Below are 71,927 nucleotides of genomic sequence, written 5' to 3' on the forward strand. Positions count from 1 at the left end.
ATGGGCCAATATTTCAGTAGGCCCTTGATAACTGTGTATGAAAGCTTGCAATCTTTTTCGACAAACTGGGTAATGTAGTAAGACAACTGTTGATGGTACATTGCAATGCACTTGGCTTGTGAAGTGGAATCAAGGCCCAGGTAAGGAACAATTCATGCTCTTCCTTAAGTGGCAATACGAATCCGTTGATGACGCTCCCTAAGATCTGCAGTAGCTTAAGGACAATGCTTGGACGGGCATGAATTGCTCCTTACCCGGGTCACGAATACTAAGTGTGTTGTTACAAGTACAAATATATATATATATAATCAATCATTTGTACATCTCTAACCTCTACGCTCTAGCCATGATTACATTGTAACTATGAAGTTCTTAACTTTCTCTTCATTTACAATTAGAACACAACACACTACCTTGATATATCCCCTTATTGACAGAGATCCTAAAAAACATCAAGCACATAAGCCTAAAACAAAACAATGGTGATTACCTTGGAAAAAGATCACTTTGACCCCTGTCTTTCTACATTAATGAATGAACCAAATTCTACTCTAGATGGCCACATCTTGCCCATTCATATTTTTTATAAGGTGTGATTATAATCACATACCGAACCAAGGTGGATCCAGGTTAAAATGTTTTCGGAAAGATCTAATTTATGCAGGACACAATTGAGCTACTCCCTTTGGACTAAACGGAAGCACTAAACATGGCCATAACAGAGAGAGAGAGAGAGCAGCTGAAGGAAATATGCCCTAGAGGCAATAATAAAGTATTATTTATTTCCTTGTATCATGATAAATGTTTATTATTCATGCTAGAATTGTATTAACCGGAAACATAATACATGTGTGAATATATAGACAAACAGAGTGTCACTAGTATGCCTCTACTTGACTAGCTCGTTAATCAAAGATGGTTATGTTTCCTAGCCATAAACATAAGTTGTCATTTGATTAACGAGATCACCTCATTAGGAGAATGACATGATTGACTTGACCCATTCCGTTAGCTTAGCACTCGATCGTTTAGTATGTTGCTATTGCTTTCTTCATGACTTATACATGTTCCTATGACTATGAGATTATGCAACTCCCGTTTACCGGAGGAACACTTTGTGTGCTACCAAACGTCACAACGTAAATGGGTGATTATAAAAGTGCTCTACAGGTGTCTCCAAAGGTACTTGTTGGGTTGGCGTATTTCTAGATTAGGATTTGTCACTCCAATTGTCGGAGAGGTATCTCTGGGCCCACTCGGTAATGCACATCACTATAAGCCATGCAAGCATTGTGACTAATGAGTTAGTTGCGGGATGATGTGTTATGGAACGAGTAAAGAGACTTGCCGGTAACGAGATTGAACTAGGTATCGAGATACCGACGATCAAATCTCGGGCAAGTAACATACCGGTGACAAAGGGAACAAGGTATGTTGTTATGCGGTCTGACCGATAAAGATCTTCGTAGAATATGTGGGAGCCAATATGGGCATCCAGGTCCCGCTATTGGTTATTGACCGGAGACGTGTCTCGGTCATGTCTACATAGATCTCAAACCCGTAGGGTCCGCACGCTTAACGTTACGATGACAGTTTTATTGAGTTTTGATGTACGGAAGGAGTTCGGAGTCCCGGATGAGATCGGGGATATGACGAGGAGTCTCGAAATGGTCGAGACGTAAAAATCGATATATTGGACGACTATATTCGGACTTCGGAAAGGTTCCGAGTGATTCGGGTATTTTTCGGAGTACCGGAGAGTTACGGGAATTCGTATTGGGCCTTAATGGGCCATACGGGAAAGGAGAGAAAGGCCTCAAAAGGTGGCCGCACCCCTCCCCATGGTCTGGTCCGAATTGGACTAGGGAAGGGGGGCGCACCCTTCCTTCTTTCTCCTTCCCCCTTCCCTGCTCCTACTCTCACAAGGAAAGGAGGAGTCCTACTCCCCCCTATGGCGCGCCTCTCCCCTTGGCCGGCTGCCTCCCCCTTGCTCCTTTATATACGGGGGCAGGGGGCACCCCAGAGACACAACAATTGATCCTTGAGATCTCTTAGCCGTGTGCGGTGCCCCCCTCCACCATATTACACCTCGATAATACCGTTGCGGAGCTTAGGTGAAGACCTGCGTCGGTGGAACATCATCATCGTCACCACGCCGTCGTGCTGACGAAACTCTCCCTCAACACTCGGCTGGATCGGAGTTCGAGGGACGTCATCGAGCTGAACGTGTGTAGAACTCGGAGGTGCCGTACGTTCGGTACTTGATCGGTCGGATCGTGAAGACGTACGACTACATCATCCGCGTTGTGGTAACGCTTCCGTTGTCGGTCTACGAGGGTACGTGGACAACACTCTCCCCTCTCGTTGCTATGCATCACCATGATCTTGCGTGTGCGTAGGAATTTTTTTGAAATTACTACGTTCTCCAACAGTGGCATCCGAGCCTGGTTTTATGCGTTGATGCTATGCACGAGTAGAACACAAGTGAGTTGTGGGCGAGATAAGTCATACTGCTTACCAGCATGTCATACTTTGGTTCAGCGGTATTGTGAGATGAAGCGGCCCGGACCGACATTACGCGTACGCTTACGCGAGACTGGTTTCACCGTTGCGAGCACTCATTGCTTAAAGGTGACCGGCGGGTGTCTGTCTCTCTCACTTTAGTTGAACCGAGTGTGGCTACGCCCGGTCCTTGCGAAGGTTAAAACAGCATCAACTTGACAAACTATCGTTGTGGTTTTGATGCGTAGGTAAGAACGGTTCTTGCTTAGCCCGTAGCAGCCACGTAAAACATGCAACAACAAAGTAGAGGACGTCTAACTTGTTTTTGCAGGGCATGTTGTGATGTGATATGGTCAAGACATGATGTGATATAATTTGTTGTATGAGATGATCATGTTTTGTAACCGAGTTATCGGCAACTGGCAGGAGCCATATGGTTGACGCTTTATTGTATGAAATGCAATCGCCATGTAATAGTTTTACTTTATCACTAAGCGGTAGCGATAGTAGTAAAAGAAAAAGTTGGCGAGACAACAACGATACTACGATGGAGATCAAGGTGTCGCGCTGGTGACGATGGTGATCATGACGGTGCTTCGGAGATGGAGATCACAAGCACGGTGCTTCGGAGATGGAGATCACAAGCACAAGATGATGATGGCCATATCATATCACTTATATTGATTGCATGTGATGTTAATCCTTTATGCATCTTATCTTGCTTTGTTTGACGGTAGCATTATAAGATGATCCTTCACTAAATTATCAAAGTATAAGTGTTCTCCCTGAGTATGCACCGTTGCGAAAGTTCTTCGTGCTGAGACACCACGTGATGATCGGGTGTGATAGGCTCTACGTTCAAATACAACGGGTGCAAAATAGTTGCACACGTGGAATACTCAGGTTAAACTTGACGAGCCTAGCATATAACAGATATGGCCTCGGAACACGGAGACCGAAAGGTCGAGCGTGAATCATATAGTAGATATGATCAACATAGTGATGTTCACCATTGAAACTACTCCATCTCACGTGATGATCGGACATGGTTTAGTTGATATGGATCACGTGATCACTTAGAGGATTAGAGGGATGTCTATCTAAGTGGGAGTTCTTAAGTAATATGATTAATTGAACTTGAATTTATCATGAACTTAGTACCTGATAGTATTTTGCTTGTCTATGTTAATTGTAGATAGATGGCCCGTGCTGTTGTTCCGTTGAATTTTAATGCGTTTCTTGAGAAAGCAAAGTTGAAAGATGATGGTAGCAATTACACGGACTGGGTCCGTAACTTGAGGATTATCCTCATTGCTGCACAGAAGAATTACGTCCTGGAAGCACCGCTGGGTGCCAGGCCTGCTGCAGGAGCAACACCAGATGTTATGAACATCTGGCAGAGCAAAGCTGATGACTACTCGATAGTTCAGTGTGCCATGCTTTACGGCTTAGAACCGGGTCTTCAACGACGTTTTGAACGTCATGGAGCATATGAGATGTTCCAGGAGTTGAAGTTAATATTTCAAGCAAATGCCCGAATTGAGAGATATGAAGTCTCCAATAAGTTCTTCAGCTGCAAGATGGAAGAGAATAGTTCTGTCAGTGAGCATATACTCAAAATGTCTGGGTATAACAATCACTTAATTCAACTGGGAGTTAATCTTCCGGATGATAGCGTTATTGACAGAATTCTTCAATCACTGCCACCAAGCTACAAGAGCTTCGTGATGAACTATAATATGCAAGGGATGAGTAAGACAATTCCCGAGCTCTTCGCAATGCTAAAGGCTGCGGAGGTAGAAATCAAAAAGGAGCATCAAGTGTTGATGGTCAATAAGACCACCAGTTTCAAGAAAAAGGGTAAAGGGAAGAAGAAAGGGAACTTCAAGAAGAACAGCAAACAAGTTGCTGCTCAGGAGAAGAAACCCAAGTCTGGACCTAAGCCTGAAACTGAGTGCTTCTACTGCAAGCAAACTGGTCACTGGAAGCGGAACTTCCCAAAGTATTTGGCGGATAAGAAGGATGGCAAGGTGAACAAAGGTATATGTGATATACATGTTATTGATGTGTACCTTACTAATGCTCGCAGTAGCACCTGGGTATTTGATACTGGTTCTGTTGCTAATATTTGCAACTCGAAACAGGGGCTACGGATTAAGCAAAGATTGGCTAAGGACGAGGTGACGATGCGCGTGGGAAATGGTTCCAAAGTCGATGTGATCGCGGTCGGCACGCTACCTCTACATCTACCTTCGGGATTAGTTTTAGACCTAAATAATTGTTATTTGGTGCCAGCGTTGAGCATGAACATTATATCTGGATCTTGTTTGATGCGAGACGGTTATTCATTTAAATCAGAGAATAATGGTTGTTCTATTTATATGAGTAATATCTTTTATGGTCATGCACCCTTGAAGAGTGGTCTATTTTTGTTGAATCTCGATAGTAGTGACACACATATTCATAATATTGAAACCAAAAGATGCAGAGTTGATAATGATAGTGCAACTTATTTGTGGCACTGCCGTTTAGGTCATATCGGTGTAAAGCGCATGAAGAAACTCCATACTGATGGACTTTTGGAACCACTTGATTATGAATCACTTGGTACTTGCGAACCGTGCCTCATGGGCAAGATGACTAAAACACCGTTCTCCGGAACTATGGAGAGAGCAACAGATTTGTTGGAAATCATACATACAGATGTATGTGGTCCGATGAATGTTGAGGCTCGTGGCGGATATCGTTATTTTCTCACCTTCACAGATGATTTAAGCAGATATGGGTATATCTACTTAATGAAACATAAGTATGAAACATTTGAAAAGTTCAAAGAATTTCAGAGTGAAGTTGAAAATCATCGTAACAAGAAAATAAAGTTTCTACGATCAGATCGTGGAGGAGAATATTTGAGTTACGAGTTTGGTCTACATTTGAAACAATGCGGAATAGTTTCGCAACTCACGCCACCCGGAACACCACAGCGTAATGGTGTGTCCGAACGTCGTAATCGCACTTTACTAGATATGGTGCGATCTATGATGTCTCTTACTGATTTACCGCTATCGTTTTGGGGTTATGCTTTACAGACGGCTGCATTCACGTTAAATAGGACACCATCAAAATCCGTTGAGACGACGCCTTATGAACTGTGGTTTGGCAAGAAACCAAAGTTGTCGTTTCTTAAAGTTTGGGGCTGCGATGCTTATGTGAAGAAACTTCAACCTGATAAGCTCGAACCCAAATCGGAGAAATGTGTCTTCATAGGATACCCAAAGGAGACTGTTGGGTATACCTTCTATCACAGATCCGAAGGCAAAACTTTTGTTGCTAAATTCGGAAATTTTCTAGAGAAGGAGTTTTTCTCGAAAGAAGTGAGTGGGAGGAAAGTAGAACTTGATGAGGTAACTATACCTGCTCCCTTATTGGAAAGTAGTTCATCACATAAACCAGTTTATGAGACACCTACACCAATTAGTGAGGAAGTTAATGATGATGATCATGAAACTTCAGATCAAGTTATTACTGAACATCGTAGATCAACCAGAGTAAGATCCGCACCAGAGTGGTACGGTAATCCTGTTCTGGAAGTTATGTTACTAGACCATGACGAACCTACGAACTATGAAGAAGCGATGGTGAGCCCAGATTCCGCAAAATGGCTTGAGGCCATGAAATCTGAGATGGGATCCATGTATGAGAACAAAGTATGGACTTTGGTTGACTTGCCCAATGATCGGCAAGCCATTGAAAATAAATGGATCTTCAAGAAGAAGACTGACGCTGATGGTAATGTTACTGTCTATAAAGCTCGACTTGTTGCGAAAGGTTTTTGACAAGTTCAAGGGATTGACTACGATGAGACCTTCTCACCCGTAGCGATGCTTAAGTCTGTCCGAATCATGTTAGCAATTGCCGCATTTTATGATTATGAAATTTGGCAAATGGATGTCAAAACTGCATTCCTGAATGGATTTCTGGAAGAAGAGTTGTATATGATGCAACCAGAAGGTTTTGTCGATCCAAAGGGAGCTAACAAAGTGTGCAAGCTCCAGCGATCCATTTATGGACCGGTGCAAGCCTCTCGGAGTTGGAATAAACGCTTTGATAGTGTGATCAAAGCACTTGATTTTATACAGACTTTTGGAGAAGCCTGTATTTACAAGAAAGTGAGTGGGAGCTCTGTAGCATTTCTGATATTATATGTGGATGACATATTACTGATTGGAAATGATATAGAATTTCTGGATAGCATAAAGGGATACTTGAATAAGAGTTTTTCAATGAAAGACCTCGGTGAAGCTGCGTATATATTGGGCATCAAGATCTATAGAGATATATCAAGACGCTTAATTGGACTTTCACAAAGCACATACCTTGACAAAGTTTTGAAGAAGTTCAAAATGGATCAAGCAAAGAAAGGATTCTTGCCTATGTTGCAAGGTGTGAAGTTGAGTAAGACTCAATGCCCGACCACTGCAGAAGATAGAGAGAAGATGAAAGATGTCCCCTATGCTTCATCCATAGGCTCTATCATGTATGCAATGCTGTGTACCAGACCTGATGTATGCCTTGCTATAAGTCTAGCAGGAAGGTACCAAAGTAATCCAGGAGTGGATCATTGGACAGCGGTCAAGAACATCCTGAAATACCTGAAAAGGACTAAGGATATATTTCTCGTATATGGAGGTGACAAAGAGCTCATCGTAAATGGTTACGTTGATGCAAGCTTTGACACTGATCCGGACGATTCTAAATCGCAAACCGGATACGTATTTACATTGAACGGTGGAGCTGTCAGTTGGTGCAGTTCTAAACAAAGCGTCGTGGCGGGATCTACATGTGAAGCGGAGTACATAGCTACTTCGGAAGCAGCAAATGAAGGAGTCTGGATGAAGGAGTTCATATCCGATCTAGGTGTCATACCTAGTGCATCGGGTCCTATGAAAATCTTTTGTGACAATACTGGTGCAATTGCCTTGGCAAAGGAATCCATATTTCACAAGAGAACCAAGCACATCAAAAGACGCTTCAATTCCATCCGGGATTTAGTCCAGGTGGGAGACATAGAAATTTGCAAGATACATACGGATCTGAATGTTGCAGACCCGTTGACTAAGCCTCTTCCACGAGCAAAACATGATCAGCACCAAGGCTCCATGGGTGTAAGAATCATTACTGTGTAATCTAGATTATTGACTCTAGTGCAAGTGGGAGACTGAAGGAAATATGCCCTAGAGGCAATAATAAAGTATTATTTATTTCCTTGTATCATGATAAATGTTTATTATTCATGCTAGAATTGTATTATCCGGAAACATAATACATGTGTGAATATATAGACAAACAGAGTGTCACTAGTATGCCTCTACTTGACTAGCTCGTTAATCAAAGATGGTTATGTTTCCTAGCCATAGACATAAGTTGTCATTTGATTAACGAGATCACCTCATTAGGAGAATGACGTGATTGACTTGACCCATTCCCTTAGCTTAGCACTCGATCGTTTAGTATGTTGCTATTGCTTTCTTCATGACTTATACATGTTCCTATGACTATGAGATTATGCAACTCCCGTTTACCGGAGGAACAGTTTGTGTGCTACCAAACGTCACAACGTAAATGGGTGATTATAAAGGTGCTCTACAGGTGTCTCCAAAGGTACTTGTTGGGTTGGCGTATTTCGAGATTAGGATTTGTCACTCCAATTGTCGGAGAGGTATCTCTGGGCCCACTCGGTAATGCACATCACTATAAGCCTTGCAAGCATTGTGACTAATGAGTTAGTTGCGGGATGATGTGTTACGGAACGAGTAAAGAGACTTGCCGGTAATGAGATTGAACTAGGTATCGAGATACGACGATCAAATCTCGGGCAAGTAACATACCGGTGACAAAGGGAACAACGTATGTTGTTATGCGGTCTGACCGATAAAGATCTTCGTAGAATATGTGGGAGCCAATATGGGCATCCAGGTCCCGCTATTGGTTATTGACCGGAGACGTGTCTCGGTCATGTCTACATAGTTCTCGAACCCGTAGGGTCCGCACGCTTAACGTTACGATGACAGTTTTATTGAGTTTTGATGTACCGAAGGAGTTCGGAGTCCCGGATGAGATCGGGGATATGACGAGGAGTCTCGAAATGGTCGAGACGTAAAAATCGATATATTGGACGACTATATTCGGACTTCGGAAAGGTTCCGAGTGATTCGGGTATTTTTCGGAGTACCGGAGAGTTACGGGAATTCGTATTGGGCCTTAATGGGCCATACGGGAAAGGAGAGAAAGGCCTCAAAAGGTGGCCGCACCCCTCCCCATGGTCTGGTCCGAATTGGACTAGGGAAGGGGGGCGCACCCTTCCTTCTTTCTCCTTCCCCCTTCCCTTCTCCTACTCCCACAAGGAAAGGAGGAGTCCCCTATGGCGCGCCTCTCCCCTTGGCCGGCTGCCTCCCCCTTGCTCCTTTATATACGGGGGCAGGGGGGCACCCCAGAGACACAACAATTGATCCTTGAGATCTCTTAGCCGTGTGCGGTGCCCCCCTCCACCATATTACACCTCGATAATACCGTTGCGGAGCTTAGGTGAAGACCTGCGTCGGTGGAACATCATCATCGTCACCACGCCGTCGTGCTGACGAAACTCTCCCTCAACACTCGGCTGGATCGGAGTTCGAGGGACGTCATCGAGCTGAACGTGTGTAGAACTCGGAGGTGCCGTACGTTCGGTACTTGATCGGTCGGATCGTGAAGACGTACGACTACATCATCCGCGTTGTGGTAACGCTTCCGCTGTCGGTCTACGAGGGTACGTGGACAACACTCTCCCCTCTCGTTGCTATGCATCACCATGATCTTGCGTGTGCGTAGGAATTTTTTTGAAATTACTACGTTCTCCAACAGTGGCATCCGAGCCTGGTTTTATGCGTTGATGCTATGCACGAGTAGAACACAAGTGAGTTGTGGGCGAGATAAGTCACACTGCTTACCAGCATGTCATACTTTGGTTCAGCGGTATTGTGAGATGAAGCGGCCCGGACCGACATTACGCGTACGCTTACGCGAGACTGGTTTCACCGTTGCGAGCACTCATTGCTTAAAGGTGACCGGCGGGTGTCTGTCTCTCTCACTTTAGTTGAACCGAGTGTGGCTACGCCCGGTCCTTGCGAAGGTTAAAACAGCATCAACTTGACAAACTATCGTTGTGGTTTTGATGCGTAGGTAAGAACGGTTCTTGCTTAGCCCGTAGCAGCCACGTAAAACATGCAACAACAAAGTAGAGGACGTCTAACTTGTTTTTGCAGGGCATGTTGTGATGTGATATGGTCAAGACATGATGTGATATAATTTGTTGTATGAGATGATCATGTTTTGTAACCGAGTTATCGGCAACTGGCAGGAGCCATATGGTTGACGCTTTATTGTATGAAATGCAATCGCCATGTAATAGTTTTACTTTATCACTAAGCGGTAGCGATAGTAGTAAAAGAAAAAGTTGGCGAGACAACAACGATACTACGATGGAGATCAAGGTGTCGCGCTGGTGACGATGGTGATCATGACGGTGCTTCGGAGATGGAGATCACAAGCACGGTGCTTCGGAGATGGAGATCACAAGCACAAGATGATGATGGCCATATCATATCACTTATATTGATTGCATGTGATGTTGATCCTTTATGCATCTTATCTTGCTTTGTTTGACGGTAGCATTATAAGATGATCCTTCACTAAATTATCAAAGTATAAGTGTTCTCCCTGAGTATGCACCGTTGCGAAAGTTCTTCGTGCTGAGACACCACGTGATGATCGGGTGTGATAGGCTCTACGTTCAAATACAACGGGTGCAAAATAGTTGCACACGCGGAATACTCAGGTTAAACTTGACGAGCCTAGCATATAACAGATATGGCCTCGGAACACGGAGACCGAAAGGTCGAGCGTGAATCATATAGTAGATATGATCAACATAGTGATGTTCACCATTGAAACTACTCCATCTCACGTGATGATCGGACATGGTTTAGTTGATATGGATCACGTGATCACTTAGAGGATTAGAGGGATGTCTATCTAAGTGGGAGTTCTTAAGTAATATGATTAATTGAACTTGAATTTATCATGAACTTAGTACCTGATAGTATATTTTGCTTGTCTATGTTAATTGTAGATAGATGGCCCGTGCTGTTGTTCCGTTGAATTTTAATGCGTTTCTTGAGAAAGCAAAGTTGAAAGATGATGGTAGCAATTACACGGACTGGGTCCGTAACTTGAGGATTATCCTCATTGCTGCACAGAAGAATTACGTCCTGGAAGCACCGCTGGGTGCCAGGCCTGCTGCAGGAGCAACACCAGATGTTATGAACGTCTGGCAGAGCAAAGCTGATGACTACTCGATAGTTCAGTGTGCCATGCTTTACGGCTTAGAACCGGGTCTTCAACGACGTTTTGAACGTCATGGAGCATATGAGATGTTCCAGGAGTTGAAGTTAATATTTCAAGCAAATGCCCGAATTGAGAGATATGAAGTCTCCAATAAGTTCTTCAGCTGCAAGATGGAAGAGAATAGTTCTGTCAGTGAGCATATACTCAAAATGTCTGGGTATAACAATCACTTAATTCAACTGGGAGTTAATCTTCCGGATGATAGCGTTATTGACAGAATTCTTCAATCACTGCCACCAAGCTACAAGAGCTTCGTGATGAACTATAATATGCAAGGGATGAGTAAGACAATTCCCGAGCTCTTCGCAATGCTAAAGGCTGCGGAGGTAGAAATCAAAAAGGAGCATCAAGTGTTGATGGTCAATAAGACCACCAGTTTCAAGAAAAAGGGTAAAGGAAAGAAGAAAGGGAACTTCAAGAAGAACAGCAAACAAGTTGCTGCTCAGGAGAAGAAACCCAAGTCTGGACCTAAGCCTGAAACTGAGTGCTTCTACTGCAAGCAAACTGGTCACTGGAAGCGGAACTGCCCAAAGTATTTGGCGGATAAGAAGGATGACAAGGTGAACAAAGGTATATGTGATATACATGTTATTGATGTGTACCTTACTAATGCTCGCAGTAGCACCTGGGTATTTGATACTGGTTCTGTTGCTAATATTTGCAACTCGAAACAGGGGCTACGGATTAAGCAAAGATTGGCTAAGGACGAGGTGACGATGCGCGTGGGAAATGGTTCCAAAGTCGATGTGATCGCGGTCGGCACGCTACCTCTACATCTACCTTCGGGATTAGTTTTAGACCTAAATAATTGTTATTTGGTGCCAGCGTTGAGCATGAACATTATATCTGGATCTTGTTTGATGCGAGACGGTTATTCATTTAAATCAGAGAATAATGGTTGTTCTATTTATATGAGTAATATCTTTTATGGTCATGCACCCTTGAAGAGTGGTCTATTTTTGTTGAATCTCGATAGTAGTGACACACATATTCATAATATTGAAACCAAAAGATGCAGAGTTGATAATGATAGTGCAACTTATTTGTGGCACTGCCGTTTAGGTCATATCGGTGTAAAGCGCATGAAGAAACTCCATACTGATGGACTTTTGGAACCACTTGATTATGAATCACTTGGTACTTGCGAACCGTGCCTCATGGGCAAGATGACTAAAACACCGTTCTCCGGAACTATGGAGAGAGCAACAGATTTGTTGGAAATCATACATACAGATGTATGTGGTCCGATGAATGTTGAGGCTGTTTTATTGAGTTCTCGAACCCGTAGGGTCCGCACGCTTAACGTTACGATGACAGTTTTATTGAGTTTTGATGTACCGAAGGAGTTCGGAGTCCCGGATGAGATCGGGGATATGACGAGGAGTCTCGAAATGGTCGAGACGTAAAAATCGATATATTGGACGACTATATTCGGACTTCGGAAAGGTTCCGAGTGATTCGGGTATTTTTCGGAGTACCGGAGAGTTACGGGAATTCGTATTGGGCCTTAATGGGCCATACGGGAAATGAGAGAAAGGCCTCAAAAGGTGGCCGCACCCCTCCCCATGGTCTGGTCCGAATTGGACTAGGGAAGGGGGCGCACCCTTCCTTCTTTCTCCTTCCCCCTTCCCTTCTCCTACTCCCACAAGGAAAGGAGGAGTCCTACTCCCGGTGGGAGTAGGACTCCCCCTATGGCGCACCTCTCCCCTTGGCCGGCTGCCTCCCCCTTGCTCCTTTATATACGGGGGCAGGGGGGCACCCCAGAGACACAACAATTGATTCTTGAGATCTCTTAGCCGTGTGCGGTGCCCCCCTCCACCATATTACACCTCGATAATACCGTTGCGGAGCTTAGGCGAAGCCCTGCGTCGGTGGAACATCATCATCGTCACCACGCCGTCGTGCTGACGAAACTCTCCCTCAACACTCGGCTGGATTGGAGTTCGAGGGATGTCATCGAGCTGAACGTGTGTAGAACTCGGAGGTGCCGTACGTTCGGTACTTGATCGGTCGGATCGTGAAGACGTACGACTACATCAACCGCGTTGTGATAACGCTTCCGCTGTCGGTCTACGAGGGTACGTGGACAACACTCTCCCCTCTCGTTGCTATGCATCACCATGATCTTGCGTGTGCGTAGGAATTTTTTTGAAATTACTACGTTCCCCAACAGCAGCATCCATAGTTAAAAATATGGGCAGAGGGGGGTAGTAAGTCACAAATGGATCTTTTAGAATGATTTATAGGAAAGGCATTTGGGCATGACTTAGTAAAATGTAAGTGGAACTTGAAGAATAATATACTAAGAAAAGAACTCTTGACAGACTAATTATCAAAATGGTTGAGCGATTTACATTAGTACCTTGGGTCTAGCTGCTTGCTCAGGTGTATCTCCTTACTTGGTAATCCCTCCTTAATTCTGCCCACCAATCATCTGAAAGAAGAGACAAGTAACACATTTGAGTAAAACATATATACTATTAAAAATATTCTAGCAATTCTGTCCAACATGTCATGAGAAATATGGTCCAGAGAGCAATCCATACCGATGTTCACATATTTATAGCTCAGTTTCGCCAGACCGGTGTTGATCAATGCATCAGCTGAAGGAAATGAAAATAACAACGTAATTATTTAGCGGTACAATTTGACGGCATATCAAACTCAAGATCGGACGACCGGAAATCAATCGATAACATGCATTTGAAAACATTTCAACGAAAAAAAAAGATCTGCACATGCATCTAATTATCATGGCATTAGCATTTCGCAAGACATGGCATTTCAGTCAATTAACTATCGGGACATTTCCAATATGCAAAATAAGAGGGGATCTAGCTTGACATTTGAGAGACAGAGAGATGGACCTGCAAGTCATCGACAGTCACTATGACGTCGACCTTGACGGCATCATCTGGTACGTGGTGGTGGCGATTCACGCTCCTTAGTCAGTACCTCACCACGCAGCGGCCTGCAAACCGAGACGTCGGAGAGAGAGAGCCAGCTCGAGTAGCAGGAAATATAGAACTACAGTTCATATAGACATATTCAACGCCTCAATGCTTAAATCCCAAATTGGGGAATCCAGGAAATACAGTAGTGCTAAGCTGCAGATTGTTTGATTGTACTTTGTAGCCCTATGCAAAATGAAATGTCTGTACAAAACTATGTATAATTCTATTAACACAAGGTGGTGATTCAGACAGCCTCTCAAAGCCTTTCCAAAATAAGCCTCCCAAAATAATCAACCAAACTGGATGCGCTGAACATTAGAACTTGTCTAGGGATATGTCAAGATGCCTAGGGATATGTCAAGAAGTAGATCACACTGGAAGGCACACACACAAAGAACGGCGCTGGACAAGAGAGTGGTATGCCTAGCCTGTTGTTCGTTCAGATCCTGAGGCACATCCAACACCGTGGACACATCCGACACCTCCAACTCATCTGCGCAACCAAAATCCTGTCATCAGTCAATCCGCCGCTCCAAGTCCCCTAACCCGAACCATGAGTAAACAGTACCTTGCAAGGTATACGTTTACACAAGTCTTCTACATAGGGCATGCACCATAAAAGGAATAGGTGGAGATATTAAGCTACTAAAGCCACAGACAACAGCAAAGGACCGATCTGGTCCTAGGCACAAGAACCAACAATCAACTAAATCATACCGAGTCTACAAGCAGTCCTATGCAGCAAGAAAAGCTTAACAGATTAATACATGTTATCCATGGTAATGTAATATGGCAGAATTGAACCGGCAAACACTCGGACACATTTTTTGTTATCAGGGGCAAGTCCAGGACAAGCAAGGTATACGTGCAACAGGAATTTGAAAAAAAAAACAGAGATTTGTAGCAACATAACGATGATGCGGACCTGCTTTTAAACATGGGAGGGCTACAAACATCAATCGTGTGATGGGTTGACTACAATTAGCAGAGGCAAGCGGTCAAACTAAATAGCCATACAAACATCAATCGTGTGATGGGTTGACTACAATTAGCAGAGTCAAGCGGTCAAACTAAACAGTCTGATACATGGTCGACCATAGAGCAAACATGTACATGTAAAAAATGGCCACTCATGGGATCTGAACAATATGATACACGGTGGATTACACAGCAAGCATCGAAAGGGCTAAATGGACTACTCAACCACAAATCACTCGTTCTGTGCATAACATCAGGCCCAATCACATAAAATCCTGGACAGATCTATAATAGGAATGTATTAGAGTTGACCAAGCAAAGGGGCTCACCTAGCTAGTGGGCGACGCCGTGGAGCGGAGATGCCGGCCGTTGTTCATTAAAGATGGAGAATTGTGTGATGTGCTCTCCTATCCTCTACAGCAGCTGTAGGAGTACATCAATTGCTCTACTCCAAATCGAATTGAAGCACATCAGGAGCTACAAGCTCGTCCCCGCTCCTCTCCTCTGCTGCTACAAAAGAAGAGAGATATTAGAAAGAGATAGAGGAAGAAGAGGAGGAGGAGGAAGGAGGGGCAGGGAATGAACCCACCAGAGGCAGAGAGGAGGCGCAGCCCCATGGCTGCCGGTGTCGGGCCAGGAGGGGATGAACTCTCCTCTTCTACTGCTTATCTTGGCGGCGTCGACGTCGCTCAAGCCCAAGGCCTGCTGTTGCGCCGCCTTGGCCTGCTGCTGCTGCTCCCCGCCGCCGCTGCCGCCGTCGCGCTCCTCGTCCTTCCTCCGCTGCTGCTCGTCGTCGTTGGGAGGGGGGCTCTGTTGCGGCGGATCTGGCCGCCGACGGCGCGGTTCGAGCCGGTGGGCGGCGGCGGCGGCGATGTGGGTGGGAGGAGAGGAGGCGCGTGGGAGGGAAGGGGAGAGGACGCGCGGGGGAGGAGAGAGGAGGCGGCGTCTAGGGTTCAACACAGAGCGGCTGCCCTTTATAAACCTGCACGTGAAATGACCAAAATGCCCACGGCGGGGCAAGGAAATTACAGGGGGTGGCAGGAACGAGACGGTAACTATTCATTGCAGCAGTAACTTTTTTCTCGATCCAGCGGCTGAGATCAATCCGGGGCAAGATCGGACAGTCCAAATCGGATCAAGCAAACCGATCCGACGGCTGAGAGTTACCAAACTCTGAGAGAGCCTGGGAGTGACTGCATCTCTTATTTCTCGATGTCTACCCCTTTTGCAAAAATAACAGCATCATCTTCTTAAAGACCGATTCTCATGCTTGGTCTCCTTGTAGGAAAAGGGGCTAGGGAGCCTTGTTCAGTAGCCACGGCAAGCAGACGATGCAGTGGATCAATGGCTAAACTGAAAAGCAACGGCGACAGGGGATCTCCTTGCCCCAGTACACGGCAGTGCCAAATTTGAGCACCCGGAGTTCCATTGAGCAGGCAAGCAGAGGAGGCCGAGGAAAACAACATGGATATCCGTTCACGCTAGCGAGCACTGGATTCCATTCTCTGTCGAAGTTCTAGAATGTACTCCCAGGAAACTGAATCATAAGCTCTCTGAATGTTCAGTTACTTCTCTGTCAGAAACCTTGAGAATGTGTATAAAATTGTCCTTCTTTTCGAACAGATTTTTGCGTGAAAAAACTTTGTGTTGGCCATGTGATCCTGGAAGCTTGCCGTTTCCTTGATCTCGCTATAGCCTCCAAGCCTATCACATTCAGTTTTAGTTGCTTCCTCAATCTGAATTCCGCGTCAAAAAGTTTTTTGAACTCTGGAGCTGCTGCATTTGGTAGCAAGAGAGGAGAATGATCTGAGAATGATGTTGATGCTGCAGCAAGCTGAGAACCCAGGATGCATTGCCTCCCAGCCCCAGGAGTAGGAGAATGATCTTGTGATGGTTCCGCATCTTGGAAGATGTCAGCGAGCAGGACGAACTGGGGAGAAATGAAGACATGCATGGCCGTGGTGAATCAAAGCTAAGCTTGAGATGCACGCGATCAAATCCGAAGCTTGAACTGAGTTGGAGTGCATTCCGATTTCTTCACGGATCACTCACAGCAGCACACGGCTTCGATCTCATCACGAATCACTTCACAAGTTAAAAGGCCTTGCCCTCTGTCTTCTCTAGCGCACTTCCAATCTTCCCCATCGTCTCCTCTCCTCTCCTCCACCGCGCGCATCCTCTCCTCCACCCCAGCGACCGGCATCCACTGCTCCCATGGAGATTGCCCGCCGGGAGCCCTTCAGCATCATGTCCGGCTCCGGCCGGAAGCGCCCGCGCCCGCTGGAGATCCTTCGCCAGCGGTTCCAGTCAGAGCTCGCCGCGGTCCGTCGCCTCCTCGACGAGGCGCACGCCGTGCTTCCCGCCTCGTCCCCGTCGGCTCCCCGCGTGCGCGTCCCTCCAGCCGTGGAGCCGCCAGCCAAGAAGAGGAAGGCTTCCCCCCTTCCCGTTCCCGTGAAGAAGATGACGTCCAAGGAGAGGAACCAGCTCTACGGGGACCTCGCGAAGCTAGCCAAGCTGTCTGAATCACATGTACTCCCTGCTCATATCTTGGAGCTGCTGAAGAAGCACAGCCGCCGCGGCCTCTGCGGCGATTACATCGAGATCGAGATGCACGCCGTCCAGGACGCGGCCCTTGTGGAGATGCAGAAGCAGCTGGACAAATTCCTTCGAGAGAGGGCGAATCCGACGACGCATCATCAACACAAAAAGATGATGGCCCAAGACCAAGAGGAGGACGAAGACGTCGACATCGTCGGCGGCGTCTCTCCTTTGCCGGTCAGGCCGACACCAGTGCAGCTCGTCGAAGAGGATGGGGTGTACGTAGACATCTGCGGCGACGCCTCACCCTCACCGGTGAAGAATCTTGGCCAAGGTGCAACCATCAGCGGCAGCAGCGGTTCGGATTCTGATTCTTCTCACCAGAGCGTCGACAGTCGTCCAGCTCCGGCAGAGCGCGCCGCCAACACTACGCCTCCAACACGCGACCTGATCGCCCGTGCCAACGAGATTCTGGAAAGGCGGCGAAAGGAGGCGACGTCCCGGGCGAGGGAGAAGGCCCGTCAGCAAGTGCTAGAGATGGAGAGGACGGCAATGCCGAAGGACACCCTAGACGAGGACGTGAAGGCCCTCGGCATTGATCAGCACAACACGGCCAGGCCCAACAACTTGCTGCGACAGATGGGACTCTTTCTCAAGGTTGACGACCACGACCTGAAGCAGCAGCATCAATGCTGTCAAGAAGATTTAGAGGAAGGGGAGATTCGGTTGTGATCGTCGTTTTCTTTCTTAGAAGTGATCGTCGTGGCTAGTAAGAAAGCTTGTAATAGTTCTCCTCTGCTGCTGAACGTGATTGAAAATGTATGAAAATACTTGATCGATTAATTCGAGTCTCAGCTCAGTTAGTGATTTTTACTTTTGTATGTACACATGTTTTGTGGTGTGTGACGACGGTTTTGCTGAATTGGTTGAATTCGTTGTTTTGCTGAATTGCAGAGAGCAGAGGGACATTTGGGCCGGGGCATTTTGTTTATTAACCGTGCTCTGGTCGTCAGGCTGCTGCCATCGCTCTGAACTTCTGAACTTCTGAAGGTTGTTAAGATTTAAGAACTGATTCTGTGGCAGCTAGTTATAGTAGCTAGTTAGTAGTTGTTGTAATTAGTCCAAGAATTGATTTCTGTTCTTGTTTGTAGAAATGAAGAGAAAGACTTTTAGACAGTTATTTTGCAAGTAATTCAAATGTCTCCCTGTTGTTCCCGAACCCAACACTGTATATGGTCAAACATGAAATCTCTACAAAAACTAATTATTTAGGCACGGAGGGAGTAGGACTTTTGCTTATTTGGATTATAGGATTAGGAGATATTGAATCTTTTGGTAAGCAGATCCAGATTTTGGTTCAGAATTTTAGATTAAAAAAAATCTTGCAAATATTACAATATGTTGCCAGTAGTATTCAGGGAAATTTCGACCTTATTTGGACTAGGATTGGGAGATAATGACTTTTTTTCGCACTGTTAACTTTAAGCCTACCCTCAATTTTTGCCATGGATTCACCACTCTCTGGGATGATGGATTTACCTTAACAGGAGATTTATGAGGCCTTTGTGGAGTATTATTTTTTTCCAGATTTTTCTGGATAGTTCATGTTTTGGGCTAAAATTTATTTTTTGGCAAAATTATTTTGTTATTTTGGTCTGTCCAGCCTCTCATTTCTGTCATCCAACAAAGAAACATGTAATGTGTGTTTGGCAAAGCTAAGGGGTATTTGCTGAATTGCAGAGGAAGAAGGAACATTTTGACCGGGGCAGAGCAAACACGAGGCATTTTGTCTATTAGCCCTGAAAGTTTTGGTGGGAGAAAAGGGAGTGCAGGGAGCAGTTCATGGCGGCCGCGGGGCTCGACCGACGGCGAAGGGGGTGCGCTCCTGGGGCAGCCTCTGCCGTTGCTCCTGGGGCACTTGAACCCTTCCTCTCGGACGTGGCACCCTCGTCCTCGAGAGTCCAGTTCAGGTGCGTGCTGTCTTGCGGTTCATCTGTTTGTGGCTGGTGGTGCGCTTCTGGATCGTTCATGGGGCTGTATATGCTGTGGTGCAGGAATATGGCGTCGCTGGCGCGGTGGGTGGAGGAGGGTGGTGCGGCGGAGGTGTTGGACAACAAGGTGAAGCTCTGGCAAGCTGTTGTACAATGTCGAGGAGATCGGGTACGCCACCTGTTTGTTGAAATGCCTTAACAACGTGGCATTGGTTCTGTTTTCAAGTACTTCAACTTGCAGTCTGAGGCTTGTTGGGTGATCAAACTATGCAGGTTTTTGGTAGAAAGAGGGGCATTGGTTCTTCTCAACGACAAGGATGTAACCATAGCAATGGAGGAAATCTATGGAAAGATTGCAGGAGGGAGTTACGGGTGCTCCCGGCTTGCCTTCCAAGCTTACAAGCACTTGAAGTTGCTTGGCTACATTGTTGGGCGATATGGTGTTCCATGGACAATGATATGCGTAAAGCCATATGTTGCAGAACAAAACTATCATAGAAGGTATAGAAGTAGGTAAGGAGATGCAAAAAGATCGCAATAAATGAATTTGGGCTTAGCAGTTTACGGTTGATTTCGTCACCAAATTTGATAGTGCTGATGGTGCCTGAAATGACATCACCAAATTTCTCGAAGTAATGCACATAGATGGGATGTATCCATCCTTTAAAGTGCATCTACCAAATAGCAAATTTAAGAAGTCGTCCCCAGGAGTCCCTAATTTTCTTGTATGTCTGTTAAGGTAATGCTACTTTCCCCGTCGCTTACAAATCGCGGATCCATGCTTTTAAACTTGTGCATTTTTGTTTACATTGATCCGTTCCTTTTGACATGGATGCTTAATTGTTTTTGGCTCATGTGTTTGACATGATTTTAGCTATCTATCGTTTGAAATGTATGATTTCCCCTTTCACTTATATGTTCTGAAACTATGGGATATTTAGGCATGTAGGATGTGTCTATGATGTGTTATTGGCTGTCTTTGCACATGGATATAATTTATCTGTTGTTCACTCTATTCTGTGAACACAGATTTATTTTATTTGTCCATTATACCTGAGTGGTTAGCATGCTTGAGCTATATAAATGCAAGAAATTTAAGCCTACTGTCAAAGGTGATGGATTTTTTTTGGGGAGGTTCTAAGCGCAGTTACAGTCAGCTGAACTCTGTCTTGCAATCAAATTGTGCAATCAGTCATGATTTCCTGTATTTATATGCTTATCATGGTTGCATCACTTGCGACTTATCACGAGTTATCATCGTTTTCTTGACTGACCTTTACCCAAAGAAAGAAATCCGAGTAACAGTAGGTAGCAATGTGCGTAAAGCCATAAACTGTAGAACAGAACTATCAGAAGCTTTAGAAGTAGGTAAGGAGATGCAAAAAGGGTCTCAATATACGAACTTGGGCTTAACAGTTTACGGTTGATTTCGTACAATCTGGTGATTGACACCTCTAGCCATCCTAACTTTTTGTTGTTCGATTTGCCGCAGAAACAAGCCACCCTCAAGGGATGAACTGGAAACTGTGGAGAAGTTCGCCGGCATTCGTCTTAAATTCTGCCAAGTTGATAATGGACGCATCAGCTTACTCTCCTTGGACAGAGTTACACTTCCTACTTTGCCCTGATACATAGATAGCAGCAGGAATGTTTTGTAGTTGTCGCCTGTTCTGGTCCTGTAAGCTGTTAGCTAAGCCTGCCTCAGGGTGTATGTTTCTGTTCCGGTTATCCGCATTCTTGGCAGGACCAAGGAAGGCATCATATAGATCTTCAGGTTCTTGAGTTGCTTGGTTACTGCTGATGATGTCGTTTCGGCTCGTGCAACAGGAAATTTGGTCTTCCGAGGGCGATGAATGCTGCTCTTTTCATTGTCCCTGGCTTGATGTCTGGGTGTGGAGTTTGAATGCTCATGAGTAGCCAGCGTGCCGGAAGCGAAACCGCAATGCAATACCAGATTTGCAGTCCAGAAAACATGTATTCCAGCAAGAGGCCGTCGTACCATTGTCATTAGCTCATGTTTGATCAGTATTGTAACCACTGTTTGTCAATGGATTGGCCATATGCATACAGATAATGATATCATGGTATTGGTACACAGACGTAGCCTACCTGTAATGTTACTTTCAGCTAGCGGATGCCGCATCTCCACTGATACAGACGCTAGGAAGCTCGAGTGCCTGAGCTATCGCTCTTGATCTAAACTTATACGATGCTCTTTAGCCTGAAAAACAAGTAAACTACTTTGAATTTGACTATCAGTTGAAAGAAAATGCTATATATAGTACAATTTAACATGCATAAGCTGAAAGCTGCCCTTCTGTTTTGCAGAGCCTCTCTGGGCATTAGAATTTGTTGCCCTTGTTAGATGTTAGGTATTATGTACTGCACTAGCAAGATGCCCGTGCATTGCACGGAACATCAAGATGCATTTTTTTTTTACAAAACACTTGTTGTGATTGACCCATGCAGGAGTAATCCCATGTGTAAAAACTAATGATATCTCGAGAATTTTATCGAAAAAATGGTATCTCGGGAATTTCATCAAAAAAATGAAAGATGGGAGATAAGGTGAGGAGGAGTGGAGCGTGGTGGTGACTGGTGGTCGGACTGGGCGGAGGCATGGGGATGGATGGCGCCGGCAGGCGACAGCGGCCACCATGCTAGATTGTTTCAAAGACTTTCTTTTTTAATTACTCATCAATGAGGTTGTGGGAGATAAGGATGAACGAGGCAAGGCCTTATCTGTCAATGTGGAGAGAGGTGCGGGTATCTTTTGTAAAATTGTCATAGTTTGCTCTCTATCCGTCAGATATATATCGGACGGTCTATATTACAAAATGGCAGGCACACCATCATCACCAACTCGGTTTTTTTATAAGAGTAGAGATATTGTCAATCTTCTCAATGCTGAAGACAATCAAATTTCACCTTGAACAGTCTGAAATAGACAAGCAAATCAGTGAGCTACAACAAATCCAGAATGAGCTTTAGGATTATTATTTTTCTTGATGGTGTACTAATACTCATGAGTAAACTGAGAACTGAAATCAAATTCATGATGGTGTGCTACTAAGCTTTTATCGATTTTACACTGAGTTTTCTATATACTAATTAGTAGTGTTAGTAAACCAAAGATTATTATTCAAATATTCAAGTAATTATTTTAACATGTGTACAGGGCACCATTAGATTCCAGGGACATTTTGATTTGAAATCCATGCAAGAAACATTCACTACGTATCGAGACTAGAGTTTTTTTGGCTGCGGGGTAGGGGGGGGGGGGGGGGGGGGGGGGAGGGTATCGAGGGTAGATTTTATTACTCAAATAATTATTTTAACATGTGGATAGTGCACCATTAGATTGCAGGGACATTTTCAGTTGAAATCCATGCAAAAAACGAGAGTAAGAGTTTTTCTCCTAACTCCACATCGTAGATGCACACAACCACAGCCACATGAATTTGATTTCTTATATCTCCCCCGACACAATTGTCACTATTTAGTGGATGTAATTAAATGATAGTTGGAATTTAGTCATTGGAAATGCATCATAAGTGATATCATGATTGGTTCCAGTGCGTCAAATATATTTAAAGGTCCAGACTGAGGTTTGCCACTGTCAACATTGGTACGTATATATGGTACATATGAACAATTTTAATATATGGCATTCGCCTGCTCGCAAAAATATATATTCATATCCATTTTACCTATTTTTTGTTAACTCTACCTAATCTCTATCTAATAGTAAGTCAGGAAAACGTTTGAAATTTACATAAAGCCCCTTTAGTTTTCTTGACATTAACCCGCGGTCCGGGTTTAATGAGTCGAAGAAAATATTTTGGCTTTTGCAGAACCCCTTGAATTTCTCACGAATCAACCCGCAGTCCACTCGCCCAAACTATAAGTTAAATGCTTAAGTTGTGATTCGAACACGGGACCCTAGCACTGTAGTTGCATCATGCTGGCCACCATCACGAGTAGGTGAGTCCGCTAAATATTTTTTGAACTTAGACGGGTCTGTTATTAATTCCTTAGCCAACCAGGGAATGGGAGGAGAAAATTGTTAGCACTATAATTGGAAGTTAATATATACGTTATTAATGATTCGCATGGAATCAGCCAATGAAGGCGACAGTTCAATTGCCACTTCAATTTAATGGGGCTGACTAAAAAAGGGGAATCTTATGATGACTACCCGACTAATATACCCACCCGAAGGCAGTGCTAGGAACGACATTCCGTATAACACACGACTATTCACACTTAAATAGTCCCACATCGATTTCTTACACTAAATCCCCGCAAAAAAAGATTTCTTAAATATCATCAATCTATATACATTCATAAATTGTTTGAAATATTAACAAGCCCCCTTGGAAATAACGAGGAGAGAATGAGAATGGAGGAGGTGCATCATCGGGCGTTAATCGCACTAGATGACCGGTTGCGTCAATTGACGCACAGTCCCATTTAAAACCTTGAGTGCTTTCAGAATACTTACATTTGTTAGTAACTTCAGGTGTGAGCAACCACTTAGGTACCCACACAAAATCTTTTAATAAAAAATTAATACGAATTTCTTTTTACAAATATATACGTGAGAATATGCAATTTGTAGTCAATCCATTTTCAAACATGGGATTAAAACTGCAGTTTATTTGCATTCTGATCAAACCATGGCGCATATTGTTTATTTGCATTCTGAACCAAGAGGCCACAAAACCTCCTAAACTGAAAAATTCGTCAATGAGTGAGTGACACAAAAGGCAAGCCAACTAATGCTCCATCACAATGTATCCATGAAATACATCATTAAAAAGGGTGTTCTAGCTAGTACCTATCTGCTAACATGGGAGACAATCAAACAATACATTCTAGAAAGCTCATGCCAACAAAGTAACGATCATGGGGGGAAGAAGGTTGATGCTCCCCGGTAGAAAAAATCTGACTTGCTGCTGATGCAAAAACTCAAACCATCAACACACCTTTTTTCCGAGTGAACCAACTCCGAAATACCTCAACCTACATGAAGGAATAAAGACCAATAGCCTCATATCCCCCCAACCTGTTTTCTCCTGTAATTTTCAGTGATTCAGATGCATGAAGAGATATATGCAGCAGCAAGAACAATGAAATAAGAGAAAACGATCTCACATTAGTTGATCCCAAGAACACATAGAAAGTATGTATTTTTTTACGTGCCTGTAAATCGGCAAGTCATCGATGATTGATCTTCTTATAGGGCTATGCGTAAACCTCGAGAGCTGATTCAGTTGGAAAATGAAATGAATCAAACAACTCAAAAAAATGGAAGGCAAAAACTGCGGTAAAGAGATGGTACTGATGACTGTATACATTGGCAAAGTTGCGGAGGTGCGGCTACTGGGCTGCTCTCATCAGGCTATCCATACCCTACCCATGAAATATATAAATGAATTAGAGAAAGGAAAGAGAATAAACACGGCTGAAGGCCGAGCTCATGGTGGGGTGGTGAAACAGTAGTAGAACTGAAACATTCATCAAGCAAATGCCGACTGCCATATGACACAACCAGCAAGGTAAGAAATCGGGTCATGGAGGAGCTCAACCCCGCAGAAATAATCCACCTCTGGGAGAAAACAACAAACTGATGTTGTTGGCAAACCTGAGCAGCCAGCGGAACAATGAACAATGAACCGAACGATCCCGCACCAACACTGGAAGGAGAAGTAAGCAAAAGAGGAAAATCGAACAGCAGGAGGCAAGGTAACGGAAAATCGACGCGGCCATGTATGACGGCTGGCTGGGGCAGCGTGCCGCTTACTGCTGTGGATGTCATCCTCTCCTCCCATAGATAACAACCATGAGACGTCCCCTAGGAACCTGAGCAACCAGCAGCACCGTCGGAAGCGAGGCAGGGCGGTTATGACTGGTTGGAATTTTTTTATGGACTCTACCAACAAGCTGTCCACACACTGACTCCGCATCTTCAGTTGAACCAACAGTCTTCCTATTAGAATTACTTGACTGCAGCTAAAAACAAAGGAATGGGTAAACAAGCAGTTCTCAAAACACATTCTCGAGATTAAAACATCTGATCACTTGATAAACTACTAAATGAGGAATATAGTAGAGCCACCTGAATCAGGAAATCACATGGCTTACATAGATCATTCTTCCCCTGCCAGCCTTCTGGGATTTTCGTCGAACACCTTGTAGGCGTACAGAAATAAAATCTGCACAAGCACAGATGATCCACGACCTGTCACTGCCAACGCTTCCTCCCGATTTCTTCCACACGAGTACCCCCTCTTCTCCGCTCACACGAGTACCCCCTCTTCTCCGCCCCTTCAATAGGAGCTGCGGGTCACCGCCTCCATCTCCCTCACCCCTGCATATCACCGCGACACCGCCTCTCGCCCTCTCTCAACATCCGGGCCACGGAGCAAGAGACGAAGGATGGAGGCGTACCAGGGGTTGATCGTAAATCGAGCGATGAAGGACGAAGACGGCCGCACAGGGGAGGGAGGAGGACCAACGAGCTCAGCAGGTGGGAAGGCATGAAGGAAAAGATCTCACCGCCTCCAACTCGAGCTTGTCGGCGAGCCGTCCTCTCCTGCCCCACCTTAGCAGCTCCCTCATCACCTCCACCAGATTCCCCCTCGTCCTTCCTTGCCTGGCCATCGATGTCCCCTCTCCTCTATAATCCCGCGCCGGCGCCGGCGCCGACGCCTGGGTGGCCGCATCCGTCCTTCTGCTCCGAATCGCGAGGAAGAGAGGGTGGGCAGAGATGGGCCTAGCGAGGAGGTGGCGCCGCCCGCGATGTGAGCGAGCAGGGAGGAGGAGGAGGGACGCGGGGCGGGGCTCGAGGAGGACGGGCGGTTGGAGAGGAGGGAACGGGGATGAAGGAGAAAGCGGACGGGCGGAGCGGTGGTCTTTTCCCTCGCGTGGTGCGGTGCGCTCGCCTGACCCTCGCTGTTTTTTCTCACGCGCGGTCGCGTTGCGGTGGTTTTTTTTCTTCACGTGGTGCGGTGCGCTCGAGCCATTGGTTGTGCGTAGCAACTCCTTCATCCTTTATATGTTCAATGAGTATGCAGAATTAAATGAGGACGTGCCCCTCCTGCATAAAAGAGGGCCTTGCACTATTGATTTGAAAACGGGAATTGTGGTCTCCCACACAATCCTCACTACAATCACGCCAATTTTATCTTCCGTTGCAACGCACGGTCCCTTTTGCTAGTACTAATAAATGGACTATTGCTTCTATCCATCTGTCATTAAAATTACCCCCGAAGTTGATAGAAGTCACCCACTATGCCACCTATAAATAGAAAAACGATTTGATTCGCTACATGGGCCGTTTTCTTTGGTTTATATACGGTGCGGCCCTAATGACACACAACAACACAGCCAACCCACTAGCCAAAGCTTTACTCCCCCATCCAAGAGACTTTAGTTCGACCCAGTGCCGCCCTTTTTTTCACTTTTCTTTCTTTTTGCAAATTCAAATGCCTTTAAAATAATCATATCTTTCAAACCCTAACTCCAAATTTAACATGTTGTATATGAAAATCGCGTAGAAAAATATGTAGATAGCTACGTTCGCTAGCAAAATATAGAGGGTTACAAAAAAAGGCCTCGCTTGGGGCCTAGTCGGCGTCGATTTTGTGCCCGACTTTGAGTATGTTTGCACGCCCACCAATTTGATATATGCCACAAGTCTTAGTATTAAAAGTGACAATTTCCATCAAGTTTAAGCACCGATGGTGTAATTGACTCTTTATTTTATTCCATGGAGGTGATCATATGTGAAGTACACTGATCAACTCGTATTCACACTACACTTGTGGGAGTGAGAGAGGAACATCATGCACTCGTGCTCAGCGTCGGCCACTGCATTGATCCTGACATTGAGGAAGTCAACGGTGCGATCTCCTGCTGCAAATGCATCCCAGTATCCATCGGCCAATGTCTGGACCAAGCAGTTCTTGAACATCGCCGGGCGCTTCTCGTGGACTAGCACCCCCGGCGGCCCTATGATCCTCTCGGGCTCCGGCTGGTAGAACATCGCCAGTGACAGCCTCTCCTTGTCGGCGCTCGTCACCACACGGCGCCACGGCGCCTTGAAGATTGCATTGCTGATGATCTGTGTGCATAGGAATGAGATACTACTCTCTTTCATGATCTTTGCAAATTACAGTAGTTATATGCATGTATACGTACCTCCATGCCCTCGCCGACAACGACCAACAGGTCATTACTGAGCACGGGAACATCAACCCAGTGGCCGTCCTTAAGCACCTGGAAGCCGCCGACGTCCTTGTCCATGAGGAGCAGTGTGATGACAGAGTTGTCGGTGTGCGGCTTCAGCCCGTTCACGAGGTCCGGGCGTGGGCAGGGAGGGTAGTAGGTGAACCTCGAGTATGACTTGAACCTCTCACCCACCATGTTGATGAAGAAGCCCTCCTCCTGGTTCAGAAGCTTTGCCATGGCCTTCAGCACATCCATGGTCACTCTCCCACTCTCTAAGGTGTACTCGTGTAGGAGATCCCTGCAGATTATATATGATCTCCAATATAAATGCAAATAAAAAAGGATTTTAAATCACCGAGGGCAACAATTAATGTGTAGGTCGAGTACCTTAGATTCTGCGGCCAGAACTGGAGCCGCCTCTCGTCCTCCGGCTGGAGCTGGAGCCAGAGCCGGTCACACCAGTCGAGGATCTGCTCGTGGGAGTCGATGCGGTCGATGCCGTACCCTTCGTTCTGGAATTTGACGCCGTCGATCACGTTGCCGCACTTCTGCTTCTCCTCCAGCGGCAGGTGGAAGAACTTCCTTGTCGCCTCGAGGATCTCGTCGAGGAACTCCTTTGGCATGCCATGGCCGGTAACCACAAAGAGGCCCCATGAATGGAGCACAGACCGAAGCTTGGCCGCCTCCTCAACGTCATCGGGCATGGCCAGACGGCTCACGTCCACGATGGGGATGACCAGCTTGGCTTGCTGTGCAACGGTGGTCGGCCTGTTCTCCTCGCTTAGCACGTACCTGATCGGCGGCGCCACAAGTCCAACGTCCACGGCCACCATCTGCACCAGCTTTCCCTGATCCTGATGAACCATCTTGACGCTAGAATAGGTCTTCTAAACCAAGTGCACGTACTCTTTCCTTTGGCAGTCTATATATATAGGCTTCAGGTGTGCGCCTATTTCAACGTTAGGTGACAACCAGCAGCAGTGGCCTGAATCGAGGGAGGGCGGGTCTTCTCAGGTGAGCTTCTCCCTCTCAAGTCAAGTGTAATGCCCCATGCCTTTGGTCACTTCCTCGATTTGGACGATTTCAGGGTTTGGTGTGTGTTGCAATTTATTTGGTATGAACACTAGCATGGGGAATGTATCTGGATGGTGGATTTATCGTCATACCAGATGGATTGGCTTTTGTGCAGCGTTGTTTTTTCAGATTAAGTTTGTTTTACCAAAATTCTTTTGTTACTTACTTTGGTTAGGGATATTTTCGGCATCCAACAAAGAAACATGATAAATTGTAATGTGTCACATTTTATCAATCGGCAAAGCTAAGTTGGGGGTATTTGCTTAATTGCAGAGAAAGAAGGGCATTTTGGCCAGGGAAGAGCTAACATGGGACATTTTGTCAACTATTAGCCTTGAAAGTTTTGGTGATAGAAGGGCGTACAACCGTGCAGGGATTGGTTCATGGCAGCCGTGGCACGCGACCGGCGGAGAAGGGGCCGTGCTCCTGGGGTTGCCTCCCCCGCTCGCGGCTGAAGACGACGGGGAGGAGCAGCACCTCAACCCCTTCCTCTCGGACGCGGCACCCTCTTCCTCGAGAGTCCAGTTTGTTAGGAATAAGCCATGGCCGTCACGGTGGCGACCACGTCGGGTGCGTGTGCGTGCGCGCACCGGACGCGTCGGGTGCAGACTGAGCTGCATCGGGTCCGTGGCGGGAGTGCATGGGTGTGTGTGTGTGTATGACAGCGCGTGTGTGGGTTGGTTAGAGAGACGCGTGGGGGTGTGACCGCGCCGGGCACTGACCCGGTCGCGTCCCGTTTGCGTGCGTGCGCGTCGGGCGCGGAAGCTGTGAAGCGCGGGGCGTGATGAAGTGGGCAGTGGGGCTGCGTCGGGAGCAGACGTGGGCGTTGGTGCGCGCATGTATAAGCCCCGACCCCGCGTGTTGTAGCCAGTCGCTCGAGTTTGTGGCTTGAGTAAAGCGGCCGTTGTTGCGGCCGGCGGCGTTCGTGCGTCTCGTATATTTTGTTGTGTGCTTCTCGTTCTTCCTCCTTTTCTCTTCTTCAGTGTGTGCCAACGAGAGAGAGAGAGGTCAGTAAAGAGACAGAGAGGTGAGCTAGGGCGGCCACGACTCCAACAATTGGTATTCAGAGCCTCGTTGCGAAGGTGATCGCTGGCGATGTCGCTTGCGGATCGGGGAGCTCGCTGCCGCAGCCCGTTCCCATGCTCACTGGTGAGAATTACATCACGTGGGCGATCAAGGTGGAGGCCAACCGGGATGCGGCCGGATTGTGGGAGGCGGTGGTGCCGGCGGAGGACGCGGCGACGGCGGTGATTGCCAAGAAGGACAAGCCGGCGCGGGCGTACCTGCTTGGCGCGCTCGCCGAGGATCTCCTGCTGCAGGTGGCGCTCAAGAAGACGGCGGCGGAGGTCTGGAGCAGCCTCAAGGCACGGTTCGTCAGAGCCGATCACGTCTGGGCGGCGCGGCTGGCCTCGCTTCGGAGCGATTTCGAGCTGCTGCGGATGGAGAGCAGCGAGACGCTGGACGCCTTCGCCGGCAAGATCAGCGGCATGGCGGGTCGCTATGCCGGGTTGGGGTCGACGCTCGACGATCCGGCGATGGTGAAGAAGCTCCTGGACTCCGTCCCGGATCGCTTGTACGCCGCCGTCGCCGGAATGGAGCAGTTCTGCGACGTGAACGCCATGCCATTCGAGGAAGCTCTCAGGCGGCTGAAAGTGTTCGAGGAGAGGCTGCGACGGCATGGACAAGGCGGCGACGAGCGGGCAGATGGCCAGCTGATGTACACGGCGGCGCAGTGGCAGGCGCGGCAGCGACGTTAGGGTGGTGGCGGCTTCAACGATGATGGCGGCGCGGCGAGCACGGCATCAGGCGGCGGGAACAAGCGGCACGGGCGATGCTACAAGTGCGGCAAGCGCGACCACTTCAAGCGCGAGTGCCCCCAGCTGTGGAAGGCGCCGGCGGCAGAACATGCACTGCTGGCGGACGTCGACGTCGAGGACGCCGGCCTCCTCTGAGCCACGGCTTAGGGGATGAATGTTAAGAATAAGTCATGGCCGTCACGGTGGCGACCACGTCGGGTGCGTGTGCATGTGCGCACCGGACGCATCGGGTCCGTGGCGGGAGTGCACGGGTGTGTGTGTGACAGCACGTGTATGTGCGCGTGTGTGGGTTGGTTAGAGAGACGCGCGGGGGTGTGATCGCGCCGGGCGCTGGACCCGGCCGCGTCCCGTTTGCGTGCATGCGCGGCGGGCGCGGAAGTTGTGGAGCGCGGGGCATGGCGAAGTGGGCAGGTGGGGCTGTGTCGGGAGCGGATGTGGGCGTTGGTGCGCGCATGTATAAGCCCTGACCCTGCGTGTTGTAGCCAGTCGCTCGAGTTTGTGGCTTGAGTAAAGCGGCCGTTATTGCGGCCGGCGGTGTTCGTGCGCCGGGTATATCTTGATGTGTGCTTCTCGTTCTTCCTCCTTTTCTCTTCTTCAGTGTGCCAACGAGAGAGAGGGGTCAATAAAGAGACAGAGAGGTGAGCTAGGGCGTCCACGACTCCAACACAGTTCAGGTGTGTGCTATCTTGTGGTTGATCTGTTTGTGCTGCTGGCGCACTTCTGGACCTTTCATCTCATCGGGTTGTACATGTTGTGGTGCAGGAACGTCGCGTCGCGGGCGCGGTGGGTGGAGGAGGCTGGTGCGGCAGAGGTGTTGGACAACAAGGGGAAGCTCTGGCTGACCACTGGCATAGCACGGGGTGGCAAGCTCTACTACAATGTGGAGGAGATCGGGTACGCCACCTGTTTGATGAAATGCTGTAACATTGCAACATGCCCTGGATTCCTTGTATTTGAAATCGCATGGCTATTACCCATTTTTTTACTAGTTACATCATGTCGCATTTAAAATAGTGCACTAGTGCAACATCATTGTTTAGAGATTATGCATGAATCACATATCATGGTTTTTGTTTTCAAATACTCCGACTTGCGGTTTAAGGCTTGTTGCATGATCAAACTACGCAGGTTCTTGGCAGAAAGAGGGGCATTGGTTATTCTCGATGACAAGGATGAAACCGTTGGAATGGAGGAGATCTATGGAAAGATTGCAAGTGGAAGTTATGGGTGCTCCTGGGATGCCTTCCAAGCTTACACGCACTTGAAGTTCCTTGGCTACATTGTTGGACGATATGACGTTCCCTGGACAATGAAGCATATCTGTTCTGGTGACGTCACCAATTCCCCCGAGAGTATGGATGCCACAAGCCAGAGCTTTGGTAAAGCCAATGGTGCCTGCAACGACATTACCAAATTGCTCATAGGAATGCACATAGGTGGGATGTATCCATCCTTTAAAGTGCATCTACCAAATAGCAAATTTAAGAAGTCGTACCCAGGAGTCCCTAGTTTTCTTGTATGTCTGTTAAGGTAATGTTACTTTTCCTGCCACATGCAGATCGTGGATCCATGCTTTTAAACTTGTGTGGCATTTTCGTTTACAGCAATCCATTCCTGGGTTATCTCTTCACACACATGCTTAATTTTTTGGTCATGTGTTTGATATGATTAGTTATATCGTTTGAAATGTATGATTTCCCCTTTCAGTTTTATGTTCTGAAACTTCTATATATTTAGGCATGCAGGATGTGCCTGTGATGTGCTATTGGCGCTCTTTGCACATGGATATATTTTCTATGTTGTTAACTGTCTTTCTGTGAACATAGATTTAATTTATCTGTTCTATTGAACCTGAGTGGTTATCATGTCTGAGCTATATAAATGCAAGTAGTTTAAGTCTATTCAGCCTAATATTAAAGGTGATAGAGTTTTTTTTGGTTACTAAGCATAGTTATTGTCAGCTGAACTCTGTTTTGCAATCAAACATTGATTCCTATATTTATATGCTTATTATGCATCCATCAGTTGTGACTTGTCACTAGTTCTTTTCTGGGCCGACTATAAATCCGATTCTAAGCCGCAATGAGATGCAAGGCATAAATAGCATAACAGAAGAACTTTAATAGAAGCTCTAGAAGTACTATGTAAGAAGATACAAAAAGGATCACAATATATGAATTTGGGCTCAACAGTTTTCGTTAGGGTTGTGTCAAATATTGTGTATAAGGTAGGTTACAGTTGGACTTGTAATTGTATTGTGTTTAGATAGGATATGGAGTCGTGTCCAAGTAGGACACTTGTATCCTAGGCCTCTCATATATAGCGGGGCCAACATAATAGTACAGAAACGCAGGGAAAGCCGGCGGCGTGTACCGGCGTCTAGGGCGACCTGGTGCGGTATTGTAGCGGTGTCATGGGGAGGAGCGCCCATAGTCAGGCCCCGGGGATGTAGCCATCTCGGTGAATCTCATTAACAAATCTCGGTGTCGTGCTCGTGTGGATTGCTTGGTCCTCGGATCGTGTTGTACTCTTCAAGCAGCGATCGGAACATGCGTGTGTGCTTGTGGCAGCATCTGGCGAGACATGCGGCGATCGGATTGATCGGGCGAGCGTACTGCAGTAGCGGAGACAGATTAATCGGGGCATGTGCTAGCAAGCGGCGGCGGCGCACGAGGCCTAGCGGCTAGCGGGGAGCACAGTCCAAGTAGTGTGTGGCACTTGAATCTAAGTCTCGAGCGTGGGCTAGAAAGATGCTGGAAGTTACAAGGCGTGCCGGATTTGTTTTGAAGCAAAAAAGAGGGACCGAGTCCCAAGAGGAGACGTGATCTCCTTGTCTCCGAGCTGGGCAGCTGCAGCCGTGCACGCGCACGTCGAAAGTAGCAGCGGCTGTAGGGAGACAAGGCACACAACAGATCCAATCGGCAGAAGAAAAGGGCCATCGCTGGTTGTTGCATCCATCGGAATTAGCAAGGGCAAGGCAAAGCAAATAGCTTAGCATACGGAAGTTGAGCCAACGGAGCACTTCATGTGAAGACCAACTAGCTAGATTGCTAGTAGTAGACATAGGTTCTGTTCTTGTACTTGGGGATCACTGGAAGACTGCTCCATTATTTTTCACAGGGTCAGCCGTACAAAGAACTATGGCGCTATCGGGTATTAGGTTTGAGGTGGAGAAGTTCAACGGAACTGGAAGCCTTGGGTTGTGGCAGACAAGAGTGAAAGATTCGTTGGCACAACATGGATGCTTGAAGGTGTTGCAGAAAGTCATGACAGCTATGATGGTGTTATCATGTGATGGATGAAAATTCGTGGAATGATCTGGGAGCCTGGTCGGACTAGATAGTCTGAAGGATCGACGCAAGTCGGTTGATACAGAAGACGGTGGTGGGATCGGCGCTGACGACATAAGAGCGTGATGCTGATGGTGACCGACTTCTGGGGCGTGGAAACACGTGGCGCAAGCCCGAGAGCTTGTGTGGCTTTGACAAGACTATGGTGCGGGGTTGATTCAAGGTGATGTATACACGGAGCTTGAAGTCGACGGGGCGCGTGGGTGGACTGATCATCTACCATGGAGTCATGTTGAAGCTGGAGCTGGAGTCTGGAGGACTTCACTTGGTGCTGATTGAGAGGCTACGACGTAAGAGCTCAGAGAGTCGAAGCCTATTCAGCGGGGAAAAGCGAGGGACACGTAATTCGGACTGGAGCCCAGTGGTCTGATGGAAGCGTGAAACTCGTCATCGATCGGTGATGATCGATGGTACTCTACAGTGGGGGTTGAGTGGTGTGGTTTCGTGACCCTTGGGACTCGATCAGGACAGCGGAGGCTCGACGCGATAATAGCGGCGAGGCGTGCGGTTAGCACGGGGCATGGAGACGGGCCATGGCTCTGGTGGTCATACATGTGATGAGACAATTGCGAATTTGACTCGGGATGACTACAAACAATGGTGAAATTCCTTCATGTTTCAGATATGCGGTCAAGAAAGGAGCGGTGATGTTGAGTTCAGGTAACTCTTATGGGTGACACCCAATATGTGAGTTGTTCACTTTCACGCAGGTCAGTGATCGGTGTGTGATGGCGTTGAACTGATACTCTGGAAGTTGGGAGCACAAACTAGAGTAATAAGGAACTTAATTTTGCTCGAGTGTTGACTGTGGTCAAGAAAAGAAGGGACTACAAGTTGCAGGTGGAGTCATATGGAGTCTTTGGAGTAGCAGTGGTTCTCATGGGATAAGCTCAGGTCCAATGTACATGGAAGTTTGACACATGGACGAATTCAAGATGGTGGAGAATATTCGCCAAGGTGGAGTTTGTTAGGGTTGTGTCAAATATTGTCTACAAGGTAGGTTACAGTTGGACTTGTAATTGTATTGTGTTTAGATAGGATATGGAGTCGTGTCCAAGTAGGACACTTGTATCCTAGGCCTCTCATATATAGCGGGGCTAGACACACGATGTAACCTATGCCAACATAATAGTACAGGAACGCAGGGGAAGCCGGCGGCGTGTACCGGCGTTCAGGGCGACCTGGTGCGGTATTGTAGCGGTGTCATGGGAAGGAGCGCCCATAGTCAGGCCCCGGGATGTAGCCATCTCGGTGAACCTCGTTAACAAATCTCGGTGTCGTGCTCGTGTGGATTGCTTGGTCCTCGGATGATCGACGGAGTGCCTCAAATTTATTCTAACAGTTTTCAGTTTATTTCATACAACCTGCCGATCGGTATTTCTGGCCATAACCTTTTTTGTTGTTGGATTTGGCACAAAGACAAGCCACCTTCAAGGGATGAACTGGAAACGGTAGAGAACAAGTTTGACGACATTCCTCTTAAATTCTGTCAAGTTGATAATGGGCGTATCAGCTTCCTCTCCTTTGATAAAGTTACACTTCCTAGTTTGCCCTGATAGATAGCTGCAGGAAGGGTTATAGGTTTCGCCTGTTCTGTCCTGTATGCATCTGCATCAGGATGTCTGCTTCTGTGCCGCTTCTCAGGGCCGAGAAAGTTGCCAGGTTGATCTTCATGTTCTTCATTTGTGTGCGGAATCGTGTCAACTCTTTGCTGATTGGTTACTACTGAATACTGGTGATGTTGTTTCGGGTGGTGCAACAGGAAAATTTGGGTTTTCCGACTGCGATGAGTGCCACTCTTTTCCCTCTCTGCCTTGAGGCATGGGCATGGAGTTGGAATGCTCATGAGCAGGATGAGAGCCACTCTTTTCCCTCTCTGCCTTGAGGCCTGGGCATGGAGTTGGAATGCTCATGAGCAGCCAGCGTGTCAGGAAGCGAAACCATGATTTTTTATTCGTTTGGTAACGAGGAGTGCATCACTTTCGTGAGGTTCCCTAACACAGCAGATGGCCTTTAACTTCTAGTTGGAGCTTGCAACCTATAAAGACGTTCTAAATTTTGAAAGGAAGGCATATCAGATTTGCAGTCCAGAAAACATGTTGTGTTCGAGCAAGAGATCATCGTACCATTGTCATTCGGCCAGTCTAGCTCATGTTTGATTAGTACTCCCTTCATCTCATAATATAAGAGCGTTTTTGACACCATACTAGTATAAAAAACGCTTTTATATTATGAAACAGAGGGAGTATTTTATAACCACCGTCTGAGGTGATATGCCACCGCATCTGCTATCATGGTAAACAGATGTAGCCTACATGTAATTTTATTTTTTGCGGGTGAGCCTACCTGTAATGTTACTTCAGCTAGCGGATGCCGCATCTCCACTGATACAAAAAGCACCACTTCCCGAGGTCCTGCCACGCTAGGAAGCTCGAGTGCCTGAGCTATGGATCTTGGTCTAAACTTCTACGATGCTCTTTATTAGCCTGGAAACACAAGTAAACTACTACATTGATTTCGATTGTCAGTTGAACGAAAATGTTTTATACATACAATTTAACATGCATAAGCTGATAATTATCCTTCTATTTTGGAGAGCCTGCCTGGACATTATAATTTGCCATTAGCCTTGTCTAATTTCACCTTGAACAGGTTGAAATAGACAAGCAAATCAAGGAGCTACACCTAATCCGGAATGAGCTTTATGATTATATTTTTTGCGGGACATGATTTTTGTTCTTGACGGTGTACTGATACTCATGAGTAAGCTGAGGACTGAAATCGAATTCATGATGGTGTGCTACTAAGGTTTTATCGGTTTTACACTGAGTTTTCTATATACTAATTAGTACTCACTCCGTTCCATAATGTCGTGCGAATAAACTTTTGAGAAGTCAAACTTTACTAAGTTTGACCAAGTTTGTAGAGAAAAAAACTATATATATCTAGAATAGCAAATACATTTCATTAGATACATCAGAATATGTACTTTCATATTGTATACATTTTGGTGTTGTAGATATAAATAGTTTTCTTTATAAATTTACTCAAAGTTTGCAAAGTTTGAGTTTTCAAAAAATCTATATGCACTACATAATGGAATAGAGGAAGTAGTATTAGTAAACCAAAGATTATTATTCAAATATTGAAGTAATTATTTTAACATGTGTACAGGGCACCATTAGATTCCAGGGACGTTTTCAGTTGAAATCCAAGCAAAAAACGAGAGTAAGAGTTTTTCTCCAACTCCACATCGTACATGCTGTTGAGTAAATAGGCAATTTTTTGACTAATTTAATCCATAAATAAATCACTAGCATGGCATTGACAGAATTAACGACATACTGGTTCTGATCTAGACAAGCACGTACTATGCAAACAGTAGACAAATCTACACATAATGGTAGTACTGCTAATATGAAAATAAGCAGGAGAGGGATAAACGCGTTATACCCTCCAGTAGGCCATGCAGAAGGCACGACGGCGGTGGCGGTAGCAGCAGTGTCCTCGGCGGCCTTCTTGTCAGCCTCGTGCTTCTCGGCGGCGAGACGGTTGGCTTCGGTCTGAGACATGGTGATGAAGAAGACGGCGCGGACGTAGAGGAAGTAGCGGATCGAAGGCGAGCAGTCGCGTGGTCGCTTCCCAAAAACCTAATCGCCCCCCTCCCGTACATTATCCGGAGAGGCGGGTTTCGGAGACCTGCTCTCCTGTCGACCGTGTACGCGGCGGACAGGATGGAGTCGCCGGCGGCAGCAACAGCAAAGGAACGATAGTGGGAGGTGCGCGTGGAGCAGATGCGGTCTGTTCGTGGCGGCTAGGGTTTGGCAGCCCACTATCTGATGTCTCAGATCGTGACCCCGGCTGTCAGAAACTCTCCATTACTGATTGGCCAAAATAAGCGCATAGGAGCTCGGCTCGGCTCATTCCCGCAACCCGTGTCGCGTCGTGACGTGGCGAGGCGAGCGGTAGAGGAGGAGTGTGTGAGGGCCTCTTCTCTTCTCAAGCTCCAATGACACGTGGAAGAAAAACCCTTATCAGGAGGTCCAACTCCTCTCCAACTTTCGGGGTGGGACTAAACTTCCCACTACACCTAGTGCCAATTAAATCCACATGGGTCCGTAGAGATTTTCAAAAAAAATTAGATGGGCCTTAGGCCCACCCTAATATTTCAACAATCCCTCACCAGATCTCGAGGGCCCATTGTGTCCTCTGTTCCAATCATTGTTTTGATATACCAACATATCAGTGGAGACCTGTTAAGGTTGAGCTCCACCTAGAGCAAGTAGCTACACTCCTTCACAACTGAACAATGGACTATGCATTGAATTGTCAGTTTGGCGTAAAGAAGTTTCACCACATGTCTTACTAGTACTAGGCTACCGAAGGCGGACCCCTCGGGTGAAGCATATAAGTCACACTCCTGGCCTATTCATAAGCTTGCTAGCAGAGATCACCCCAATCTCATAGACTATGACCAACAGTCAGGCTCATATAGGTGTGTTCCTCCAAAGACCGCTCTGTAGGACAACATCTTGCTTGGAAGCCTTAGAACACATTAAGACAGTAGTCAACCTACCATACAGTATCCGGGAGTATTGCATCTCCAAAGGAGTGGGTTAGTAAAGTTAATCTCCTCAGTTCACCACTAGCTTGTTTTCCCAGGTCCTACTTCACGGGATCTCCGATCACATAGGTTGGGTTACCACCATGGCAACTCATGTGGGTCTCATACCCATCTCCCTCGATGCATTATATCTATCACAACACGCGATAGCCCTTTTGTAAAGGCATCTGCCAGATTCTTAGCCGTTTGGATATAATCCAACGCTATCACTCCGGAGTTTCTTAATTTTCTGACAGCTTTTAATCTCATTCTTATATGTTTGTTGGACTTCATGTTGTCTTTTGAACTCTTTACTTTGGTGATAATAGTCTGATTGTCACAGTTCATAAGGATGGCTGGAACCGGCTTCTCAACCAATGGCAAGTCCATCAAAATATCTCGAAGCCATCCTGCTTCGACACCAGATGTGTCTAACAATGTTTATTCTGCTTCGATTTTCGATCTCGTTAAGATCGTTTGCTTGCAAGACTTCTAGGAAACAACGCCACCTCCAAGAGTAAACATATACCCAGTTGTGGACTTCATCTCATTAGCATCAGAGATACAATTCGCATCACTATACACTTCAAGTACCGACGGGTCTCCGGTATAGTGAAGTCCATAGTTCATAGTGCCTTTCAGATAGCGCATAACTCTTTGAATAGCATGCCAGTGTACATCATCCGGTTTGGAAACAAATCGGCTCAGTTTGCTCACAGCAAATGCGACGTCAGGCCTCGTTGCGCTCTCTAGCACCACTGCAGGATGCTGCTAACGCAACACTATGATCAGAGTCCCTTCGAGAAACTGTGTGCGATGCAATAATCGCAAACGGTGGTGTATGAAAACCGTCAAAAATGTATAAAACATTTGCGATGACGGATGCATCAAACACGGTTCAGATTTTAGTTGCGTGTGCGATGAAGGGCATATGGTTCAGTTCAATTAACTATTTGCGATGAGGAGGAACAAAAGAAATGGGCAGCCAGATGAAGGCGTGTGCGATACAAATCATACGGTTCACTCGGATAAACTGTTTGTGATTAGGCAACACAAAAGAAACGGGCAGCAGATGAAGGTGTGTGCGATATACATCATACGTCACTCGGATGAACTGTTTGTGATTAGGCAACACAAAAGAAACAGTCAGCCAGATCAAGGTGTGTGTGATATACGCATGCGGTTCACTCGGCCCTTGTCGCCAGTGTGAGACCTCTGTGGCAACCGTTCGCTCCCCAGGCGCCTCTTCATGTACCGTGGCAACCGTCCACCGCCTCTTCGCCTTTCCCTCTCGATTTGGAACTGCTGTCGCACGCTCTTCCTCCCTCCATTTGCCTTCACCCTTCCTTCTGCCATTGTTCGATCATCTTCTCCATGGAGGGAACAGGCCGGAAATGACCCCATTATTCTTTCCCCGGTCTGAAAGATGACGTGGTGGAGGAACACATTGATCGGTGTGACGTCATCACCTCGGCTAGCATGGCAGGTTCATTCAAGACCATTCTCAACTCAACTAATAACATCATTACAAGGAACCCAAGGGTCCAGGAGCAGTTTGATCTCCCCTATCTTCTTCGCCATGACCCTGCTGACTGGCGCGGGGATGAGGGAAGCCTCGCCTTGTGCAAGTTGATGCCGCTTGATAATGATACGTATGATGTTAAGATGGCATCGCTTGAGGGCAAGGCTTGGGCAGGTGCAAATGGAGATTGGGTTGTTTATATTGGGTACAACTGCGAGTGGGAACTTGTGAATGTGTACACTCGTCACCGGGTTCCACTTCCAAAAATCTCAGACGACTGCCCAAAGGATGAGTACACCGGTATTCTATGTGAGTTCAAATACAATCATGGTGACTGTCGTCTACGGAAGATAGCAATTTGTCGAGTTCCCAACCGCTCTTGGGATTACACGAACTATGAAGTTGTTGCTATCTTCGACAAGCTTGTTGCCGTCCTTACTTCCACGCCTCGATGGATATTGCTCAAAAATCAATTTCTGTACATGGATGAGTACTGTGATGCAATTCAATACGAGGGTCTTGTGTTTGCTGCCACCACTCGTGGCACTGTTTTTGCATGGAATCCTGATGCTTTTGGTACGTTTATCTTCCACCGTAATTATAATTGTTTCATCCACATGCCTGCGGGTTAGCTACTTTTCCTTTACTAATTAACTTTCTTGTGTTTCCAAGGTCCTGTGAACATTCCACCACCTATACTTGAAAATTTTTATAACCAAGGGGGAGATGACGATGCTGATGATCACGAGCATGAGGACGAGCAGGACCCATATACTCAGTGGCACCTAGCAACTTATTCCGATGGATCACCTCTTCTTGTCTGTATACAGGGCACTGCTGATGTTACTAAGGAAGCACGTGTTGTCTCGCATGGTCGCACTCTCCGGACCTATTCCAACATCCGTTGCAGGGTATTCGGGATGGATACTAGTGTAGTAGTGCCAACACCTTCTCCCTGGTTCAGTATTGGAAGTCTTGGAGGAAACTTGCTCTTCCTTGGACAAAACTATCCAATGATGGTGGAAGGTGATCCAGCTGCTGTTGACACAACGTTACTACCATTTATGAGAAGCAACTGTATCTATACCTCGGACATTGCTATGCTTCCCTACCGCCTCAGCCTGGATGATCAGTCCTATGTTGGTCTCGAGATTGATAGTAGCTGGCCCTTCCCAGAGAATCACTTCTGGTTCAAAGCAAGCGTTTCCAACGCCGACGAGTGTTTGAGCTGAAGTTCATTTCATCGCTTTGTTATTTGTTGTGTGAGAAAAACTTTACTGGAATGTTTTGTTGGAAATGATCTATAATCCAACGTGTATCCTTGTTGTCGTTGTGGGTTGATGACTTGTTGTATGTAATCAATGGTACATTTGCATATGTGGCCATCAACTCAGGCCTGCTAGTGGTGTCCATATGAACAGTGCTAGTGATTTTACTTGCAAAAGTTATATAGTGCTAGTGATTTTTAGCTGCATATTTTGACAAATCGCAGTGTTACAAGGTTGACAAATGGCAATGTTACTAGATAAACAAATGTCAATCTTTCCAGTTTGACAAATGGCAACATACCCAAAATGACAGATATGCAAATCTTACCCAATTGTTTATACGTGGTTGCACACGGGTCATGCAAAACAACCGTTTGCGTTGAAGGGATGCAGAAATCCTGCTCCGCACATTTTCCCTTGGCTTCCTAGGGAAGCTGTCGGTTTGCATACGGGTGTTCTAACTAAAACATTTGCGATGAGTGTTTTATATTTAAAAACCATTGACGTTTTTTCAAAAGAAAATCGTTTGATAAGTCTGTACATTAAGAGAGAAAAACGCAAGTTCGTCCAAACCATATCTTTCACTCAGTCACACTGCGAATTTATATTCATATGATTGAGAATTCGAGATACAATATTAAACCCCAAAAAAACTATTTCCAGCGGCGGCGGAGGCGGCGTGCTGCGCCGTCGTTGTCGTCCTCCGGGACGCCGTTGTTGAAGTCTTCAAGGCAGCACAAAATGTTCTTCACTTGTAAATCAAACATCATGTCGTTCCGCGATCAATGGGCGGGGCGCGAGAGGACGACAACTGGCGCCGCTGAGAGGTAGCGATCGACGGCAGCGGCCCATGCCACTGAGGAGGGCACGGGCATGGGCGCGGCGGGTGCAACCAAACGCACAGGGACCGGCGCCAAGGTGGGTGGAGGGGCGCGCACGGGCAGGGGCACGGGCGCGCGGGTGCAGCCAAACGCACGGGGTCGGCGCCACGGTGGGTGGAGGGGCGCGCACGGGCACATGCACGGGCGCTGGCGTTGGCATGTACACGAGCTCGCGCGGGTCCGTGGAGACCTCGCTGACGCCCGCGGCTTCGAGCTCCGCGATAGTGCTCGGCGACCAGCCCGTCAATGCTACGGGGATGGTCGCTGGCGCGAGCGTGGGGATGGGAGCTGGGACGGGAGCGGGGGCAGCAACCACCGCGGCCAGCTCATTTTGGGCCATGTCCATGAGGCCCCATTCCTACTTATTTTTGATCACCTCCGGCTCGGAGTCGACTTCACCAAACTTGAATAGTAGTGGCAGATGATCATTCTGTGCGATGGCGTTGGTGTAGGTCTGCGGGAGGGAGGGGAATGGGAGGCGAACAGTAAGGCCGCCCGTATTAAACAGCGGCTCGGGCGCCATTAATGGAGAGGAAGGCGGGCGGCCATCTAAGTCAAAGGGCTCACTTCCCAGTAAGCCTGCGCAGCGTACAGCTTGCGCGCTTCCCGGTGAGCTTGCACATTGGAGGACAGCTTGCACGCCTCTCGGTCAGCCTGCGCACCGGACAGCGCTCGCACGCCTCCCGTTCAGTCAAGGTCAAACAGCTGTCCGCATGGCACCACCTACAGCCATTAAAACCAAGACACGTGGCGTCACGTGAATGGTTAACAGAATGCACACTGTTTGAATTATACAAACGTTTGAGATATTAAAGTGGCAGCTATTGTTTCAAAATGCCTTTGTTGGCTGTCGTTATTCGAGGGCGCCTTCTCTCAAAATGGACACGAAAAATGCCACAACATGTCGGATGCCATTCCATGATAGCATGCCAAGTTTCATGAATTTCAGACGAGTTTTGGATTTACTAGAATTTAAAAACCATGCATCTCAATGTTTTGCTGGCAATCAACGGTTCCCTGGTGTTTGAAATTCATTCCCATTTCTTGCATGGGACCTAAGCATGCAACCAAGGACACATATTTGATTTTCCAACCAATTTATATGCACTGGAGCATGTGCATGTAGTTCAAATTTGAATTATGCACATAAATGCATTGAAAACTTAGTTAATGCATAAAAATATCCAAACGAACCCCGAAAAATCCCAAAAATTGACACAACACTCCTGTTGTTCTATGTTGACACGAGAAAAAAATTTAAAGCAAGAAGAGGCAATGGATATCGTTTTGTCCCCAAAGGTGGGACGTTCCCTACCGAAACCATCATGCTTCTTGTGAGAAGCTCTGGTTTGTGAGAAGCATATACCTGAACCTGCCCCAAATGGGACACATTTTTACCGCGGCATGTTGATGCTGATCCATGATAGCATGCCAAGTTTCATGAATTTCAGACGACTTATGGATTTACTAGAATTTAAAAACCAGGCATCTCAACATTTTGCCGGCAATCAACAGTGCCCTGGTGTTTGAATTTCATTCCCATCTCTTGCATGTGACCTAGAAATTCACCCAAGGACACACATGTGATTTTTTAACCAACTTTAGTGCATTGGAGCATGTGCTTGTAGTTCAAATTTGAATTATGCACATAAAATGCCTGGAAGTCCCAGTTAATGTATAAAAAAGGCCAAATGAACCATGAAAAATTCCAAGATTAAACACAACACTCCTGTTGTTCTATGTTGACACTAGAAATTTTTTGAAAGCAATAAGAGGCAACGGATATTGTCCCGTCCCCGAAGGTGGTACGTTCCCTATCGAAACCATCATGCTTGTTGTGAGAAGCTCTGGTTTGTGAGAAGCTTATATCCAAACCTGCCCCAAATGGGACAAAATTTTCACCATGGCATGTTGATGCCGCTCCATGATAGCATGCCAAGTTTCATGAATTTCAGACGAGTTTTGGATTTACTAGAGTTTAAAATCAGGTATCTCAATGTTTTGCCGGCAATCGACAGTGCCCTGGTGTTTGAAATTCATTCCCGTCTCTTCCATGGGACCTAAGCATGCACCCAAGGACACACGTGATTTTATAACCAACTTTAGTGCATTGGAACATGTGCTTGTAGTCCAAATTTGAATTATGCACATAAAATGCCTAGAAAACCCAGTTAATGTATAAAAAAGGCCAAACGAACCCCAAAAAATTCCAAGATTAAACACAACACTCTTGTTGTTTTATGTTGACACTAGAATTTTTTTTAAAGCAATAAGAGGCAACGGATATCGTCCCGTCCCCAAAGGTGGTACGTTCCCTATCGAAACCATCATGCTTGTTGTGAGAAGCTCTGGTTTGTGAGAAGCTTATACCCAAACCTGCCCCAAATGGGACAAAATTTTCACCACGGCGTGTTGATGCCGCTCCATGATAGCATGCCAAGTTTCATGAATTTCAGACGAGTTTTGGATTTACTAGAATTTAAAAACCAGGTATCTCAACGTTTTGTCGGCAATCAACAGTGCCCTGGTGTTTGAAATTCATTCCCGTCTCTTGCATGGGACCTAAGCATGCACCCAAGGACACACATGTGATTTTTCAACCAACTTTGGTGCATTGGAGCATGTGCTTGTAGTTGAAATTTGAATTATGCACACAAAATGCCTAGAAAACCCAGTTAATGTATAAAAATGGCCAAACGAACCGCGAAAAATTCATTCCCATTTCTTGCATGGGACCTAAGCAAGCACCCAGGGACACATATTTGATTTTTCAACCAATTTATATGCATTGGAGCATGTGCATGTACGTAGTTCAAATTTGAATTATGCACATAAATGCATTGAAAACTCAGTTAATGCATAAAAATGTCCAAACGAACCCCGAAATATCCCAAAAATTGACACAACACTCGTGTTGTTCTATGTTGACACGAGAAATTTTTTGAAAGCAATAAGAGGCAATCGATATCTTATCGTCCCCAAAGTTGGGACGTACGTTCCCTACCGAAACCATCAGGCTTGTTATGAGAAGCTCTGGTTTGTGAAAAGCATATGCCCAAACCTGCCCCAAATGGGACAATTTTTTTACCACGGCATGTTGATGCCGCTCCATGATAGCATGCCAAGTTTCATGAATTTCAGACGAGTTATGGATTTACTAGAATTTAAAAACCAGGCATCTCAACGTTTTGCCAGCAATCAACAGTGCCCTGGTGTTTGAATTTGATTCCCATCTCTTGCATGGGCCCTAAAATCCACCCAAGGACACACATGTGATTTTTCAACCAACTTTAGTGCATTGGAGCATGTGCTTGTAGTTCAAATTTGAATTATGCACATAAGATGCCTAGAAAACCCAGTTAAAGTATAAAAAGGGCTAAACGAACCCCGAAAAATTCCAAGACTAACACAACACTCCTGTTGTTCTATGTTGACACTAGAATTTTTTTGAAAGCAATAAGAGGCAACGGATTTCGTCCCGTCCCCAAAGGTGGTACGTTCCCTATCGAAACCATCATCCTTGTTGTGAGAAGCTTATACCCAAACCTGCCCCAAATGGGACAAAATTTTCACCACGGCATGTTGATGCCGCTCCATGATAGCATGCCAAGTTTCATGAATTTCAGACGAGTTTTGGATTTACTAGAATTTAAAAACCAGGTATCTCAAAGTTTTGTCGGCAATCAACAGTGCCCTGGTGTTTGAAATTCATTCCCATCTCTTGCATGGGACCTAGAAATTCACCCAAGGACACACATGTGATTTTTCAACCAACTTTGGTGCATTGGAGCATGTGCTTGTAGTTCAAATTTGAATTATGCACATAAAATGCCTAGAAAACCAGTTAATGTATAAAAAAGGCCAAACAAACCCCGAAAAATTCATTCCCATTTCTTGCATGGGACCTAAGCATGCACCCAAGGACACAGATTTGATTTTTCAACCAATTTATATGCATCGGAGCATGTGCATGTAGTTTAATTTTGAATTCTGCACCTGAAATGGCTAGAAAACCAGTTTAATGTATAAAAAGTCCAAATGAACCCTGAATAATTCCAATTCTTTTACGACACACATATAGTTGCATGTTCACTGCAGATAAAAGGTCTAGCAATTCAAACAGCGTCCATTGCCGCTATGACCCCATTTTGTAATTAAAATGAAGTAGTTCCCACACAGTTTATTACCAGCAACCGTGTGAGATGTAGTACAAAATATCTTGGAGCACTTTCGGTGTATAGTACGCCTATGGATTACGCGAGAAGGTGCGTCGGCTACAGCCCACAGCCGGTTTTTCAAGCACACTAGCTCGCTCCCCAAATACTCCCGCCTCTGCATCCCTCGTAATCTCGAAAATATTACTGCCTCGTAATCTTGAAAATATCTACCGCCTGGAAGGTTTTAATGTTTGATAGCACACGATTAGTATGTACGGACCGTGTGCGATGTCTGTTACTCCCGCTCTGCTTCAGTCCCTTGGTTCAAATTTTCAGTAGCCCCGGCATTTTACTCCCGCCTCTGCATCCCTTGCAATCTCAAAAATATCTGCTCGCCCCTGATCCAAATTTTCAGTAGCCCCGCCTTGTTACTCCCGCCTAGTAAAATTTTCAGTTGCCGTAGTATTTCCTCAAACACAACCTTGCCCCCCGCCCCCACACACCCCAAAACCTCCGCGCACATAGACACACACAACCCTCGAAACCATTGGTAGGTCGCCGCCATCGCCGGCGCCTCCATCCTCAACCTCTGCCTGTGTGCCGGGGAGCTCGAGGAGGCAATGGCCAAAAAGAGGTTTATCGCGGCCTTTTTGCCCGACGCCGGCGAGGTGGCCACCGAGGTGTCCCCTTCGTCCTCCGCGGGCCTGATCCGTCGTCGCCGGTCCCCCGATCCGCCCGCCGCCGCGCCCCTATGCCGGTTCGAGGACTTCCCCCTCCTCCCTCGGACCCGGCAACTGACGAAGTCCTACCTCGGGGTCCGGCGGCGGCGGTGGGGGATGTGGGTCGCCGAGATCACAGATCGAGAGACCCACACCCGCCGGTGGCTCGATAGCTTCCACACGGCCGAGCTCGCGGCCATGGAGTATGACCGCTGGCAGGTCCACTTGATGACGACATGTACCTAGGGTAGGGTCATAGTCGTGACCTAGACACCCTCGCCAAGGACATTCACCTAAAGTCAGAGGCATTCAAGGGATACCATCATCCACTCGACCAGAAACATCCGACTCGAAAGACTCAAGTTCATTCGACCAGGAAGTACTCACTCGATCGTAACAAGAATCACTCGACGGATAGAAGATCTAAAGTCACTCTGTATGGCAACGGTCAGGCGTTACTCTGTAGACTTAATGGTCATTCATGTATCTTTATTGCTGGCGTTATCAGTAATGCCCTATCTTTATGTACCTTAAATCCTGTGTAACTGAGGGCCGGAAGGGCCTGGCGAACTCTATATAAGCCACCCCCCCTCCTCAGGGACAAGGGTTCTTGTCGGTGTCAAAACCGGCAGATCTCGGGTAGGGGGTCCCGAACTGTGCGTCTAAGGCGGATGGTAACAGGAGGCATGGGACATGATGTTTACCCAGGTTCGGGCCCTCTCGACGGAGGTAATACCCTACTTCCTGCTTGATTGATCTTGATGATATGAGTATTACAAGAGTTGATCTACCATGAGATCGTAGAGGCTAAACCCTAGAAGCTAGCCTATGGTATGATTGTTGTTGTCCTACGGACTAAACCCTCCGGTTTATATAGACACCGGAGGGGGCTAGGGTTACACAGAGTCGGTTACAAGGGAGGAGATCTACATATCCGTATTGCCAAGCTTGCCTTCCACGCCAAGGAGAGTCCCAACCGGACACGGGACGAAGTCTTCAATCTTGTATCTTCATAGTCCAACAGTCCGGCTGTCCAAGGACCCCCTAATCCAGGACTCCCTCAGTTCTCACCCCCTGTAACTCCACACACGTAATCCAATCGACCGAGCTCCCGAGCACCGAGACGTAGGGCTGTTACTTCCACTGTGAAGGGCCTGAACTGGTAAATCTCGTGTGTACAACTTCGCCATAGCTAGGATCTTGCCTCCTCATACCTACCCCCATTCTACAGTCAATCTTAGAACCACGACAGTTGGCGCCCACCGTGGGGCGTCTTAGCGACTTTCTGGCGAGGTTGCGATTTTTTCGATTCCCATCATCATGGTTTCCGGCGGTGGATTGGCTGAGGGCCGCGAGATCCGTCTCGGCGCGCTCGTCTTCGTCGCCGACGACTCCGCCTGGCTCCAGGAAGCTTCCCTCGACGTCGAGACGCTCCCCGTCCGCGGGGCGACGCCCTTTCGCGCGTGCGTTCGCAGCGTCCTTCTACGGCAGCCGTCGACCCAGTATCGGTCGGCTCCCGTGGTGTCCTCGCTCCCCGCTGTTCGCCGGCGCAACCGATCCAGTCGGTCGCGGCTTCAGCGGTGGGTGAAACACACGGTGGCATGTCAGTCGGCCACCCCACAAGTCGCGGCGATCGAGCCCGACAAGTCTCTCTACGGCCTGTTCGACTGGCTCCGTCGAGACCCTCTCCGAATGCGACAGCAGCGACCCGGCGGCGGAGGTCTTGGTGGTCAATGCGCCGCACAGCCCACCTGGGTTTCGTCGTGATGGCGGCGGCGACGGCGGCGACCCGCCACATGTTCACGAGGAGTATCATCCCGAAACCCTTTCCTCGCAGCAGAGGGAGGAAGTTCACCGCCGCAACGAAGAAGTGCTTCACACATCTATCGTCGGGGAGACCTCCGAGGCTCGGGCCTTGGTGGCAGCGCGCTTGGCCACTTTGGCTGAGCGCACTCGTCTGGAGAACCTTCAGCATGCACTCGACGAGCGTGCTCGGTAATGGATCCCTGAGTTCAGTCGATGGCCATGACAGCTTTTCCCACCTCAGCATCAGGTATACCACACTCCGATTCAGAATCTTACAGCTGCAGCCCGCATAGTAGAGTCCATTCAACCTTCCCAGTCGGAGGCTGGAAGAGGTTTGATGCAAATCCGGGCTTTACTTCGGGCAGAAGGAGAGCAGAACACAACAGTGTCTCAGTCGCGGCATAGAATTCATAGCAGGTCTGTAATGGCTGATATAGTTCAGTCGGCACATAGCCCAAGATCGCCCCTGAGGCGTGAAGGATGTGGGCATCGCCAAGAGCAGTATGTGGGTCAGAATCACGAGCAGTATGATCACCGACTCGGCCGTGATGATCACCGTCGAGTGCCTTCCCCTCCTCCGAGGAGTGGATCATATGTGCCCCGGCAGTATGACGACAGGCGCCCACACAGTGGCGAGCGGAGAGTTCCAGTCGACCCTAGAGAGCTAGGTTTTGATGCAAGATCAATTCTCGTTCAAGGTCTGGTTGCCAGAAACAGAGCTCATAGAGAAGGACTCGGCAGAGATCGTCCGACTGGAAGCAGAGTGCATGTCTCAGGTCCCGAGTGTTTTAGCAGAGCCATCAGAGCCGTGGAGATCCCTCCCAACTTCAGGTTGGCGACTGGGGTTAGTAAGTTTACCGGTGACTCCAAGCCTGACACTTGGCTGGAAGATTACCGAGTGGCTATTCAGATCAGTGGTGGGAATGATGAGGTAGCCATGAACACGTTCCTTTGATGTTAGAGGGTTCAGCCAGAGCTTGGTTGAATCAGTTAGCCCCAGGCAGTATATTCAGCTGGGAAGAGCTAGCCGAAGTGTTTGTCAGAACTTTTGAAGGTACATGCAAACAACCAGCAGGGTTGGTAGAATTGCAACATTGTGTTCATAAGCCGAATGAGACTTTGAGAGATTACATTCAGAGGTGGACCACTTTGCATCACACAGTGGAAAATGTATCTCAGCATCAAGCAGTTTGTGCCTTTAAGGAAGGCATTAGGTATCGAGAGCTTAACCTGAAATTCGGTCGGACAGGAGATATGTCTCTGACTCGGATGATGGAAATAGCCACTTGGTATGCTAACGGAGAAGAAGAAGATCGACTCCGTAGTTGAAAGAGCAAACCAGTCAGTCAGGACACCGGTGGAGGCAATTCCAATCGGAAACAGAAGCATAAAGCTGAGCCTGCAGGACCTGGTGAAACTGCGGCAGTGATCCAAGGAAAGTTTAAAGGGAAACCCAAGGGGCCCTGGACCCCCAAGAAAGTGAAAGATCAATCAGGAAATGATGTGTTGGATTTGCCATGTGTCAGTGTACAAAAGAAGGGGTGCACCTTTGTACCCCTTTACCTGTGCACGGGCAGTCGGAGCCGCGCCCACGGTCACACCAAGCAGAACAGGGGAGGTGAGCCAAGGTAAGACCGAAGCCCAAGATAACCAGAGCAACGTCGAGGCCAAGACCACAAAGAGCAGAGGGACGAAGCCGGTTCCCCCGGCAAGACCCTTGCCGGGGCAGCTCGCCCCACACCAACAGAGCGAGCCACCCTTGAGCGCACGGTCCCCAACACCATCATCCACGTGGGGCCAGGGCTCGGGAGGCACCTCTGTGGTGGCATGCAGATCTTTGTGAAGACATATTCAAGATCAGATGAGGATTAGAAGACAACGATCCTTGGCAAGATCCTTGCCGAGGAAAGCCACGAGACCCCCGACAAGGTCCTTGCCGGGGACGACAGCGTGCCACGGCAAGACCCTTGCCGGGGCACCCGGCAAGGCCCTCACCAAGGACGCCAGCAGGGCCACCGCCAGGACTGCACCAACCAAGTTTCCACCATCGTTCGCATCTAGCTGCCAGCTCAACCAGCTGAGCAGGCACCTACGTGGCAACATGCAGCTCCCGGGCCAACTCGTCAAGCGCCTGTGTGGCGGCATGCAGATCTTCGTGAAGGCTCCACCACCACGCCACCTCAGCTGCCTGCCTGCCTACATGGCACCACATGCCTCACTGGCCAGGGCACGTGTCGAAGCGAGGAGGAGCGGCGACGGACGGGACGGGCCTCGCCCCCGTCCCTGATAAAGCAAGAGGACACCTAAGCTATGCATTAAATGCGTCTTGTCCTGTAATACGAGCGATAAGCTCATAGCACTGTGCGCCTTTCCACCTCCTGTGTGCCACTGTGGCAGCCCCTTTCGACTATAAAAGGAGGCCCATGGCATACTGGAGAAGGATTCGGCTCTTTCGAACCACGCACTCACCACAGCTAGTTCGAGAGCTCAAGAACTCTCTGAAATACACCCACCAAAGCAGGACTAGGGTTTTACGCATCCTCACGGCCCGAACCTGGGTAAACGATCCTTGTGCTGGCTACTGATCCTACTCTTCTTGCAACCCCGTGCGCCGGCAACCGTAGTAGGGATTCCCGTGATCCCATAGGTGTCGTTTCCCCGACATCTTTGGCGCGCCAGGTAGGGGGCGCAATTGTGAGAATCTGGTCTAGTAGTTAGCCCAGCAGTTCTTCATCGCCATGGCTCCCAAAAAGGAGACAGCCAGAAAAAAAGAGCGCCGCCTGCAAACGCGAAGGACGCCAGTGCGGCGACAGAAAAGCTAAGTCATTCAGAGCCTTGAGTTATTTCCTCTTATACATAAGGTTATCGTCCTCGGAGATCTTGCCTATGTGTGGAAAACCTGCACGCGAAGGGGCCTTTCCACGATTGGCAAAGCCCTTGTTCTGTTTCGAGTCCGCTCAACAGCTCAAAGCGGCCGCGTCGAGAGTGGCGGGGTAGCCTTCCGCACCTAGCAACGCTCCCGACTCTAACTCGAGTGAAGCTCGACAGTTCGGGCGGCTGCGCTAAGGGCGGTAAGGTGGTTCGCCCGGCTGCAAGCACACCCGGCAGGCCAATGGGGATCCGTCCCCAAGACGCCGCCCTGGGTTTACGCGCCGGCAAACCTATCCAGTTAACATAGGGTGGACATACGAAGGAAAATCGAACAGGAAAATAACATGCATGATACTAAAAGTGTTGCAGAGTTATGTTACATCAAATTGTTGTTGCGGTTCTGACTAGAGATAGCAATTGTCTTGGTTGTGAACCTACAACGGCGATAAAAAACGGGGTGCCTAATCCCCGCGTTGGCCCTCTACCCTCTGGATTTCACCGACACGGCTGATGATGGGCTTGATGCGCTCCCTGAGCGGCGCGAGGTCAGTACCCTCCGGCAAGCTCTCCAGCGCGGCGTCGAAGTCGAGGTCGGGGTACCAGTACGCCACCTTGGTGAGAACCTTGGTCATGGCACCCTGGCAAAGCCTCCGGGACTTGTCGGCCAGTGAGGCCGCCCGGTTGGCGTGAAGCCGCTCCAAAGCGCCGACGACCTTCTCAAAGAACATGGCCAGGCTGCAATTGGCGCTCACGCTCCACTCCGGGGCATACCTCACGTCCGGCATCCCCATGGTGGCCAGCTGTGCGGCAGCCTTGTTGGCAACGGCGGCAAGGCGGTCGAGCCAGTGGTTCTTGCCCTCCATGTGATCCATGAAGTTGAGGGCCTCGTTCTTCCGCAGCTGCTTCTCGTCCTCCAGGTTTTTGGTCAGGGTCTCCTCCCGGGCCCTGGCCTCTGACAGCATCTTCTCGAGACCCTCCAGCTTCAGCTTGAGGTCCTGGATGGAGTTGTTAGCCTCAGAAAGCTCCCCGGCCTTGCTGACGACCGCGCCCTGCGCCTCTGTCAGGGCGCTGTTAAGTGTGTCCTTCTCCTGGGACAGCTTCAGGGCTTGCTCCTTCAGCCCATCGCGCTCCACCTCCAGCTCCTTCTGTTGGAAATATGCCCTAGAGGCAATAATAAAATGGTTATTATTATATTTCCTTGTTCATGATAATTGTCTATTGTTCATGCTATAATTGTGTTATCCGGAAATCGTAATACATGTGTGAATACATAGACCACAACATGTCCCTAGTGAGCCTCTAGTTGACTAGCTCGTTGATCAACAGATAGTCATGGTTTCCTGACTATGGACATTGGATGTCATTGATAACGGGATCACATCATTAGGAGAATGATGTGATGGACAAGACCCAATCCTAAGCATAGCACAAGATCGTGTAGTTCGTTTGCTAGAGCTTTTCCAAATGTCAAGTATCATTTCCTTAGACCATGAGATTGTGCAACTCCCGGATACCATAGGAGTGCTTTGGGTGTGCCAAACGTCACAACGTAACTGGGTGGCTATAAAGGTGCACTACGGGTATCTCCGAAAGTGTCTGTTGGGTTGGCACGAATCGAGACTGGGATTTGTCACTCCGTATGACGGAGAGGTATCTCTGGGCCCACTCGGTAATGCATCATCATAATGAGCTCAATGTGACCAAGTGTTTGGTCACGGGATCATGCATTACGGTACGAGTAAAGTGACTTGCCGGTAACGAGATTGAACAAGGTATTGGGATACCGACGATCGAATCTCGGGCAAGTAACGTACCGATTGACAAAGGGAATTGTATACGGGATTGATTGAATCCTCGACATCGTGGTTCATCCGATGAGATCATCGTGGAACATGTGGGAGCCAACATGGGTATCCAGATCCCGCTGTTGGTTATTGACCGGAGAGTCGTCTCGGTCATGTCTGCATGTCTCCCGAACCCGTAGGGTCTACACACTTAAGGTTCGGTGACGCTAGAGTTGTAGAGATATTAGTATGCGGTTAACCGAAAGTTGTTCGGAGTCCCGGATGAGATCCCGGACGTCACGAGGAGTTCCGGAATGGTCCGGAGGTAAAGATTTATATATGGGAAGTCCTATTTTGGCCACCGGAAAATGTTCGGGATTTTTCGGTATTGTACCGGGAAGGTTCTAGAAGGTTCCGAAGTGGGGCCCACCTGCATGGGGGGACCCACATGAACGTGGGTAGTGGGGGCAAGGCCCCACACCCCTGGTCAAGGCGCACCAAGATCCCACCTTAGAAGGAATAAGATCATATCCCGAAGGGATAAGATCAAGATCCCTAAAAAAGGGGGATAACAATCGGTGGGGAAGGGAAATGATGGGATTTCTTTCCCCCACCTTTGCCAACGCCCCAATGGACTTGGAGGGCAAGAAACCAGCCCCCTCCACCCCTATATATAGTGGGGAGGCGCATGGGAGCAGCACCCCAAGCCCCTGGCGCCTCCCTCTCCCTCCCGTGACACCTCTCCCTCTCGCTGAGCTTGGCGAAGCCCTGCCGAGATCCCCGCTGCTTCCACCACCACGCCGTCGTGCTGCTGGATCTCCATCAACCTCTCCCTACCCTTGCTGGATCAAGAAGGAGGAGACGTCTTCCCCAACCGTACGTGTGTTGAACGCGGAGGTGCCGTCCGTTCGGCGCTCGGTCATCGGTGATTTGGATCACGACGAGTACGACTCCATCAACCCCGTTCACTTGAACGCTTCCGCTCGCGATCTACAAGGGTATGTAGATGCACTCTTTTCCCTCTCGTTGCTAGAAGACTCCATAGATTGTTCTTGGTGATGCGTAGAATTTTTTTAATTTCTGCAACGATCTCCAACAGTGGCATCATGAGCCAGGTCTATGCGTAGTTTCTATGCACGAGTAGAACACAAACTTGTTGTGGGCGTAGATGTTGTCAATTTTCTTGCCACTACTAGTCTTATCTTGTTTCGGCGGCATCGTGGGATGAAGCGGCCCGGACCGACCTTACACGTACGCTTACGTGAGACAGGTTCCACCGACTGACATGCACTAGTTGCATAAGGTGGCTAGCGGGTGTCTGTCTCTCCCACTTTAGTCGGATCGGATTCGATGAAAAGGGTCCTTATGAAGGGTAAATAGAAGTTGGCATATCACGTTGTGGTTTTACGTAGGTAAGAAACGTTCTTGCTAGAAACCTATAGAAGCCACGTAAAAACATGCAACAACAATTAGAGGACGTCTAACTTGTTTTTGCAGCATATGCCTTGTGATGTGATATGGCCAAAAGGATGTGATGAATGAAATATATGTGATGTATGAGATTGATCATGTTCTTGTAATAGGAATCACGACTTGCATGTCGATGAGTATGACAACCGGCAGGAGCCATAGGAGTTGTCTTTATTTTTTGTATGACCTGCGTGTCATTGAATAACGCCATGTAAATTACTTTACTTTATTGCTAAACACGTTAGCCATAGAAGTAGAAGTAATCGTTGGCGTGACAACTTCATGAAGACACGATGATGGAGATCATGGTGTCATGCCGGTGACGAAGATGATCATGGCGCCCCGAAGATGGAGATCAAAGGAGCAATATGATACTGGCCATATCATGTCACTATTTGATTGCATGTGATGTTTATCATGTTTTACATCTTATTTGCTTAGAACGACGGTAGCTTAAATAAGATGATCCCTCGCAATAATTTCAAGAAAGTGTTCCCCCTAACTGTGCACCGTTGCGAAGGTTCGTTGTTTCGAAGCACCACGTGATGATCGGGTGTGATAGATTCTAACGTTCGAATACAACGGGTGTAAGCCAGATTTACACACGCAATACACTTAGGTTGACTTGACGAGCCTAGCATGTACAGACATGGCCTCGGAACACGGAAGACCGAAAGGTCGAGCATGAGTCGTATAGAAGATACGATCAACATGAAGATGTTCACCGATGTTGACTAGTCCGTCTCACGTGATGATCGGACACGGCCTAGTTGACTCGGATCATGTTTCACTTAGATGACTAGAGGGATGTCTATCTGAGTGGGAGTTCATTGAATAATTTGATTAGATGAACTTAATTATCATGAACTTAGTCTAAAATCTTTACAATATGTCTTGTAGATCAAATGGCCCACGCTAATGTTGCCCTCAACTTCAACGCGTTCCTAGAGAAAACCAAGCTGAAAGATGATGGCAGCAACTATACGGACTGGGTCCGGAACCTGAGGATCATCCTCATAGCTGCCAAGAAAGATTATGTCCTAGAAGCACCGCTAGGTGACGCACCCATCCCAGAGAACCAAGACGTTATGAACGCTTGGCAGCAGCGTGCTGATGATTACTCCCTCGTTCAGTGCGGCATGCTTTACAGCTTAGAACCGGGGCTCCAAAAGCGTTTTGAGCAACACGGAGCATATGAGATGTTCGAAGAGCTGAAAATGGTTTTCCAAGCTCATGCCCGGGTCGAGAGATATGAAGTCTCCGACAAGTTCTTCAGTTGTAAGATGGAGGAAAATAGTTCTGTCAGTGAGCACATACTCAAAATGTCTGGGTTACACAACCGCTTGACTCAGCTGGGAGTTAATCTCCCGGATGACGCGGTCATTGACAGAATCCTTCAGTCGCTTCCACCGAGCTACAAGAGCTTTGTGATGAACTTCAATATGCAGGGGATGGAAAAGACCATTCCTGAGGTATATTCAATGCTGAAATCAGCGGAGGTGGAGATCAAAAAGGAACATCAAGTGTTGATGGTGAATAAAACCACTAAGTTCAAGAAAGGCAAGGGTAAGAAGAACTTCAAGAAGGACGGCAAGGGAGTTGCCGCGCCCGGTAAGCCAGTTGCCGGGAAGAAGCCAAAGAATGGACCCAAGCCTGAGACTGAGTGCTTTTATTGCAAGGGAAGTGGTCACTGGAAGCGGAACTGCCCCAAGTACTTAGCGGACAAGAAGGCCGGCAACACCAAAGGTATATGTGATATACATGTTATTGATGTGTACCTTACCAGCACTCGTAGTAGCTCCTGGGTATTTGATACCGGTGCGGTTGCTCATATTTGTAACTCAAAGCAGGAGCTGCGGAATAAACGGAGACTGGCAAAGGACGAGGTGACGATGCGCGTCGGGAATGGTTCCAAGGTCGATGTGATCGCCGTCGGCACGCTACCTCTACATTTACCTACGGGATTAGTTTTAAACCTCAATAATTGTTATTTAGTGCCAGCTTTGAGCATGAACATTGTATCAGGATCTCGTTTAATTCGAGATGGCTACTCATTTAAATCCGAGAATAATGGTTGTTCTATTTATATGAGAGATATGTTTTATGGTCATGCCCCGCTGGTTAATGGTTTATTCTTAATGAATCTCGAACGTAGTGTTACACATATTCATAGTGTGAATACCAAAAGATGTAAGGTTGATAATGATAGTCCCACATACTTGTGGCACTGCCGTCTTGGTCACATTGGTGTCAAACGCATGAAGAAGCTCCATGCAGATGGACTTTTGGAGTCTCTTGATTACGAATCATTTGACACGTGCGAACCATGCCTCATGGGTAAGATGACCAAGACTCCGTTCTCCGGAACAATGGAGCGAGCAACCAACTTATTGGAAATCATACATACTGATGTGTGCGGTCCAATGAGTGTTGAGGCTCGCGGTGGCTATCGTTATGTTCTCACTCTCACTGATGACTTGAGTAGATATGGGTATGTCTACCTAATGAAACACAAGTCTGAGACCTTTGAAAAGTTCAAGGAATTTCAGAGTGAGGTTGAGAATCAACGTGACAGGAAAATAAAGTTCTTACGATCAGATCGTGGAGGGGAATATTTGAGTCACGAATTTGGCACACACTTAAGGAAATGTGGAATAGTTTCACAACTCACGCCGCCTGGAACACCTCAGCGAAATGGTGTGTCCGAACGTCGTAATCGCACTCTATTGGATATGGTGCGATCTATGATGTCTCTTACCGATCTACCGCTCTCATTTTGGGGCTATGCTTTAGAGACTGCCGCATTCACTTTAAATAGGGCTCCGTCGAAATCCGTTGAGACGACACCGTATGAATTATGGTTTGGGAAGAAACCTAAGCTGTCGTTTCTAAAAGTTTGGGGATGCGATGCTTATGTCAAGAAACTTCAACCTGAAAAGCTCGAACCCAAGTCGGAAAAATGCGTCTTCATAGGATACCCTAAGGAAACCATTGGGTATACCTTCTACCTCAGATCCGAAGGCAAGATCTTTGTTGCCAAGAACGGGTCCTTTCTGGAGAAAGAGTTTCTCTCGAAAGAAGTAAGTGGGAGGAAAGTGGAACTTGATGAAGTACTACCTCTTGAACCGGAAAGTAGCGCAGCTCAGGAAGATGTTCCTGTGGTGCCTGCACTGACTAGAGAGGAAGCTAATGATGATGATCAAGGTACTTCGGATCAAGTTACTACTGAACTTCGTAGGTCCACGAGGACACGTTCCACACCAGAGTGGTATGGCAACCCTGTCCTGGAAATCATGTTGTTAGACAACGGTGAACCTTCGAACTATGAAGAAGCAATGGCGGGCCCAGATTCCAACAAATGGCTTGAAGCCATGCAATCCGAGATAGGATCCATGTATGAAAACAAAGTGTGGACTTTGACAGACTTGCCCGATGATCGGCGAGCGATAGAAAACAAATGGATCTTTAAGAAGAAGACGGACGCGGATGGTAATGTTACCATCTATAAAGCTCGACTTGTCGCTAAGGGTTATCGACAAGTTCAAGGGGTTGACTACGATGAGACTTTCTCACCCGTAGCGAAGCTGAAGTCCGTCCGAATCATGTTAGCAATTGCCGCATACTATGATTATGAGATATGGCAAATGGACGTCAAAACGGCATTCCTTAACGGCTTTCTTAAGGAAGAATTGTATATGATGCAGCCGGAAGGTTTTGTCGATCCTAAGAATGCTAACAAGGTATGCAAGCTCCAGCGCTCCATCTATGGGCTGGTGCAAGCATCTCGGAGTTGGAACATTCGATTTGATGAGATGATCAAAGCGTTTGGGTTTACACAGACTTATGGAGAAGCCTGTGTTTACAAGAAAGTGAGTGGGAGCTCTGTAGCATTTCTCATATTATATGTGGATGACATACTGTTGATGGGAAATGATATAGAATTCTTGGGAAGCATAAAGGCCTACTTGAACAAGTGTTTTTCAATGAAGGACCTTGGAGAAGCTGCTTATATATTAGGCATCAAGATCTATAGAGATAGATCAAGACGCCTCATTGGTCTTTCACAAAGTACGTACCTTGACAAGATATTGAAGAAGTTCAATATGGATCAGTCCAAGAAGGGGTTCTTGCCTGTATTGCAAGGTGTGCAATTGAGCACGGCTCAATGCCCGACCACGGCAGAAGATAGAGAAAAGATGAGTGTCGTCCCCTATGCCTCGGCCATAGGGTCTATTATGTATGCCATGCTGTGTACCAGACCTGATGTAAACCTTGCCGTAAGTTTGGTAGGAAGGTACCAAAGTAATCCCGGCATGGAACACTGGACAGCGGTCAAGAATATCCTGAAGTACCTGAAGAGGACTAAGGATATGTTTCTCGTTTATGGAGGTGACGAAGAGCTCGTCGTAAAGGGTTACGTCGATGCTAGTTTCGACACAGATCTGGATGACTCTAAGTCACAAACCGGATACGTGTATATTTTGAATGGTGGGGCAGTAAGCTGGTGCAGTTGCAAGCAAAGCGTTGTGGCGGGATCTACATGTGAAGCGGAATACATGGCGGCCTCAGAGGCAGCACAAGAAGCAATCTGGGTGAAGGAGTTCATTACCGACCTAGGAGTTATTCCCAATGCGTCGGGCCCGATGACTCTCTTCTGTGACAACACTGGAGCTATTGCCCTTGCCAAGGAGCCCAGGTTTCACAGGAAGACCAGGCATATCAAGCGTCGCTTCAACTCCATTCGTGAAAATGTTCAAAATGGAGACATAGATATTTGTAAAGTACATACGGACCTGAATGTAGCAGATCCGTTGACTAAACCTCTCCCTAGAGCAAAACATGATCAACACCAGAACTCTATGGGTGTTCGATTCATCACAATGTAACTAGATTATTGACTCTAGTGCAAGTGGGAGACTGTTGGAAATATGCCCTAGAGGCAATAATAAAATGGTTATTATTATATTTCCTTGTTCATGATAATTGTCTATTGTTCATGCTATAATTGTGTTATCCGGAAATCGTAATACATGTGTGAATACATAGACCACAACATGTCCCTAGTGAGCCTCTAGTTGACTAGCTCGTTGATCAACAGATAGTCATGGTTTCCTGACTATGGACATTGGATGTCATTGATAACGGGATCACATCATTAGGAGAATGATGTGATGGACAAGACCCAATCCTAAGCATAGCACAAGATCGTGTAGTTCGTTTGCTAGAGCTTTTCCAAATGTCAAGTATCATTTCCTTAGACCATGAGATTGTGCAACTCCCGGATACCATAGGAGTGCTTTGGGTGTGCCAAACGTCACAAGGTAACTGGGTGGCTATAAAGGTGCACTACGGGTATCTCCGAAAGTGTCTGTTGGGTTGGCACGAATCGAGACTGGGATTTGTCACTCCGTATGACGGAGAGGTATCTCTGGGCCCACTCGGTAATGCATCATCATAATGAGCTCAATGTGACCAAGTGTTTGGTCACGGGATCATGCGTTATGGTATGAGTAAAGTGACTTGCCGGTAACGAGATTGAACAAGGTATTGGGATACCGACGATCGAATCTCGGGCAAGTAACGTACCGATTGACAAAGGGAATTGTATATGGGATTGATTGAACCCTCGACATCGTGGTTCATCCGATGAGATCATCGTGGAACATGTGGGAGCCAACATGGGTATCCAGATCCCGCTGTTGGTTATTGACCGGAGAGTCGTCTCGGTCATGTCTGCATGTCTCCCGAACCCGTAGGGTCTACACACTTAAGGTTCGGTGACGCTAGAGTTGTAGAGATATTAGTATGCGGTTAACCGAAAGTTGTTCGGAGTCCCGGATGAGATCCCGGACGTCACGAGGAGTTCCGGAATGGTCCGGAGGTAAAGATTTATATATGGGAAGTCCTATTTTGGCCACCGGAAAATGTTCGGGATTTTTCGGTATTGTACCGGGAAGGTTCTAGAAGGTTCCGAAGTGGGGCCCACCTGCATGGGGGGACCCACATGAACGTGGGTAGTGGGGGCAAGGCCCCACACCCCTGGTCAAGGCGCACCAAGATCCCACCTTAGAAGGAATAAGATCATATCCCGAAGGGATAAGATCAAGATCCTAAAAAAGGGGGATAACAATCGGTGGGGAAGGGAAATGATGGGATTTCTTTCCCCCACCTTTGCCAACGCCCCAATGGACTTGGAGGGCAAGAAACAAGCCCCCTCCACCCCTATATATAGTGGGGAGGCGCATGGGAGCAGCACCCCAAGCCCTGGCGCCTCCCTCTCCCTCCCGTGACACCTCTCCCTCTCGTTGAGCTTGGCGAAGCCCTGCCGAGATCCCCGCTGCTTCCACCACCACGCCGTCGTGCTGCTGGATCTCCATCAACCTCTCCCTCCCCTTGCTGGATCAAGAAGGAGGAGACGTCTTCCCCAACCGTACGTGTGTTGAACGCGGAGGTGCCGTCCGTTCGGCGCTCGGTCATCGGTGATTTGGATCACGACGAGTACGACTCCATCAACCCCGTTCACTTGAACGCTTCCGCTCACGATCTACAAGGGCATGTAGATGAACTCTTTTCCCTCTCGTTGCTAGAAGACTCCATAGATTGTTCTTGGTGATGCGTAGAATTTTTATTTATTTCTGCAACGATCTCCAACACCTTCACCTTGCCGGCGTGAACCTGGGCCTGGGCATTGAGTGCCTCTTTGTGCCTCTGCTCCAGCTCACTGGTCCGCCGCAAGACAAGATTCTCCACCTCTTCATCCTTGCCGCGAAGCGTGGCGGCAATGTTCTCCTCACGCGCGGCAAGGTCCTCCTCCTGGGAGTTCAGCGCGGCCTCGTGCTGGGTCCGGGCGGCCTCGGCGGCCGCGGCCAAGTTCCTCGCCGTCTCTTGGGCTTTCTCGACGTCGGCGAGCTTCATGGTGAGCTCCACGTCGCGCTTGGCCAGCTTGCCCTAGGCAGCCTTCAACTCCTTGTGAGCCTCGCGGAACCAGTCCTGCGTCTCAGCAACGCGCTTCTGGAGGTCCACCTCCGCCTTCTCCACCACCGCCGTCCTGGACTTAGCTTTATACAGTCGGGCGCGGTGGAGCGCCTGGAGCTTCCGGTAGCTGGCGCCCATGGCGTGGAGGAGCCTCTCTTCCTACGAGCCGTCGCCGCCAACGCTTGGCTCGTCGACGACCTCAAGCCCGGCGGCGGCAAGCACTTCGTCGTCAAACACCTCTCCCTCGACGGGTGTCCTGGTGCTCGACACGCCTGGAAGGTGGACGAACAAGTCATCACTCACCCTCAGGTACCGGCCGGAGCCGGAAGCGGCAGAGGAGGAAGGCTGGTCATCAGCCACCTCCTCCTCCTCCTCGGCAGCGGCCCTGCCGGCCTCCCTGGTAGGCCCCTGCCGGTCTCCTCAGCGGTGGCCTTGCCGGCCTCCCCGGCAGGCCCCTTGGCAGCGTCCTCAGCAGCGCCCTCGGCGGCCTCCTCAGCGGCGATCTTCTCGGCGTCCGCCTCGGCGGCCTTGGCGACGTCCTCAATGATGGCGTCCACGTCCTTTGGCTCACCGAGGAGGAATCTGGACACCGATGAAGGGAGTGAGGCAAGGACAAGACCAAGAGCCAGAAAGAAAAAGGAACAGGGACGAACGGCGAGCGACTTACCAGCACCAGTACCAGGCTGGGAAACGGAAGTCCCCTCCCCGCCAACATTTGGCGTCGAGGCAAAGCCGCCGGCGCCCAAGTTCTTCTCCTCCTCCTCCATGTGCGTGGGCTCGGTGCTTGGCGCCCTTGCCGGGGACGCCCCTCGGGGCGGTGTGGTCGATTGGGGCAGCGTGTTGGGAGTAGCCCTCTGCGGCTCCTCCTACTGCTGCTCTCCTCCTACATACCTGACAAGGTCAGCACCAAAGTGTCGTGCCCCTGACACATGTCGACGGGGGAAGAGTGATGAACTTACGCTGGGGGCTATGCCGGAGGCTGCTGTCCGGGCTGCTCAACACCACCAGTGGCGCCCTCGAAGTACCAACCGGGGGCTGGCCACCCGCCGAGACCTTGTCCCTCTTCACTCTCTGGGCCAGCGTCTCCACGTCCCTGCGAAGACGAAGACAAGTCAAGACGGGCGACACAGATTGAGGAGGCAGAGATAACAAAAAGGAACCAGATACTTACTCGTCGTCCGCCTCCTCCTCTGCTGTCTTTCTCTTCCTCCTCGGGCTGAGGGATCCATAGTCGAAAGTGACCTCCGCGTCAACATCCGCCGGAGGAGGAGAAGGAGGCAGTGTCTGGACACGCCTGGATGAAGAAGGGGCGGCTGTCTTCTTCTTCACCGCGGCCTTCGCCGGCTTCTTCGCCGCTGCGGCCCTCGTGTGGCGCCCGGACCCCTCCAAGGTCAGCTGCGGCCGCGCAACCCTGCCGGGCCGGACCGGCTCGTCGGAACTAGCCTGTCGCAGGACTCGCCCTCTCCCCATAGCCGGCATCGGGCCTGCAGCCTCGGCCTCCTCCTCCGACGACTCGCCGACCACATCTTCAACCAGAGGGGCTCGGTGTCGGTGCTGCTGGCTTCCCCGGCGGCCGCCGCCCACCGGGCGAGCTCCTCCTCCTCCGCAGCCGTCGCGGCCTTGTCCTCCACACCGCCAGTGCTGCCGGCCTCCTCGGCAAGCTGTGCCTCCCTCGCTCTGGTGGCGATGTAGTCCAGTTCCGCCTGGGTGGTGTCCTGGACGAGCAGCCACTCGACGTCGGCGTTGACGTACCCCTCGTGCAGGGTGTCGAAGAACTGCTGCACCTCGGCGTCATCCGGCTCGGCCCAGCTCGGGTCAGGCCCATGCGCGTTGCAATCCGGCTTCATGGCGATGATGTCGGTCCGGCGTGAATTGTTGCACAACGGGACCACCCCCGTCGGCAGCTTGAACAAAGGCCCCTTGAGGACCTTGCCGGCCTTCGCGGCGGCCCTCGCGACCTTGCCGGTCCGCTTGGCCACGCCGTCGCGGCTCACATCGAGCTGGAAGAGCCGCTGGCAGAAATGGGCGTGTCCCATCACCGTGAAGTTGTGACCGAGGCCGGGACGAAGCCGCATGATGTCGGCGGGGTTCGTGAAGAGCCTGGCTGGCCTCCCCTTGTTGTCCAGTGGAGCAATCCGGCGGCGGATGAAGTCCGCCCCGATCATCTCAAGGGTGAGCCCGGCCTCGGTGAGCCGGAGGATCCTGGTGGTGGCGACCGTGAGCTTCTCGTCGTCAGTGTCGAAGTCACTCCAATCGCTTCTGCGGACCGGCGGCACCCGGCGAACTTCACAGAACGCCGGCGGGTCCTCCTCCTCGATCCAGCACCACCGGCCCCGCCATTCTTCCCACTTCTCTTTCATGGCGCCCTCCGGATATGCTCCCTTGGACCTTGAGACCCAAGCGATGCAACCGGAGATGGCGCCCCCTGGTTGGATCCGAGGGGAGAAGTAATGGCGAAAGAGCGCCGTGTTGGGGTGTCCGGCGAAGCCCTCGCAGAGATGCGCAAAAAGGGCCATGCACGCCACCGCATTCGGGGTAAAATCCAGGAGGCGGAAGCCAAAAGTGTGCATGATGTCGCTGAAGAAATCAGAGAAGGGAGGACAAAGCCCGCAAGAAAAATAATCGACGAAGAAGGGGTACCGATTTGGGGCAGCCTCGGCGTAGTCGGCGGGGATGACGCGTGTGGCTGGATGCCCCGAATTCTCCCCCCCCCCCCCCCCCCCGTCTTCACCCCCCACAGGGGCCTGAAGGATTCCCAAAGCTCGAACACGTCAACTGTTAAGGGGAAGAAGGCGGACTCTCTGGCGGCTCCGCCGCTCCGGCGTCCTTGGCCACTCCCTTGCCCTTGGTGGATTTTGGCACCATGGCGGCTGGGGGAGGGGGCAAGACAGAGGACGACGGGAACGCAATGGCGGCGAGCAGGGGCAAAGCTTGAAGTAGAAGAAGACGAGTGGAAGCTTTCGAGATTGGGATTGCGCGAAGGGTGAAAGGAACAGTGCGCTCGCGGTTATCCCTTTTTATGGGGAAACCGCGGGTCACGCTGCCCATTTACTGTGATGTGACGCATGCGTGCAGGAACCGCCCCACGCATGCCGCCCACGTCACGCGCACCCCTCCACGCCACGCTGCGCCGCGCGTGGGTCGTGGGAAGCACAGCGCGCAAAAAGTTTTACCGCGGTAAAAAGCGCCCCGCCTGCCCGCGCACCGTTTTGGGCCTGGCCCAACAACGTGTCGCGCTTATGTGTGGCCCAGGCCCGGGGGCTCCTGTCGTTGTACAAAAGAAGGGGCGCACCTTCTTACCCCTTTACCTGTGCACGGGCAGTCGGAGCCGCGCCCACGGTCACACCAAGCAGAACAGGGGAGGTGAGCCAAGGTAAGACCGAAGCCCAAGATAACCAGAGCAACGCCGAGGCCAAGACCACAAAGAGCAAAGGGACAAAGCCGGTTCCCCCGGCAAGACCCTTGCCGGGGCAGCCTCAGCAGCCCCGGCAAGACCCTTGCCGGGGCAGCTCGCCCCACACCAACAGAGCGAGCCACCCTTGAGCCCACGGTCCCCAACACCATCATCCACATGGGGCCAGGGCTCGGGAGGCACCCCTGTGGTGGCATGCAGATCTTTGTGAAGACATATTCAAGATCAGATGAGGATTAGAAGACGACGATCCTCGGCAAGATCCTTGCCGAGGAAAGCCACGAGACCCCCGGCAAGGTCCTTGCCGGGGACGACAGCGCGCCACGGCAAGACCCTTGCCGGGCCGCCCGGCAAGGCCCTCACCAAGGACGCCAGCAGGGCTACCGCCAGGACTGCGCCAACCAAGTTTCCACCATCGTTCGCATGCAGCTGCCAGCTCAACCAGCTGAGCAGGCACCTGCGTGGCAACATGCAGCTCCCTGGCCAACTCGTCAAGCGCCTGCGTGGCGGCATGCAGATCTTCGTGAAGGCTCCACCACCGCTCCACCTCAGCTGACTGCCTGCCTACATGGCACCGCATGTCTCACTGGCCAGGGCGCGTGTCGAAGCGAGGAGGAGCGGCGACGGACGGGACGGGCCTCGTCCCCGTCCCCGATAAAGCAAGAGGACACCTAAGCTACGCATTAAATGCGTCTTGTCCTGTAATACGAGCGATAAGCTCATAGCACTGTGCGCCTTTCCACCTCCTGTGTGCCACTGTGGCAGCCCCTTTCGACTATAAAAGGAGGCCCATGGCATACTCGAGAAGGATTCGGCTCTTTCGAACCACGCACTCACCACAGCTAGTTCAAGAGAAAGCAGGACTAGGGTTTTACGCATCCTCGCGGCCCGAACCTAGGTAAACGATCCTTGTGCTGGCTACTGATCATGCTCTTCTTGCAACCCCGCGCCCCGGCAACCGTAGTAGGGATTCCCATGATCCCATAGGTGTCGTTTCCCCGACACCATGTCACATTCACACTAAGAAAGATGAAGAGGGTAATCTGATTTATCCTAAACACACCACTCGATAGTGACGGCTCCTGATTCAGCAATTCCGAGAGAAGCAGCCCAGTGAAAAGGAAAAGGAGTCAGACAGGGATAACGACAAAGAAGAAGGTGATGATGGTTTTCCCAACGTCAATTCCACTCTGGTGATTTTTGCTGACATCGAAAGCAAAAGTCGACTGAAAGTGATAAATAGAGAAGTTAACATGGTTGCCCCGGCAACGACGACATACTTGAAATGGTCACAAACTGTGATCACGTTCGACCAGTCTGATCACCCAGCACGCGTTGCCACTCCAGAGTGGCAGGCGCTGGTTGTCGACCCAGTGGTTGGAGGCACTCGACTGACCAAAGTGTTGATGGATGGTGGCAGTGGTCTGAATATTCTTTACGCTGAAACATTGAAGGGGATGGGCATTCTGATGTCCAAGCTTAGTGAGAGCAACATGAGCTTTCACGGCATTATCCTTGGAAAGAAGGCTGAATCACTCGGCTAGATAACACTTGATGTGGTTTTCGGTGATTCAAAGAATTGCCGTAAGGAAAAGTTGACATTTGAGGTGGTAGATTTTCAGAGTGCTTATCATGCAATTCTGGGCAGGCCTGCATATGTCCGTTTTATGGCTCGACCGTGCTACGTCTATCTTAAGTTGAAAATTCCTGGGCCCAGAGGCATGATCACAGTTACTGGTAATCGGCAGAAAGCAGAAGAGTGCCTTCAAAAGGGATAAAAAATTGCTGATGAATAGATGGCAGCAGTTGAAATGCAGGAATACCAGAAGAATGCTGATCTGAGTGATTTGCTGCGGGCTAAGAAGCCTGCCTCAGAGTCTGCATTTCAGTCGTCAGGTGAAACAAAGTCGGTTCATATTCACCCGACCGATCCCAATGCTGCTCCAACTCATATCTCAATGACGCTCGACAACAAATAGGAAGAAGCGCTCATCCAGTTCCTCTGTGAGAACTGGGACATCTTTGCATGGAAACCTTCTGACATGCCGGGTGTACCCAGGGGACTAGCTGAGCACCGTTTGCGAGTCGACCCAAAAGTAAAACCGGTCAAAGAGCATCTTCGATGGTCTGCCGTATAGAAGAGAAAGGCAATTGTTGAGGAGGTGGCTCGGCTTCTGGCAGCTGAGTTCATCCGAGAGATTTACCACTCCGAGTGGCTCGGCAATGTTGTCATGGTTCCTAAGAAAGATGATTCACTCCGCATGTGTATTGAGTTCAATCATATCAATCGGGCCTGCCCGAAGGATCACTTCCCTCTTCCTCGCATCGATCAGATAGTCGACTCAACTGCGGGATGTGAGCGGTTGTCTTTCCTGGATGCATATTCCGGGTACCATCAGATCCGACTGTATGGGCCCGATGAGATAAAAACAGCTTTCATCACCCCATTCGGGTGCTTTTGTTATGTCACCATGCCCTTTGGTCTCAAGAATGCTGGCGCCACATTCATGCGCATGATTTAGAAGTGCCTGCTCACTCAAATCAGTCGGAATGTGGAGGCATATATGGATGACATCGTGGTTAAGTCATGCAAAGGTTCCGACCCGCTGACTGATCTCGCTGAAACCTTTGCCAATCTAAGGAGATATGATATCAAGCTCAATCCGTCGAAGTGTCCGTTTGGAGTTCCGGGTGGCAAATTACTGATAACCCACACGAATAGGGGATCAATTGTAGCCTCTTTCGATAAGTAAGAGTGTCGAACCCAACGAGGAGCTAAAGCTAGAACAAATATTCCCTCAAGTTCTATCGACCACCGATACAACTCTACGCACGCTTAACGTTCGCTTTACCTAGAACAAGTATGAAACTAGAAGTACTTTGTAGGTGTTTTTGGATAGGTTTGCAAGATAATAAAGAGCAGGTAAATAAAAAGTAGGGGCTGTTTAGGTAAAGAAGCAATAGAGTTAGTATAGCGAGTGTGGAAAAGTGGAGGTAGGAGTTGTGAAATTGTCCCTAAGCAATTGACTACTTTACTAGACCGATAGCAAGTTTTATGTGGGAAAGGCCACTGCTAGCATGTCATCCCTGACTTGGAATTCTATGCACTTATGATTGGAACTATTAGCAAGCATCCGCAACTACTAACATTCATTAAGGTAAAACCCAACCATAGCACTAAGATATATTGGTCCCCCTTCAATCCCGTATGCATCAATTTCTATGCTAGGTTGAAGCTTCCATCACTCTTGCCCTCCAATACATAGTCCTATCAACACACAACTAACCTTATGGTGTGATCCACGTGCGCGCTCATATGATGGGCACCAAAGGATAGCAACATAACCACAAGCAAATTAAACCAATCATAGCAATTCATCAATTACCGATAGGACAACGAAAATCTACTCATACATCATAAGATGGCAACACATCATTGGATAATAATATGAAGCATAAAGCACCATGTTCAAGTAGAGGTTACAGCGGGTTGCGGGAGAGTGGACCGCTGTAGATAGATGGGGGAAGGTGATGGAGATGTTGGTGAAGATGACGGAGGTGTTGGTGTAGATTGCGGTGATGATGATGGCCCCGGCGGTGTTCCGGCACCACCGGGAGAGAGGGGGTGATAGCCCCCCTTCTTCTTCTTCTTCCTTGACCTTCTCCCTAGATGGGAGAAGGGTTTCCTCTCTGGTCCTTGGTCTCCATGGCATGGGAGGGGAGAGAGCACCTCCGAGATTGGATATGTCTCTCTATCTCTCTCTGTTTCTGCGTTCTGGATTCTGCCCTTTCACCGTTTCTTTTATAACCGGAGATCCGTAACTCCGATTGGGCTGAATTTTGGACACGATCTCTATCCAGAAATTAGCTTTCTTGCGGTGAAAGAAGGGCTCCAACCGCCTTACGGGGTGACCACGAGGGTCCAGGGCGCTCCCCCCTGCCTCGTGGCCCCCTCGGGCATCGTATCGCGTTGATTCTTCTTCCCAAAAATCATAAATATTCAAAAAAAATCTCCGTCAGTTTTTATCCCGTTTGGACTCCGTTTGATATGGATTTTCTGCGAAACAAAAAAATGCAACAGACAGGAACTGGCACTCGGCACTGGATCAATATGTTAGTCCCAAAAATAGTATAAAAAGTTGCCAAAAGTATATGAAAGTTGTATAATATTGGCATGGAACAATAAAAAATTATAGATACGACGGAGACATATCAGTTACTCGGTTTCCTCGTTTCCGAACGCGGGATCGATGCCAACCCAGAGAAGGTTGGGGCAATTCTCCGAATGAAATGCCCCGTGCGTGTACACGACGTTCAGAAGCTTACTGGTTGTTTGGCCGCTCTGAGTCGATTCATCTCTCGTCTCGGCGAAAAGGCATTGCCTCTTTACCGACTAATGAAGAAGTCTGACAAGTTCGAGTGGACTCCTGAAGCTGACGCAGCGTTTGCAGAACTGAAACCCTGCTTTCCACCCAGCCGGTGCTTGCTGCTCCAATCAGCAAAGAGCCTTTACTGCTTTATATTGCAGCCACTGGAAAGGTTGTTAGTATAGTACTCACGGTCGAGCGGGAAGAGGAAGGCAAGGCTTACAAGGTTCAGCGCCCAGTGTACTATATTTCTGAAGTTTTAACCCCATCCAAGCAAAGATACCCGCATTATCAGAAGCTTGTCTATGGGATTTACTTGACCACAAAGAAGGTTGCACATTACTTCTCAGATCATTCAATTACAGTTGTCAGCGACACTCCATTGTCAGAAATATTGAATAACAGAGATGCAACTGGTCGAGTGGCTAAATGGGCGATTGAACTTCTCCCGCTGGATATCAAGTTTGAGGCAAAGAAAGCAATCAAATCTTAGGCAATAGCAGATTTTCTCGTCGAGTGGATTGAACAGCAGCTGCCGACTCAGGTTCAGTCGGAACATTAGACTATGTTTTTCAACGGGTCCAAGATGTTGAATGGTTCAGGTGCTGGGGTAGTCCTGGTATCTCCACGAGGCGACAAGCTCAGTTATGTTCTCCAGATTCACTTTGACTCCTCCAATAATGAAGCTGAGTATGAGACACTTTTGTATGGGTTGCGTATGGCCATTTCAGTCGGCGTCCGGCGCCTAATGGTCTATGGCGACTCAGATTTGGTAGTCAATCAAGTGATGAAGGAATGGGATGTGAGGAGTCCAGCCATGACTGGTTATTGCAATGCAGTAAGAAAGTTGGAAAAGAAGTTTGTGGGGTTAGAGCTTCACCATATACCCCGACTGAAAAATCAAGCAGTTGATGACTTGGCAAAGATAGGTTCCAAGAGGGAGCCCATTCCCAGCAATGTGTTTTTGGAACATATTCACACACCTTCAGTTCAAGAAGATCCTTTAACTAAAGAGCCCCCACAGCCTAAGAGTGCCACTAATCCGATTGAAGTTGAAATCCCAGCCGTTGTTGACTTGGTCATGGAGGTTTTGGTTGTCATTCCCGACTGGACAGTGCCATACATTGCATATATCCTCAGGAAGGAACTACCAGAGGATGAAGAAGAGGCTCGTCAGATCGTCCGTCGATCCAAAGCCTTTACTGTGATGGGTGGACAACTTTATAGAGAGAGTGTCACTGGATTCAGTCAGAAATGCATCACACCGGAAGAAGGCCGAATGATCCTCAATGATATTCACTTGGGAACCTGTGGTCACCATGCGTCCTCTCGGACCATCGTGGCCAAAGCATACCGAGCCTGGTTTTACTGGCCACATGCCAATGAGATGGCGAAAGAAATAGTCGACAAGTGCGAAGGCTGTCAGTTCTACTCCAACATGTCCCACAAACCCGCTTCAGCTTTGAAGACCATTCCACTCGTCTGGCCATTCACAGTTTGGGGATTGGATATGGTAGGACCTCTGAGGACTGGTAGGAGTGGCTTCACCCATGTGCTCATGGCAGTCGACAAATTCACCAAATGGATTAAAGCTAAACCTATAAAAAAACCTTGAAGCAAGTACTGCTGTCAGCTTCATCAGAGAATTAACATTCAGATATGGAGTTCCGCACAGCATCATCACAGATAACGGATCAAACTTCGATTCAGATGAGTTCAGAGCTTTCTGCGCTTCACAAGGCACTCGGGTCAACTATGCTTCAGTCGCCCACCCACAGTCGAATGGACAAGCAGAAAGAGCAACCAGTTTGATCCTCAAAGGGCTGAAGCCCCGATTGATGCGTGATCTCAAGCATGCTGCAGGTGCTTGGGTCGACGAGCTACCATCAGTACTTTGGGGATTGAGGACAACTCCAAATCGGTCGACTGGCCGAACTCCGTTCTTCTTGGTCTATGGAGCTGAAGCCGTACTTCCGAGTGATTTACTTCACAATGCACCCCGAGTGGAACTTTTCTCAGAGGCCGAAGCAGAACAAGCTCGGCAAGATGTTGTTGATCTTCTAGAAGAGGAAAGAGAAATGGCCCTAATCCGGTCGACCATTTACCAGCAAGACCTTCGTCGTTTTCACGCTAGAAACGTGAGAGGTCGAGCATTTCAAGAAGGGGACCTAGTTCTCCAAGTGGATCAGCAACGGCCTCACAAGCTTG

The 71,927-nt window shown here is 48.4% G+C and overlaps 2 protein-coding genes, 1 long non-coding RNA gene and 2 pseudogenes across 3 annotated transcripts in view; 2 read left to right on the plus strand and 3 right to left on the minus strand.

The window, feature by feature from the left end:
• LOC123122043 (uncharacterized) overlaps positions 1 to 844 on the minus strand; it is a 3,144-nt gene extending 2,300 nt beyond the window's left edge. Inside the window, exon 1 of the long non-coding RNA XR_006460028.1 lies at positions 1 to 844. This exon is cut by the window's left edge and continues 139 nt beyond it. This is a non-coding gene — a long non-coding RNA (uncharacterized lncRNA).
• An 18,313-nt stretch (positions 845 to 19,157) lies between these two features.
• Positions 19,158 to 21,560, plus strand: LOC123125083 (uncharacterized; annotated as a pseudogene).
• A 2,492-nt stretch (positions 21,561 to 24,052) lies between these two features.
• LOC123120710 (uncharacterized) lies at positions 24,053 to 26,461 on the minus strand. Its single transcript, XM_044540699.1, has 2 exons — positions 25,970 to 26,461; positions 24,053 to 24,823 (listed from the first exon to the last, which is right to left on the minus strand). The coding sequence occupies exons 1-2, from the start codon at positions 26,459 to 26,461 to the stop codon at positions 24,791 to 24,793; spliced, it is 525 nt and encodes a 174-aa protein (XP_044396634.1). The 3' UTR covers positions 24,053 to 24,790.
• Positions 26,462 to 27,212: 751 nt separating this feature from the next.
• On the minus strand, positions 27,213 to 28,509 carry LOC123125084 (protein SRG1-like). The gene is made up of 3 exons (XM_044545619.1): positions 28,031 to 28,509; positions 27,614 to 27,941; positions 27,213 to 27,536 (listed from the first exon to the last, which is right to left on the minus strand). The coding sequence occupies exons 1-3, from the start codon at positions 28,507 to 28,509 to the stop codon at positions 27,213 to 27,215; spliced, it is 1,131 nt and encodes a 376-aa protein (XP_044401554.1).
• Positions 28,510 to 29,100: 591 nt separating this feature from the next.
• Positions 29,101 to 35,521, plus strand: LOC123125085 (uncharacterized; annotated as a pseudogene).
• Positions 35,522 to 71,927: the final 36,406 nt, after the last annotated feature.

The sequence above is a fragment of the Triticum aestivum genome, chromosome 5D (genome assembly GCF_018294505.1).
Source record: "Triticum aestivum cultivar Chinese Spring chromosome 5D, IWGSC CS RefSeq v2.1, whole genome shotgun sequence".
NCBI lineage: Eukaryota > Viridiplantae > Streptophyta > Magnoliopsida > Poales > Poaceae > Triticum > Triticum aestivum.

What these genes read in the sequence shown, in the direction of transcription:
- LOC123120710 (XM_044540699.1), bottom strand. Translation starts at nt 26,461, where the DNA reads ATGAAGGAGTTGCTACGCACAACCAATGGCTCGAGCGCACCGCACCAC. An exon ending in ACAAGCTCGAGTTGGAGGCG is followed by an intron (nt 24,824 to 25,969) that starts GTGAGATCTTTT and finishes TTTCATGGGTAG; the next exon opens with GGTATGGATAGCCTGATGAG.
- LOC123125084 (XM_044545619.1), bottom strand. Translation starts at nt 28,509, where the DNA reads ATGGTTCATCAGGATCAGGGAAAGCTGGTGCAGATGGTGGCCGTGGAC. An exon ending in TTCTGGCCGCAGAATCTAAG is followed by an intron (nt 27,942 to 28,030) that starts GTACTCGACCTA and finishes TATAATCTGCAG; the next exon opens with GGATCTCCTACACGAGTACA. An exon ending in TTGTCGGCGAGGGCATGGAG is followed by an intron (nt 27,537 to 27,613) that starts GTACGTATACAT and finishes CTATGCACACAG; the next exon opens with ATCATCAGCAATGCAATCTT.